The 70,773-nt window shown below is 47.2% G+C and overlaps 2 protein-coding genes and 1 pseudogene across 4 annotated transcripts in view; 1 reads left to right on the top strand and 2 right to left on the bottom strand.

The window, feature by feature from the left end:
• The window catches only part of Pdlim4 (PDZ and LIM domain 4), a 14,223-nt gene extending 6,463 nt beyond the window's left edge, over positions 1-7,760 (bottom strand). For both annotated transcript variants that reach the window (XM_051180688.1, XM_051180689.1), the window contains exons 1-2: positions 7,584-7,760; positions 2,681-2,832 (exon numbers count right to left, since the gene is read on the bottom strand). In XM_051180688.1, coding sequence (XP_051036645.1) covers positions 2,681-2,832; positions 7,584-7,676 — 245 coding nt within the window. In that variant the 5' untranslated portion in view covers positions 7,677-7,760. The remainder of the gene's footprint in view (positions 1-2,680; positions 2,833-7,583) is intronic.
• A 28,199-nt stretch (positions 7,761-35,959) lies between these two features.
• On the bottom strand, positions 35,960-37,185 carry LOC127219283 (isocitrate dehydrogenase [NADP] cytoplasmic-like; annotated as a pseudogene).
• Positions 37,186-41,703: 4,518 nt separating this feature from the next.
• Positions 41,704-70,561, top strand: P4ha2 (prolyl 4-hydroxylase subunit alpha 2). 2 transcript variants are annotated; one of them, XM_051180686.1, is made up of 15 exons: positions 41,704-41,819; positions 49,728-49,827; positions 50,492-50,588; positions 50,955-51,106; positions 53,750-53,887; positions 57,160-57,399; positions 58,864-59,057; positions 59,718-59,894; positions 64,127-64,197; positions 64,443-64,542; positions 65,285-65,338; positions 65,860-65,925; positions 68,043-68,111; positions 68,471-68,567; positions 70,140-70,561. In XM_051180686.1, exons 2-15 carry the CDS (start codon positions 49,746-49,748, stop codon positions 70,208-70,210), a joined length of 1,608 nt encoding a protein of 535 aa, XP_051036643.1. In that variant the 5' UTR covers positions 41,704-41,819; positions 49,728-49,745; the 3' UTR covers positions 70,211-70,561. The 2 variants fall into 2 exon arrangements, with proteins under 2 accessions (XP_051036643.1, XP_051036644.1); XM_051180687.1 differs by lacking the exon at positions 65,860-65,925 and adding an exon at positions 65,752-65,811.
• Positions 70,562-70,773: the final 212 nt, after the last annotated feature.

The raw sequence follows: 70,773 nt of genomic DNA, 5'->3' as shown, positions 1-70,773 counted from the left end.
AAATAAATAAATAAATAAATAAATCTAACCATACTTATTCAGACTCTGAATCCTAGTATGATAAACCAGGAATGCCTTGTTTGGCTATTTTGCTTTATGTTTTCCTAAACATCTGCCCAGAATGGCACAAGCCTGGTATCTAAGGGTCAGACCCCAGTGCCGTGAGGAAATGGCCCAAGGTGTCAGATAAGACCGGAGGGTTTAGTCATGTACTGAGCTCCACTTCAGGCTATGCAGGCGACTCCAGCTGCCCATCTTTAAACAGATGAAGCCAAGTTTGGGCCATGCGAAGGTACCAAGGAATGAAAATAGAGACTATTGATGGGAGGAAGGGCCTGATCCACAGGACAGGCCCGAGAGATATGGTCTGACTTGGATTATTGGATGTCTGCCTTTGACTCTATGTAAATTAAGTCTAGAGGGAGACAAGGCCTCTCCTATACATCTCAGTCTGTGGGGAAGCTAGCAGGAACCCGAGGTGGGGAAGCTGTTCTAAGCGGAATGGCCAGTCCCTCATCAAGCCAGGTCATTAGGTTGATCCTCTGCAGAGCCTACAAAGAGGGTGGAAAGTGTGTCTTGTGCCCAACATAGGCCCTGATGAGTGAGCTGGACAGGGAGCAGGGACAGAGACCTTGTAGGCAGGCTCAATAGAAAGAGGGTTGGGCTGAGGATCTAGTCTAGGTAGCCATGTTGCCAAATCCCTCAAGTATAGTATGCACGGACCGGGGATAGATGAGGGAGGGAAAGCCTTGGGTTTTCATTCTGACCGAGTGAGCCTGGCACCTCCTCACCACTCAGTGTCAGGATCACAAGGCAGCCCTGTTGTGGGACTGAAGAAGTTTGGGGTGAAGGGTAGGGTGGAGTAAAACCCTCGCTGGAAGGCAGATAGCCCTGTAACATGGACCATGTGCTCTCATCTGCCCCATGGCCACATGGTGTTCTGAGACTATAATTCCCAAAATGCAACAGGGAAATGGCTTCCTGGCTCCATCCTTGCCTAGATCGGAACAAATGACCAGGGAAGGAAGGAAGGAAGGGGACCTCCACCCCACTACTATCCCTGACATCATTCTCTCTGGGAATCTCCTGACTCAGGACCCTGTGAGCCTCCCCACAGCTCCACCATCCCTAGGGCTGCCCTCATTCAGCTAGAGAACAAAGCCAGAGGTGAGTCAGGGCCCAGGAACCCAGCCAAGCTGGGAGGCCTCAGAGGCTACTTGCGGGCAAAGCTTCCCCTAACCAGCTATGCCTCAGTCTGGCAGAGAGTGAGGGATGGGATGTATGGGAAAGGAAACATGGGCTCATGGAGCTCATATGGGTACCTAAGATAGAAGGGTCTAGATGAGGCTGAGGAGTCCTCTGGGTGCCCAAATGGAGCATATACTTGCAGCTGGGCTGCTCAGAGCTAAGGGAATATCTGAGATTCCTGACCCTAACAGGGACCTGGTCACAGGCCAGGCACAAACAGGGGCTACCTCATAAGCCCCCTCATCATGTTTAAAGGCTCGGAACCGATGGCTCAGTCAGGCATGGGTTAACTGTGTTGTGGTTTGGGGTTGGTTTCGCCCACACAGATCCATAGGGGGTCGTGGAAAGTCCCTGTTAGCAGTGAATGTGGCAAAATTGAGTTGTGTCTCTGGATCCATGCAGGGAGGGTGAATGGAGAGATCCCAGTCAGCTAGAATTAAGCCAACTGCTTGTGGGAGTTGATTAAAGAGCCAGGGCCTGAGCAAGGCAGAACCTGAACCTTCATCCCAGCACCACCTTTGGGGCAAAGTTACTTGCCCCCAACCCCATCCCTCCATAACGGGCTACACAGCATTATGGGCTGCACAGCATTACGTGGTCCATGGAAGGAAAACTTGTTCCAAATCCAGATTTAACCAGAGCAGAGTCATAGGCCCTGGTAAAGACAGCTGTGGAGGCAGAACAGCTGTGGGATTGGTCAGAAAGATTGGCAGCTACTAGAGAAGGAGAAAGGGGTGGGAGGAGAGGGAGGGAGAGGCAGGAGAGAGAGGGAGAGAGAGAGAGAGAGCGCGCTCTTACTCTGGATGGCCTGCTTATGTGACTTTAAGTGTCCTCTATCTACCTTGCTAGTTTCATCTATAAAGTGGGATTACACTAGGTATTACATTTTTAAGTTTGCTTGAAGATGAGCTGGTCACCAAATTGGTCCCTTTGAGAAGGGGAAAGGACTGATGTGGTTTTTTGTTGTTGTTTTGGTTTTGAGATAAGATCTCATTACTTGATTCAGGTTAACCTTGAACTCTTACCACTCTTATCTCAGCCTTCCAAGAACTGGGATTATAGGTGTGTGCCACCCCGCTCAAGATCTTATTCCTGCTGCCACAAGGGCAGCAAAGCACTCTGAGCTAACTAGTGCTATTCAGGCACTATGACAGCACCAGTCGCTAGGTCTGGGCATGGACTGGGTGCTCCGAACTGAGGCAGAAAGGTTGTGTTGGCTCAGCTCACCAGGCTGGCCACACACACACACACACACACACACACACACACACACGCACACACACACCCCTTCACGTCCTATCTCCTTTTCAGCTCACCAGGCTGGCCACACACACACACACACACACACACACACACACACACACACACACACACACACACACACCCCTCTTCACGTCCTATATCCTTTCCAGCTCAGCCTGCCCATCTGTACCTGCTTACGGAGAGTGTAAGGTGATCATGGCAGCCTTTAATGCGGCTCTGGGCCTCCAGGTGTGTCATGAGTTCTGTACTCTCGCCGTTGATGGCTTGGATCAGGTCACCTGGGCACAGGGCAGCCAGGGCCGCTTTGCTTCCAGCATGAACCTGTGGTTAGAAAAATCACATGGTTGGCACAGTTATCATGTGGCCTTCTGCACTAGCTTTCCTTCAACCTCAGATCCTGGCCAGCGTGGCCTTATGCCAGTGTGAGCCATGGGTGGGCAAGCTAAGAGGCTGGCTGAGGTCCCCTTGTGGCCTCTGATTTCCAAACCTTCTCCAGCCCCTACAAACCTGGGACAAGTGAAATGCTACTTTATAGTCTGTGTAAGTACACTAAGACATGCAAGGGACACTCAGACACACAAGGATATAAATGACCAGACACACAGAGCATGGACATGTCATAAGTATTTTACACTGACAGTGCCTTACAAACATTGACCTGTCACCCCATGCTATGGTTACTCCATCTCAACACCTCAAAGGCACGGGACAGCACTCACATCTTTACTTACCCAAATGCTGTTCCTTCCAGCTGGTACACTCTTCGGATTCTGTAACCCTGCGTAATAACTAGCCCACTCATCCTTGTCCTTTAGTGCTCAGCACAGAGCCCAGTTCCTCTCAGAGTAACTCTTTGTGCCCTCATTGCCCGCATCCCTGCGTTGCCGATGCATCATTACAATTAGAAGAGGGAGGTGAGTACATCACTTCCTTAGGCAAGTTCAAAGCCATCTAGTCCTAGCTGCCATGGCACCTGTACTCTGGGGTCCTAACCCCATCCATCTCTGCATCCCCTCTATTGACCCTACGGGTTCAAGCACTTTGGGTCACCAGGTGAAGGTCATGTGATGAGGGAGGGGAAGATCACAGAGATGATTCAGTAAGGACCCTAGGGGACTGAGATGGCAGGGCACCCTGGAAACAGACTGGGAACAGACAAGGAAGGGGCCTTCATTCTTGCCTAGTATGAACAGCCAGTACCTCTCTGTGGCTTGAGAGTTGCCAGGGACCTTGTTGCTATCAGTGGGGCTGGGGCTGGCAACCCAGGCAGGCTTGGCTCAGCCAGTTTCTAATAGAGTGGACAAAGCTAGGTGCTGGCAGTTCCTTGGCTACAAGCATGGTGTGGGCACTGCCCAAGCTGCCTTGCCCTGAAATAGTCTGCCTCCATAAAATATTCTTTCTCCTCCCAACCCCATGTGTATATGTGTGCATGTATGTGTTTACGTGTGTGTGTGTGTGTGTGTGTGTGTGTGTGTGTACTCACCTGTGTGTATAGAAGTCAGAGGTTGGCATCGGTGTCTTCCTCTATTGCTCTCTGCCTTTATTGTTTTGAGACAGGGACTCTTACTGAACCTGGAGTTCACCATTTTTGGCTAGACCATCTGGCTAGTGAGCTTCTGGGCTCTGCCTGTCACCACCTACCCTAGTGCTAAGGATAGAGGCATGCTTTACCATATCCAGCTTTCACATGCGTCCTCAGATCCTTCTGCAAGCATTTTACTTACTGAGCCATCTCCCCAGCCTGCACCTGGCTTTTTAATGTGGGGGCTGGAGATTAAACTCAGGTCTATGTGTTTACATGGCAAGCACTTTACCAACTGACTTATCTCCCCATCTTGCTCAAGGAAATGTCTCTTTTAAAGTATGATGCCCTAGCCAACCAGTCCACCGTAAATATTCGCTCGCACCAGGCACTTGCACAAGCCTGTCCTCTCGGGGCAGGTGCCCACTTGGCACCATCCGGTCCCATTCTCCTGTCAAGGCTCTGTCGGAGTTCCCTGCTCTTCCTGGATACCTGATCTGTGCCAGAACTTTGCCATGTCTGGCACAGGGTAATCTCTCAGGCACCAGGTGAGGCCAAAGCTGTTCTCATGCCTACTGACAGATGAACAAAGATGGGGTTGGAGCAGGAGTGCCTTGTCCCTGTCCCCTCACCGGACAGGAGTCTTCTTCCTCAGGGCTAGCTGGCTACAAGATGACTCAGCTAGCACAAGGGGTGCATTCAGGTCCCTGTAGGTGGAGGAAGTTCCTGGAAGCAGAGGTGGCTGGGATGTGGCCAGCTCCATTGAGCTTGGGGAGTTCTGGTCAAAGAGGGCGCGAAGCCAGGAAACCGTGACTCCCAACTGCCCTCTGCATGCATTGTCTCCTAAATTCTCACGGCCCATTTCCTAGACTAGGCAACCGAGATCCAGAGAAGGCAAAGAAATGTTTAATTAATAAACAGCTGAGCCAGAATTCTAACCTAGGCTAACTGGATCCAAATCAAAGCTTACACTGTTAACCACTGTGCTTCTCTGCAAGAAGTATGGAGATAACATTCCAGGTAGAAGCCCAGCATTATAATGGCTTACCCAAGGGAGAGAGAGGGAGGCTGTGTGACTTGTAGCATCAATAGTGAAGGGAAAGTGGATATGACAAAGTCAGAGAAGTTGCAGGGACCAGATATTGCAAGGTCTATAGGCCCTGGGATGAGACACTGGGACTTCTCATGGGGCTGGGAACCATGGAACATTCTAAACATGGAAACACAGAATGTGGTAGAATTTGGTCAGCTGTCCAGCTGTGCAGTTCAAGATAACCAGACAGAGAGAAGAAAGATGGATATCAGGGGCATGAGTCAGCCACCTCACCTGCTACATTCCAGGCCCTGCTGTGGCCACTGCAGAAGCCTGTGGTGGGTGGGAGTCACAGAGGGTCACATCGTCTCACCAAACAGCCATAGCAAACTCCAGACAGTCCTGCATTCCAGGTCATAGCCCCCTTCCTTATGTATTTTAACTTGTCTGTGCTTCAATGTCCCCATCTAAAACCCGAGGCCAGGAGTCTAAGGATTGTAATGGGGACATAACATGGAGCATAGCATCTCTATAAGAGGCTAGGCATACAGCAATGCTCATTCCAAGAACTGGTTGTGGGAAGGTACTAGTACCAACATTTGATAGGATGGAGCTTGGCATCCTGTGATGCTTGGAAAAGGCCAGTAGTCATTACAGTTTGCCTATAAGGAAGAAGCCCTGTACACTGACCTAGGGGGTCCCAGAGGCTACCTGGGCAAAAACTGTAAGCTTCCAGCCCAGCTAAACAATCAGCTCCCCTACTGTTTGCACAAGGCTGTCCCTTTCTACTGGACTCTGGGTAAAGAGGGCTCTAGAAACACAGAAAGGGATCTATAAGCCCTTTAGTGAGGACACTCCCACATCATCAGTCCCTGTATTGTTGCCCCTGAGGTACCTGCTAGGCAAGTTGTGGCCTGTGCCTCCCCAGCTCAGTAAATCTCCCAAATCCCACCCTAACCCAGGCTCAGTCATCCTGGCTCCTTGTGTCTGAGCTATTGCCACATGACTGGGGGATAACGGGGATTCCTCTCTCTCCTAAACTGTCTATCCACCAGGGGCCTCTACCTCCTCCCACCAAGCCCCCATCAGTGCCAAACAAGGCCAGGGCAGCCTTTGCTGACGTGTGGAGGCCTTTGCCTGTTGGACAGGCAGCCGCGTGGGCAACAGATGTCTTAGCTCTCAGCCGCCTGCGGCAGTCAGCCGTGGCCACTGAGCCTGTCAACGGCCTCACACCCAGAGTGCCTGGTCTGCTGGCTGGCCTAACACCCTCACCAGGTCCTCTCCTTGGCAGACACATAGTATGATCCACCAGGCAGACATAGATGCTCTCCCCAACACACACACACACACACACACACACACACACACACACTGGCATCTCTAGGGGAACAAGGAGATGAAAGTCACCCGGATATATGCTGAAGGCAGACTTTGCTTAGCCCCAGGGACCTGGTGGTGAAGACAGATGTGGGAGGCCTCCTACGACAGCTGGTCCTGCCTGTCACCCAGGCTCCCATATAGAGGATTCCATGATTCCACACCCATCGGGTGCCTATCCCTTCCTGAGAACTGAGAAGTCTCTAAAACTTGGCCCAGCCTTCAGGGCCAGAGGAAGCAGTAGAGTGGGAGAAGGTGGGTCTCGGTTCCCTAATACAAGTTCCCCAAAACTCAAGCAGCCTCTGTGCGGAGAAGTGATGTCCATATCCATCCCCTCCCTCTGGACCTGGAGCCACCAAGGAGAGAGCCTGGGTCTTCTCTTTTGGCTCCAAAGCTGGGGAATCCCTGCCTCAGGCCCTGAGCTCCTCCCCTGTGCTATCTTCAGACCAAGTAACTCCCTCTCCAGAGCTGTGCCCCTTCCTCTTCCTCCTCTGCCCCAGGTCTAGGAGCAGAGTATAGTCCTGGGACCCTTGAGGACCCGGGCTGGGGCTGTACTGGTCCCTGGCTTTGTGTTGGTTTGTAAGGAGTAGGAATCACATCTCAGAGTCTCCCCTTTGCCTGGAAGCCAACAGCCCCTCTTGGTCACTTCCCTAGAGTGACTGAGGTCAGAGAGGAGCAACTGAAGTTCAGAGTGAGGAAGTGGATGCACTTCTCAGGGCAGCAGACCCTCTAGGGCCGCCCAGACTTTTGACAGGGGGAGTGGGCTTTCAGTTACTTTGCCCCAAAACTTTAGGCAGGGTTGGGTCTGAGGAGTTTTCTGGGCCTCTGTAGAGCTGTCCAGACTCCTTGCTCAAGTCGGAGGGTTCTTCCCTGGCCCACAGTGACTTCCCCCAAAGAAAGTCAGCGGGAAGCTGACTTTATGAACTCTTGGGGAGTCTCACCAACAAATGGGGTAGACTGTTCGGGAACGGGGGTGGGGCTGCGCTGCTCTGCTGGAACTCCCTTCCAGGGCAAGCAGGTCACCCAGACCAACCCTCTGCTTTCAAGCTTCAGACACGTCGAGGATCTGGGTCCTGGGTCTACCACAGGACAAGTTCTCAGCTCCGGGACCACCCCGCTGCCCCGCGGGATCGTACTCACCCGCGAGATGGTGAGGGGCGCGCTGAAGTCCCGGCCGCCCACCAGGCGGAAGCCCCAGGGTGAAGGGCCGCGCAGGGTCACCGAGTGGGGCATCGCGGGCTGGAGCTACAGCCGGGAGCTGGAGTCGGACACGGAGGAGTCGCCGCCACCACTGCCGCCGCCGCCTGGCCGCCGCGCCCCGCCCCCGGCCTGCCCGCCCTCGAACCCCCCTCCGTCCGTGCCCGCGCCCCGCGCACACCGATTGGCCCCGCGGACTCCCGACCCTCCCACTTTGGGGGCTCTGAGGACCCGCCCCTCACTTTCTCAGGCTGCACCCCGCACCCCCCACCCGCTTATTGAAGCCCCCCAGAATAGAGTCTGCTCCGATGTCTGGGTCCCGCCTGGCTGCGGAGCCGAGCCGACTGTGGAAGCTCAGGAACCAGGCACTGGCCCTTTGAAGTCGCTTTTACGGGCCGGTGCTCTAGCCCGGGGAGGGATGCAGGGCTGCAGTGGCTCTGATGGGGGATGGGGCCGCGCCTTGTTCCCAAACCACTTCCAGGTTCTGGCGGGCCGACCTGACTCCCCACCTCTCAGCTTGTGGAGCCCTCTGAACATAACATACCGCTGTTAGAACCTGGGGCCTGAGTAGCCAGACCCAGGGCAGCAACAGGCTGTGGTTCTATTATGGGTTTGAAGGTAGGGACGGGTGGAGTAGAAACAGAGAGGTGCCCAAACTAGTTTGCAGAGGCCAGGCTGATTTCCTAGAGGAGTTGACCTCTTTCTGGCGTCTAGAAGCAAGGTGCATCATCTTTCCAGGTATCCCCGCTTCTTGGGCCTTCTCTTGCTGCCACCCCCCTTCGAGCCATCCTGTTTGCAAGGAGTGTTGTGTCTCCTGGCTTTCTGGAAAGGACAGTGGCTGGAGCAGTGACTGTCTCTGAGTAGAGGAGTGGAAGTATTTGGAGCCCTTCCCCCAGGGCCCTTCTCTCCCTGTGGGGATGTCTATTAATAGCTTCTGGGGGTGCCATGATTTGTCCAGACCACTCTCTGGGAACCCCAGTCTCACCACATCAGATGTCAACTGTTTCCCTAGACTCAGAGGCAGCTCCTAGCTTAGTCAATATTCTTGGCAACTCTTGGTGTGCTCTGTTAGATGCAGGTGAGGGTTTGGATGAGAGCAAGGGACTACTGGATCTTCAACATCTGGCACAGAGAAGGACCAACGACTTCGGAGGCACAAAGTAAGGATGTCCCATCCAGGGATGTCTACCTGGTAGGAAAGGTGCTGCCATCTCCTCAACTGGGAAAGGGACATGCATAGTGTGTGTGACAATGGCGCATTGTTTGGGGGAGGGGGCCGTGAGGAGGACACACAGAGACAGTGGGCTCACCATACTGTGTGGCAGAGGAGGTTTGTGGTGGGCCTCATGCAAACACGAGCCCCACAGGGACAGACATATGCGAGGGGCTGTTTTCAGCATGGTCTCTCAGGGCTGTAAACCAGAAGCTCCCAGCAATTAGATCTCACTAAAATGGAGTAGAATGAGTTCAGCCACCATTTGCCACTGGTTGTCCTAAGGGCTGAGCATACACTGTGGGCCATGGTCAAAGACCCCACATCTGGAGTCTTAAGAGCCACAGCAAATGTGACAGTGATGAACCGTGCTGTGGGTGGGGAGAACAACAGGTAGGTCTTGAGGAATCTGTGGAAGTTCCCACCCAATGCACCTCATAGTGGATTATGGGAACTTCCTTGAACACCCTTGTTTCCCTCTATCCATTTACACATCTCCAAGATCTGCCACCTTCCTATCCTGAGACCCCCTCAGTACTTTGGGGGTGGTTCAGTATTCCTTAATATGACCTTGCTGGCATTACAATCTTTCTCCAAAAACTTCTCTCATAGGACTGGAAATGAGAGGGGCAGAGGGAAGGAGGGTGGTTTTAGAATCTGCTGTATAAAGTGTCCCATGCTGTTACGCAGGGTTTGAACAGCTTAGAAGGATGCAGAATATCAGGGTCCATGGCTGCCTGCATGGGCTCTTGGTGACATCCCTGACCTGAGAGCATCACCTATAAATGAATTCTCCCACCAGGTAGTGGTGGTGCAAGCCTTTAATCCCACCTCTGGGCAGGCAGAGAGGCAGTCAGATCTCTAAGAGTTCGTGACCAGCCTGGTCTATGGAGCTAGTTCCAGGACAGCCACAGCTATTACACAGAAAAACTGTCTGGAAAAACTTAAAAAAAGAAAGAAAGAAAGAAAGAAAGAAAGAAAGAAAGAAAAGAAAAGAAAAGCATTCTCCCATCGGAGAAAGGCCTGAGGAGGCTGTGCTCCTGAAGGGTAGAGGTAGTCCTTAGCAGTGGACATACCATGCAGCTATTCCTAAGGTAACTTGAAGTTGAAACAGCAGGTTAGCTAAGCATTAGGTCCTATGGCTTCTCCAACACGTCTAAGACTTCCTCCATGAAGGCCTTAGAGTTCCCTTCCTGCCTTGATGGCCTTGGTTCAGGAAGGTTGCTATGCTGCTGAATCCCTATGGTGGAGGTGTAACAAGTCACAAGATAGCCACAAAAGCTGGAGGCTTTCTTAAGGTGAGGATAGGTGGTGGCTGATCATGGCTCAACTCTGCTCTAGTGGCCTTCATGTGTCCTCAGGCATATGGACTGTTGAGTGTAACCAGTCTGCTCATTTCATGCATTCCTTATTCATCCAGAAAAAAACAAAAACAAAGGCGTATTGAGTGGCCTCTATGTGCCCAGGCCTGGGGCTGCCAAGGGCTTGGATTGAGACATTTATGAGGACAAGAATTGGGTCTATCTCACTTTTCTCCAATACGTGCCAGAGAACCTGGCTATTAACATTTGCTATTAACAATGCCATAACTGTTATGGGAATCATTATCTTGGCTTATACCTTGGCCATGATTCAGAAAGAGACCAGGAGAGTATGAGGGGGGCTTAGGAGAATGATGATTTCTTCTTCTGCTGCCTTAGAGACCATACTTCCATACTTAATGGCCTTGCCCTTCATGGGAGCCCCAAGTGGCTCAGGGCATGATGCCCAGGCTCTTTATGTGTAGCCAGGACTGTCCAAGGCCAGAGGAAACCACAGTGCTCTTTCCTTGATGGGTTGGCAAAGCTGGCAGGCTCCAGCAGGAATGGATGCCCTTGGGAGATGCCCTTGGACGAAAGGGAGGGCAGGACAGGAACAACTTCAAGCCTGGGGAATGCTCAGCTCAGACTGTCCAGGGTACACACAGCCAAGAGTGAGGTGGGCTAAAGTTGGTGGGCCAACTCACACTTGAAGAACCTTCTTGTGAGGCCACAGTGATGGCCAGAGGACTAAGATACTGACCAGCTGCGGCCCAATGGTCACTATCTGTGGGTGGAGCCTGCTGTAGTCAGGCTCAGCTCCTTCAAGCCAATGTGTTCCTCCTTCAAGACCCAGCTCTCTTTCCTCAGCCACTAGCCTAGCTGGATATCTTCATCCTTGGAGGCATGCCTCTCCTTTTGTGTCTAATCCACAGTTCTGACCATGACAGGGTCCCAGAGAACCACCAGAGGAGAGAACTGAAAGATTCTTATTTCTGTGTCCTGTCTGGGCGAGCTGTAGGCCACATTCCCTCTGGCCACCTAAGGACATGTCTCTCAGTAGCCTGTGATTGAGGTCAGGTGCTGGTGAGTCTGTGTGCACATAGTACAGCAGGTCAAGGGAGGGCTGCTTGGGTCCCCTGAGGGATTAGATCTGGGCATTATAGTGATAGGGAGCTAAGTAAGGCCCTAGACAGGGTCTGAGTAGACAGTCAGAGGCATCATGGTCCAGGCAACGGGCAGAAGGTAGGAGGGTTGGAGTGGTACAGCCTGTAAGGTGGGTTGGGAACTATGCCCAGCGTGTACTGGGAGGACAAAACTCTATCCAGAGTGCAGCTCAGCTGGCCTTTAAACTGTGTTTGGTTCCACAGAACACAGAAGAGGGTGTGGCTGTGGCAAAGGGACTTTCCCAGCTCCGGTTTTGTGCTGTTCAATCCCTGAACAACAACTTAGGAAATGCTGACTGTGTGTCTAGTCTAGACCGGGTCAATGGGGCTTGAGAGGCTGGGGTTTGGGGTGCTAGGTACCATCTTTAAGGGGGTAGAGATGTTGGAAGCTCTGGAGGGAGTCAGTCTCCCAGGGGCCAAACAGGAATGAAGCAGACTCTGCCAACAGGGGCCTAGTTGCTGGCCTTGAGCCAGATTCCAGGGCAGATACAAAAGCAAAAACAAGGCTCTTTAGAAAACAGATTCTGGGGGAGGTGTGAGGGCCCACCCCAAGCTCACACATTTCAAGTGCTTGTGGAGCACAGATGCTAGGTGGGTGCCTTCCTACTGTAGTCCTTTTGCTGGTAAAAAGCTGTGTCTCAGATGTCCTTGTAGTCAACACCCGTGTTTCTGTCACCCAGTCAGACCTGCTCTGATTCTGTTTTCACAGAGGAAACCAGCTCGCTCTAGGACCCAACAAAGAGACTGCTGGGTGGCAGGGTGGGGACAGGTGTATCCAGCTGAGCCCAGGAGGCCCTAGCCCTGAGGCCTGGGAGATGAAGGGTGTTGAGATGGATAGCATCTCACACAGGGGTGGCAGAAGGCAGGTGGGGGAGGCAGGGGTGGCCCAGCCCTGACAAGGAGGTGACAAGACAGCCTGTCAGCCATGGTGGTGAAACCCATGTGATTTGTTATTGAGCAACTGAGACCTTGAGGTAGCAGTCCTAAAAGACAGCGCAGCCTCACCCTTGCCTTAGGGTGACCCTCATCTATTGTCATTCAGGCCAAAGGATGCAGGCAGCCTGCCCAGGATTACCCAGCCTCTCCCAGCTTAGAATGTTGTATTTCTCCCGGTAGCCCCCATATCAGCTACTTTTTGTTTTTGTTGCTATGATAAAATACCAGACCAGAAAAACAAAACAAAAAACCACAAACAAAACGTAAGTAAAGAAGAAAGTGTTATTTAGCAGGCCATGGTGGCACACACCTTTAATACCAGCACTGGGGAGGCAAAGGCAGGTGGATCTCTCTGTGAGTTTGAAGCCAGCAAGATCTACAGAGTGAGTTCTAGGACAGCCTCCAAAGCCACAGAGAAACCCTGTCTTGAAAATGAAAAACCAAAAAAAAAAAAAAGAAGGAAACGTTATTTATACTCATAGTCAAAGACTACAGACCACTATGGTGTGGAAGATAGAGAGGTAGGAGGGTAAAGTGAACAACCATGTTACATCCTCAATCAAGAAGCAGAGAGATGATCACATGCACTCACCTCACACCCTTGCTTTTTCCTTTCTACTCAGCTTGAGACCTTACCCAGACCAGGAGGTGATGCCACTCACACTTGAGCTTTCCCTCCCCCAGTCACACCTCTCTGGAAGCACCCTCACAGACATGCCAGGGGCATGTCTCCCAGGTGATTCCAAACCCAGTCAAGTTGACAATGAAAAGATGAAAATGAATCACGATACTTTTAAATAGAGCCCCACATGAGGAGCTCTTGGCTTTCCCTGGCAGCTGGAAGCTTCTGTTAGTCCGGGTACACTAGGTCTCATGAGGGCACAATGCTTCCTTTTACAAATCAGCTCCTGGGATGAGCGACCGGGATGTGTGTTCATCTATGTGTCCTCAACACTTTTGGCCATGGCTTGCCCATCGACACTCCCAGATGAAAGCAAGGATCCTTCCTTTCCCAGCCCAGTAAAGAGAGGTACCGATGCCAGGCAGTACAGGAAAGGTAGCACCAAAAGAGCAGAAATGATAGAGAACAGACTCTGCGGCTATGACGATCCGGTTACTGTGGTTCCCCTGCCTGACACACTGCTGTTTGTGGCTGTACGGGCATGGACTCCTAGCACAGCTGTACAGCTGTAGCCTTAGTGTTCTAGCGACATTTACAGACACACTTAGCAATGGCCCGACCAGGATCATCTATTCTCAAGCTTGAGGACCCTGGAGCTGGGAAGTTCCAAGCCACGGCTCCGTTTCTACATCTCCAGTGAAAGAAAGACGAGAGATGTGAAAGTGCTCTTTCCGGAATTGTGGCACAAGCTATTTAGGATTTGTCCATTTCGTCAACGCGTATTTTTGAGCCTTTTGTGTCAGGCACTGTTTTAGGACCAACAGCTGAACAATTAAGCCTTTGTAACCCACACAACTGTATTGCTTCACTTGGAAAAAACTGCAAAGATGAAAATTCCTGGCTCCTCTTCTCAGGATGGAGCCTCAAACCCCCAGTGCCCATGAATTTCTCACTAGCATATTTGAGGCCTCTGTTTCCTGCTCCTGAGGGGTCATAAGGCCAGATGCTAATGGGACAGAGGGTTCATTGCGCATTGGCCTATCTCCAGTCTATCTTCTCAGACCCATCCTTTCTTCTTTATACTGTCTAAGTTTTCTGAGACAGCGTTTCTTATTGCCCCATCAGGCCCCAGCTCAATATGTAGCCAAGGATGACCTTCCAGTCTTGATCCTCCTGTTTTCATCCCTGCCAAGGTCTAGAATCACAGACATGTGCCTCCAGGCCAGTTTTATGTGGTGCTGGAGCTCAAACCCAGGGCTTTAAGCATGCTAGGTAAATAAATTGCCAGCTGAGTTGTGTTCCCAATCATCTACCCTGTCCTCTCTGTCTCTGAGGGTGATGTTCCTCATCACAGGAGTAGTTCCTTTACTCTGCTCAGTGTTGGTAAAGTGTTGCGCCTAATGGTACCCAGTAGCTAGTGGTGACTAAGTCACAGGCTGGCAAGGGCTATTCAAGGCTGATCTCACCTCTGGGTCTGGCCACTGGACACCCCAACTGTGACCATCCCGTGTGAGCCTAACCTCCCATGTTGCCTAGAGAATGGGGCAGAGCCATGCTGCTGAAGGCTAGCAGCTGCCAGCTGGCCCAGAGGTCTGGGAACCCAGGTGCAAGGAGCTATGGGGATTAGAGCAGGAAAAGCTGGATCCAGGCCTGTGAGGGTGAAACTGGACTTAGGCTGCTGGAGACCACTGTGAGAGTGTAGCAGAACAGGGCCCATGAGTCAGCCTATATTTTGGGTGGCTATTTTCTTGGCTTCATAATCCCTCCTCATTTTCTTTGTTTCCAAAGAAGTCTGTTGCTGTACACATCTGGGCTCAGCAGTGAGGTGTGGGAGGCAGCTCTCATACTCACTGACAAGGGCTGTGGAGTGCTCATGCATGTTGAACCTCAGCCTACAGGATGCCTAGCCAGACTACATGCTTTCTGGGAACTCACTGTATTAATGGGAAGGTGGACCTGTCTAAGGGATAGAGGGGCCTTGCCCACCTCTCCCACTTGGGAAGCCAGACTATGCCAAGAGAATGTGAGAGTGCAAAGGAAGAACTCATGTGGAGGGCTGAAGAAGAAAGTGCTCCATCTCAGGGGAAAAGGGAAGAAAGGGCTGGGTCTGGGCTCGACCTAGCTCAGCACTCTGGGTCTCACAAGCCCTGAGAAGTGGCAGTGTTCAGGACTGAGACAAGTTGACTTCAAAAAGCTGTGGCATCAAGTTTTGGAGCATGAAGTATTGCTGGCCCAGGGAGGGAGTACAAGTGTTCTCTTTCAGAGAAGCGTGGTGTTCCAACGCCAGAGAGATGGACTGCTTCCAAAGTGCTTCATGAGGATCTGTTCCCTAACACCAATCAGCCCCTGTAGGAAACGGTGGGCTGAATGTAGCCAGTAGGGAAACACTGCTACTACTACTATCCTGGGAATTGTTTTTCTGGAATTAATAAAATTGACTGGACCTCATTAAATCTGATTATTAATTTATTAGACTAAAAGAAAGAAATGAGTTTTGTGATTATCTCAAAGGATGTTTGATAAAATTTACCAGCTATCCACAAAGCACAAAGGAGAGGAAAAGAATCTCACCAGGGGAGAGAGAGAGAAAGAGAGAGAGAGAGAGAGAGAGAGAGAGAATATCAGAACCTAAAATTCAGTGTTGGGCTTAACAGTCTAGAAAGTTCCATTAATGTAGATCCAAAACAATGTTCTGTCCACCACTATTGGTCAATGTTTCTTTAAAAGTTGTAACTAATAAAATAAGATAAAAAGAAGAAATAAGAGATAAGGTGGTGGCCCACACCTTTAATCCCAGCACTGCGGAAGCAGAGGCAGGCAGATCTCTGTGAGTTTGAGGTCACACTGGTCTACAGAGCGTGTTCCAGGACAGCAAAGACTATGCAAAGAGAGCCGCTGGTAAAGGAAATGAGTAACAAGCAGTAGACAGAGGCGGCCGTCAATCTTTGTGGATGTGAATGCTAGTCCATCTAGAATGCCCAGGAGAGCTATTGTGAAGAAAGGTGAATCCACAGCTCTTTAAAAGCGTTAAGTCATAGATAATTTTAAAATGGGATGAAAATGGGATCTAGAGAGGTTGTTTGACAATTAAAAGTACTTGCTGCTCTTGCAGAGGACTTCAGTCTGGTTCCAAGCACCCATGTGACAGCTGATAACTCCAGTTCCATAGGATGCACTCAAGAACACACATAAAATAAGTGCATATTAAATTTTTTAAGGCTGGCTGGTGGTGGTGCATGCCTTTAATCCCAGCACTCAGGAGGCAGAGGCAGGAGGATCACTGTGAGTTTGAATCCAGCCTGGTCTAAAAAGTGAGTTCCAGGACAGGCTCCAAAGTAACATAGAGAAACTCTGTCTCAGAAAAAAAAAAAAAAAAAAAAAAAAGAAGAAAGATTACTTTAAAGGTCAACTGAAAAGATAAATATGAGAAACAACCCAGATAAGAGATACTCTATAGACTGCAAAGTATATATACAGTACATCTAAAATAACTAAGCATAAAAGCATGAGTATATAAAAAAAAATCTATAGTATGAGATGAAGCATGAATTTAATTCAGAAGGGTGAGGTTCATTCAACACATCATCTTAAGAGGAACCCCCCCTCAACAGCACATATTCTAAAACTGGAGTGATACAGATAAGCATGGCCTCTGTGCAAAGATGAATAAGATCTGTGAAGCCTTCTGAGAGGTACACATCATAGGCAGATACTGCTAATCCTAGAAGCCATGGGTTAGTAAATGAAAATTCCAGTGCCAGAGATGGGATACCTCCCTAGGAGTTGCTGGGAGGTCCCTACAGCCCCCCCAAATGATAACGCTCTTGGTTACCCACTATAGCTAGATGATAAGACTCCATTACTGAAAACACCTCACTCATAACATTGAGAAATCAAGCTTGAACTCAGATAAAATCTTCCTCCCTGATGCTTAACTTCCATAGTTCAGGAAGCTGCTATTCAGGCAGCTGGGAGAGAAAAGGCATTTAGGAGTTTTACCCAGATGTGGAACTAGCATGCTACATAATTGAACTGTCTAGCAAAATGAGGCCACTGTTGCAATAGTGGTGTTACTGCTATGGGAGTAACCAACTTCATTCTAGTTGGATTTGAGGCTTATTTCACAGGAGGAAATGTGTGCCTGATATTGTCAGCTAGTCAAAAGCCTATGGCTATGAAGGTCATAGGCCCTAAGGGGGAAGCTACAATGTTGTTTTGATAAATTGGACATGATATACCTGTCAAATTGCCCTCTAAATATTTATGTTCATAGGTTAGTGGTGCTCTCAGTTTGGTCAGAGAAGACCCTTCTTGCAGTGGGTGAAGGCCTCTGTAAGGACTCATAACTGGTCAAAGTTATTGAGGATCAGTGACCATTGAATACTCCTCCCTAAGTGGAACATCTGAATCATTCCATCTACAGCTCAGGGAACACCACATAAAGGAAGGCAGAAAGAAAGAACGTGCTGGAGGTTGGAGGAATGCTCTAACGCTGTCTTCTAGATATAACATAGCTATTGCACTCATAACTCACACCAGCTGTAGTCACCAGCCCAAAAACTTCACATGATTGCGCTTGTCAGTATTCTATCATGATAGAGGATGGGCTGTGGATGTCTATCCCTCCCTAAAGAGCCGTTCATGATTGCTGGGAAAGGGGCAAACATGCTCCTCAGTGGTCCAGAAAAAACCCGTTATCCATCCTCATGCAGACAACCCTAGTTAAACTCACTGAGTCACACACGCAATAATGTGTCACTAGCTGGCAAGAAGGAAACCGATTAATAGGAGTGGCAAGGGGGCAGGAGATGTCCAGAGGGGTGAATATGATAAAGTACATCTATATGTGCATGAAATTTTCAAAAAGCCATTTGGGGGCTGTTAGCTATACAGCAACAAAACAACCAGGGTTGTAATCTTATTTAATTTTCTACAGTGTAAAATGAGCCTCACATGGATTCATTATATGTGTGTGTGTGTATACATGTGTATATGTGTGTATATATGTGTGTGTGTACATGTGTATATGTGTGTATATATGTGTGTGTATATATGTTTGTGTATATATGTGTGTATATGTATATATGCGTGCATCTGTATATGTGTGTGTGTGTGTGTGTGTGTAATCATCTTTTTAGATCACCTTTCTTGATGCTGTGCAAACTGACGGGAATACTTTGAGAAAGGAAGTCATTGTGGCTGGGAGCTAGTGGCTTGGGCTGTCTGCCTCTGAGTAAACCAGGAAGCAGAGATCTTCAGTAAGAACCAGAAATGGGCTTCACCTGTAAGGCCTGCCCACAGTGACCCACTTCTGCTAACTAGGCCACAGTCCAAAAGGTTCCACAACCCCACAAAGCAGCATTACCAGCTGGGAAAAGATTACTTAAACATTTGAATGTGGGACTTTTCACTTTTAAACATACAGACTATTCAAATTGTGCTAGTATGAATGTTTTCCTAAGCAACTCTGTAGGGGCATCTATCTTTGCCAGTGTAGTGTTAGTGGCCACACCCCTTTGGGTGTGGCTTCAGGTGCTGACAGAATTGAAAAGAGGGAAGCAGCAGGCTCTCTGGAGCTCTCTCTTTTGGGTCATGGGTCCGATCAGAAGGGCAGAGAAAGGCAGTGGTCGCTCTTTATTATTATCTTTTCCCCAGTAAAACACCCATTTATCATTTATCTTGGGTCTAGTGAACTCATTATCACCTGCCTTCAATTGGCACTCAACGTGAGGTACCTTTTGTTGCTGGCACTTTCTCGACCGGCCAGGTCCTGCCACTGCTTTCAGCCCCAAATACACATAGAGAGATATATTAATTATAAAACTGTTGGCTGATAGCTAGGGCTCCTTATTGTCTAGCTCTGATTTAATTATTAACCCATTTCTATTAATCTAAATATTTCCACGTGGATTTGGCTTACCTGAGAATGAACTGGCAGGACCAGAAAATGCCAGCAACACAACTCAGGTCGTTACACTTAACAAAAGGTTAATAAACAGGGGATGATGACTGCCACCTTTAATTTCAGCTCTCAGGAGACTGAGGTAGGAAGATTTCTGTGAGTTGAAGGCCAGTATGTGTTATAGAGTAAGACCCTGTCTCAAAAAAATAACAAACAAAAGACCCACCATCAGGAAACAACAAAAAAATAGGAGCTCATACAAAACATAGATTAATGTTTTCATGGTCTTGGGGTGAGAAGCCTTTCTTTTTTTTTTGATCACAGTATTTTTTTTTCTTTTGTTATACATAAGTTAAGAAATCAGAGGCATACTACTGACTACTGACAGTTGTTATTTCTATTTTTAATAATTACTTAGTTTGTTGATTTATGTGTACAAGTGTTTTGCCTGCACGTATGTCTGTATACCATCCTGATACCTGCAGAGTTACAGATGGCTGTGAGGCACCATATGGGTGCTGGAAATTGAACCTGGGTCCTCCAGAAGAGCAACCAGTGCCCCTAACTGCTGAGAAAGCTCTCCAGCCTCTGCCAGTTGTCATTTCTGGAGACGGTGTTTGGGGGCATTTATTTTTATTGTGTCTGTAACTTAAACAGAAGTAACTTAAGGGAGGGAGAGAGCTTTTATTTTTGACTCACAGCTGGAAGGTGCAGTTGTCAGAACCAGGAAGGTGTGGTGGCAGGGGCCGGGTGCAGCTGTCCCACTGCACTACAGTCAGGGAGCAGAGAGAAGTGAACTCTGGTCCTCACCTCATTTAAATGTTCCTTCTTCATTCAGGGACCCATCCCATCCCATCCCATCCCATCCCATCCCATCCCATCCCATCCCATGGCACCACACACATTTCAGTGGACCCTCTTACCTCAGTTGACCTAATCTAGAAAATCCTTCACCGAAGCTTGTTTCCACAGTGATTCTGAAGCCTGTCAAGATGAGAAGATTATCTATCAGACTCTCTTTTATTTACTTGATATATGTGCCATCAGTCTGTGTTCCTTTCTTTAGGACTGAGTATCCATCAGATACCATTTCCCTCTGGCCTTAAGAACTTCCTCTAATATTTATTTCCAGCGTTGAGAAATCTACTGCTAATTAGTTTATCTCCAGTAGCAAATGCCTGTGTTTCTCACCCCAGCTTTTGAAGATAATTTCCTTGGACAGAGAACACTAGCTTAATTTTGTTTTCATAGCATATCTACTATTGAATATATCATTCTGTTGTCTGTGTGTGTGTGTGTGTGCGTGTGTGTGCATGTGTGTGTGTGTGAGAGAGAGAGAGAACACACGCATATGTGTATGAATGAATGCAGTACATGTGTGGGTGTGTGGCAATGCAGAGGCTAGAGGGGGACATTGGGTGTCCGGACCTATCCGTCTCTCTTTGCCTTTTTCACTTGAGACAGGGTATCTTACTGAACCCTGGAGCTAGGCTATCAGCCAGCAAGCCTCCATGAGCCTCCTGTTTCCACCCCTACACCTTTAGTTTACTGGCTTAAACATGACCACACCTAGATTTATTTTGAATATGAGTGTTTTGTCTGCATGTATATCTATGTATCACCTGAGAGGAGAGAGAGACAGACAGACAGAAAGAGAGAGAGAAGGAGAGGGAGAGAGAGAAAACCTTGACTTATATAGCTATGTGCTGTATTTTCTGCTTATTTACATGCCTGATAATATTTAATCAGATAATGAGAATTGCAGGTATGTCATTGTTATGAGTTCAGGTGTTATTTTCTCCTCTAAGGAATGGTGTTTCAGTAGGCAGCAAATTTACCAGGAGCTCCATTTACTTTATTGAGTTTTGGTTGTAGACTTGATCAGGGCAAGCCTAAGGTACTGTAAAGGTAGACTGCTCCTGCTCTGAGGAGGTAGGCTTTTTAAATTTTTCAGGGAGGGGGGATATATATGTGCACATATTTATATGGGAAAGTTGTGTATACATGTGTGCACATGGAGGACAGAGGCCAACCCCAGGTGCCATGCACCTTGATTTTTTTTACAAATAAATCTTTAATTTTTAAATTAGATTTCTTCATGTTATTTTATGTGTGAATGTTTGGCCTGCATATATGTTTGTGTATCATATGCGTGCAGTGCCTGTGGAGAAGAGGGCTTCAGATCCCGTGGAACTGGAGTTGGAAAGGGTTACAAACCATCCTGTGTGTGCTGGGAATCAAACCTGGATCCTCTGACAGAACAGTCAGTACTCTTAACCACTGAGCCATCTCTCGACACCTTGATTCTTTGGTTTCTCACTAGCCTTGGGCTTGACGACTAAGTGAGGCTGGCTGGCCACCAAGCCCCAAGAATTCACTTGTCTTTGCCTCCTCAGTTCTGAAGTGATAAGCACGCACTATACCTGGCCTTTTAAATTTGGGTTCTGGGGACTGTATCCAGGTCCCTGTGCCTGCCAGACAGGCATTTCAGCAACTGAGCTACCTCCCCAGGCCTGTCTAAGGTTTTGATGGAACACTCAGGGCATTCAGCAGTTTAGGAAGGAATCTCTTCTCTGGCCGATCTAAATAGGTGCAAGCATGGTATGACCTCCGAAACCGGTTAGTGTGCAGACTCACAGGACATCGATTGTGTATGTGTGCATCTTAGACGGAGTCTTGTGAGGAGCTCTGTGTAGCTCCTTCTTAGGGCCCCTGCCAGCATATTTCAGCCACCTCAGCCTACACACTCTTTCTCTTTTTCTGCTGTCCTCTCTCCATTCACTGAAACCTGTGCTCTGTTTTGGCTGCTTCCTTGTGTAAGAGTTTGGGAAGAGTCCCAGGCTAAGGCAAAAATCAAAATCCATAATCCATTGATGAGTGTTGTAATTACTTTGTGTGTTTCCTTGCTCAAGAGTGAAAGTAACCTCACATTCAATATTTGCCATCAGTTGCTATAAATGTTTTAGTTTGGACTTTCTTATGTGTGTGGGGGTGGTAAGTGTTTTACCACTCGGTCTTGGTTGCAGCCTATGAAAAGCTTAAAATTTTAAAGAAAGGAAAAGAAACCAGGAAGAACCAGGAAGTCTGGTCCATTTATTCTACCCCTTGCCAGGTCTTTCTGATTTGGCATCAGAAGTAGACTGAGGAACACTTCCCATTATGGCCATGATGGGTAAAACATGTCCGACCAGTCCTCTTGCAAAATCAACAATAAACATTAGATGAAATATATAAAACAGGACTGGAGATGTAACTCAGTTAGTAGAATGCTTGGCCAGCATGTCTGAGGCCCCAGGTTTGATCCACAGCACAGCATAAAATGGGCACGAATTAAAAGGAAGATTAGGATTTCAAGGATATCCTCAACTACATAGTGAGCTATGAAGGCATTGAGGAACAACCAATACAGGTGAAGACTGAGACATGATCCTTGAGAACAGAAAATATACACTAAACCCCATGTTTACTTAGAGTTTACCCCCAGGTACATTTTACACCATGCAGTATGGGGGCAGAGTGTGTAGTGGTGGTGGATAAGGGTCCAGCAGAAAGCAGCAATCTTATCACGTTTTGGATACAGAGGTCAGAGCTAAAGGATGCCCCAAAGGCTGGGATTAAGGGAGTGAATGGTTCCAGAGGGAGGTAATGGTAGAGATGATGTCACCCAACTATCATATGTAAGTTTCTCTGGATTTGTTTTCTTTTAAACAGTAGCCCCGGTTACAGAAGAGACAATTTGAACCAGACTGCAGGAAGACAACTGGAATTCCAGTTCAGGAGGGATCATCTCAGCAAACACCAAGGTTTCCAGCCAAGTCTCCAGAAAGGACATATTAGAGAGAGCAAGACAGAGAGAGAGAGAGAGAGAGAGAGAGAGAGAGAGAGAGAGAGAGAGAGAGATATTTCCTAGAATAAAAATGAACCACCCCTGCCACATGCAGCATAAAGTCAGGCCTTGGCTGTAATTAGCTGGTCTATTGGTAGTTTGTCTGCCAAAAGCCATCCAAAATGTATGGACCAAGTTACTAAAGACCAAGGGAAAACACAATGAGAACAGAAAGAAAACCAAGACCCAAATAATTATGATTTAAATGTTAAAAAAAACAGAATAAAAGAACAAAGTACATGAATAGTTAAACCACTTAAAATTATATATATATATATGAATCAACGGGACCTAGAGAGCTAAGCAATGCAGTATCTGATATTAGGAACTCATAGATTTGGCTGGGGAGATGGCCTTGTGGGTAAAATACTTTCTACACCCACACAAATGCCAGGTGGGTGTGGTGACCCTCCTGTTATTCCAGCACTTGGGAGGCTGGGATACAGTATTCTTGGTGCAAGCTGGCGTTGGAAGTTCATGTGGTAAACAAGGGCATCCCGTTGGATCCCTGGAGCTGAAGTTACAGGTGGTTGCCAGCAGCCTCCTGTGGGTGATGAACTGGATGTGGGTTCCCTGGAAGAGCAAGTGTTCTTAACCACTGAACTATTTCTCCAACTCCCAGATTTCTTTACCCAGTAAAAATAGCCTTCAAAAAGATGACAGCTGTAGAAGGCATTTCTGAAAAATGAAGGCCAAATATGTCATCAGCAGGCCATCACTATGTGGAATCCTAGCAGAAATCTGTCAGGGAAACATGGCATTTGTGTTTGCCATCGACACAAATAGTGTTAGAAACAATAAATATGAGGGTAAAAGTGAATATTGACTGTTTCAAGTGATTATTACTCAATTTAAAATTACACATTATGGATTTTGTAATACATGCCATCTGGGTAATAAACTTTGTTTCTTATTTGTAAATACAACCTGTTGTGTCCTCTCCCTCTTATCTCAGACTTAGCTCATTCTGTGTTCTGTCCTTGAATACTCAGCTCTTTCTGTGGCCAGCTACTTGGGTGACTGCATGTCATACCTCTACTTGATATTGCCACCTGAGTTACTCCTTCTGTAGGTGTCCTCTACCCTGGGGTTAACTGTCAGTTTCTTCACCCATGCTATCTCTTCTCCCACAAAAACCATATTGGCAACATGAATTCTGCATAAACTTTCTTTTTTCTGAGACAGGGCAGACTTTTTTAAAAAATTACTTTTAATTACATTTATGTATGTGTGTAGGTAGGTGTAGGCAAGACCAGGTACTCATGGAGGTCAGAAGAAGTCATCCAACACCCTGGATCAGGAGTTACAGGCAGTTGTGAGACTTCTGGCATGGGGGTTGGGAAGAGAACTCCTCTGTAAGAGCAGTGTGTGGTTTTCACCATTGAGCCATCTCTCAGAGCCCATCTGAGCTTTAGCCTGGCGGTACCCAGGGAGGACACCAGTGGGTATTCATTGATGAACTAAATGTATGTGAGGTATAAAGGGCGTTAGAAGCCCCGGGATGAGTGAGTGGATGATGATGGTCTTGTCTTCATAAGCATGGCCAGGGCAGCTAGACTGAGCTGGGCCTTCAAGAATGGAGCAAGCAGCTCCCTCCACATTCATTTTCTCTGTTCTACCTATCTTTATTTGACATCTCAGTAGTTGGCATCTTAGTTAACATTTCTATTGCTGTGAAGAAATGCCATGACCATGAAACTCTTATAAGGAAAGCATTTAATTGGAGGGAGGGCTGGCTTACAGTTTCAGAGGTTCAGTCCATTATCATTACTTGGAGGAGCGTGGTGGTGTGTAGGCAGACATGGTGCTGGAGTAGTAGCTGAAGCGCCCTATATCTTATAGGCAACAGGAAGTTGATTGTGACACTTGAGTGACACTTAAGCAAAAGAGACCTCAAAGCCCGCCTCCACAGCGGCACATTTCCTCCAATCAACAAGGTTGATTCCAATTCCAACAAAGCCACACCTTCCAATAGTGCCACTCTTTTTGGAGGCCTTTTTTTTTTTTTTTTTTTTTTTCCACCAAACCACCGCAGTTGGGCTCAGTCAGAAGTGACTGAGAGTGGCAGGAGATTGTTGATGCTGTCCAGATCTGTAGCCAGTACACACAATGAGGCAATAGTCAGAGGGGATCTGGAGCAACAAGCAGAATCTGTCTGAGCGAGCACGTACCTACTTTTCAACTGCCGTGAAAAGGCACCACGACTGAGGTAACCTATCACAGAAAAAGTTTACTTGGACTTACAGATTCAGAGGGTGAGTCCACGACCATGATGGTGAGGAGCATGGCAGCTGGCAGGTGTATCCCTGGAACAGTATCTGAGACCTTACTTACTCATCTGCAAATAGGAGGCAGAGAGAGGGAGGGAGATGGTGGGGTGTTTGAAAGCTCATCCCCCTGTGACACACCTCCTCTAGCACAGCCACACTGTTTGTTTTTGTCTAAGTTGTCCTATTTACCAATAAAGACTCAGGAGTCAGATGATGGGGCGAAAACCTGCTACATCAGAGAAGCTGAGAAGTAACCAGCTGACCTCCCTTTTCAGCTGGAGACCCAGCAAGAGAGTGTCTCTCCACATCATCCAAAAACCACACACACACACACACACACACACACACACACACACACACACACACAAGCCACAAATCTCTGAGTCCTTCCCTACTCCTTCCTGTTGGTCTCTCTATTGGTTTTACCAGGTCCTTTAGTCTCTCTATGGCTAACTGGTCACTGGCTCAACCCCCTGGTCCAAGGTTAATTTTATTAGCACAGTCTCAGAGTTCCAGGGTGTGATCAAATATCCTGAAACACCACACCTTCTAATCCTTCCCAAAATAGTTTCATCAATTGAGGACCGAACATTCAAATCTATGAGCCTATGGGAACCATTCTCATTCAAACCACCATCTTGTCCAACATAGATGACAACTTTGCATGTTAGTTATACTTAGCACAATGGAATGATCCATTAATTTATAGCTCAATCCCAGAAGCAGCCCAGAGCCTTGTAGGAACACAGATAAGGAAAGGGATCCAGTCCTGTGTCCCCCAAGTCACCTAGCTCAGCAGGAGCCAGGGTATTCTGGGGTTGTCCAGAGTTCTGCCAGTGGCCTTCCCATGTCCCTTCCTGGCTTTTCAGCATGACTAATTCTTGGTTTTGGTCACAGGTTCCACCATCCTTGGATGTCCCTAAGGCTCAAGTAAACTTAGCTGGCTGCTGGGGGTCCTAGTTTTCATAGGCTCAGCAAAGGTTTTGGGACTTTTCTGACAGCTTCCCTGTCTTCCACAGTGAAAGCCCCAGGCTGGAGTTACTCTCTGAGGTCTGGAAAACACCTCTATAAGGCCATTTGTTCATACTGATGTAGTAAGCAAGGTCCTAGATGAGCCTTGTCAGATTGGAGACCTTGGCACTCAATCAGTCCCAGGAAGGCTTTAAAAATGAGTTATTCGAGAAAAGCAAACATCCAAAAAACCAAACAACCCAATTAAAAAGAAATGAGGCATGGGATTAAACAGAGATCTATCAAAAGATAAAATTCAAATGGCCTTGAAACATTTTAAAAGGAAGTGCAAATTAAAACTACTTTGAGATTTCATTTTATCCAGTCAGAATGACTAAGACATAAAACAAAACAAAACAAAACAAAACAAAAACAACAAATGCTGATGTGGATGCAGGAAAGGGGGAACACTTAACTCACTGTTGGTGGGAGTGAAAACTGATACAGCTACCATGGAAACCTATGTGGCAATTCCTCAGAAAGCTAGAAACAGATTAATACATGACATAGTCATACACCCCAGGGGCTCTACATCTTATTACAAGGAACTACATCCATGTTCATTGCCATTCTAATTATAGTACGTAGGAATTGGAAACAACCACCAACTGATAAAGAAAATGTGTTACATTTGCACTATGGAATATCATTCAGAAATTACGAAATTAACATGTAAACGGAAACAATGTAACACATCTTTTATATATGCAATAACATGTGTAGGCTGTATAAACGATCATTCTGAGGGAGACAGCCTAGACTCAGAAAGACAAACATCACATATTTTTACTCATATGTGCATGTTAGTGTTGAATCTTCAGATATGTGTGTTCCATTTGAAATACCCATAAAGACCAGGGAATTTGTAAGGAGCCATGGTGGGGCCTTTCAAGAGAGATAGAACACAGTGATATAGGGGGTTAATGGAAAAGGAAGGGTTAAATTAGGGTTGGGGGATGGGAGGACAGGGAAGAGGGTTGAATACCAGAAGGGCTTTCTGGGCAAGGCCAGCGAGGACACTCTGAGTGTCCCATGGTGGATTTCATGCACCCTCTGGTGGCCATCATTAGTTTTGCAAATTCTGAGCTGGGATGACGCTCCAGGGGCGGGCCCAAAAACCCCTCCTTCCCGAGGTCCCACAGGCTATTGCCTTGTGCACAAATAGCTGCTTATACTTTGAGATGGAGCATGAGGACATGCTGTCTGGATGGAGAAAGGGGGTGAGCCTGGCCTGCGGCTGTTGGTGACTGTGGAGTGAAAGTGCCGGCTGTCCCAGACAGCTGTCATCAATCACAGTGTCCTGTGGTGTAGCCACTTTGAGAGAGCTGCCCTTCTGCTCTCACTGCTTGCATCATGCACTTTTCAGCCAGGAAGGAACACTGTTCCAGCTGTCCCTACTCAACCAGGATCTCAGTCCTGCAGATGAGGGAGGAATGCAGTTTTCTGGGCCCAGGCCCTCAGGTGACTGGTTGATGGTAAGGATCAAGTCAGATTCTGGCTTAATTTGATTTTTTAAAGATTTTATTTTATGTGTATGAGCCTTTTGCCTGCATGCATGTATGTGCATCATGTGTGTCTCTGATGCCCACAGAGTTCAGAAGAGGGCATTATGTACCCTGGAATATGAATTAGTGATGGCTGTAGGCTGTTATGTGGGTGCTGGGAACTGAACTGGGTCCTCTGCAAGAGTAAGTGCTTTTGCTGCTGAGCCCTCTCTGTACCACCCCTCTGTAGCATGAATAATAAAAACCCAGAGACAGATATTGGGGTTCAAGCTGAAGATCAGAAAAGCAAAGCAGCCAGCAAGTAGAGAGTTCTCAGACCAAAGTGGGGGGATCCTGTCCTCAGAGACTACAGTCAATGATGCTCTCCACCAAACCTCACACTGCCTGAGACTGCACTGAGCTCCTGCCTTATATTCCTCTCTGGTGCTGGAATTAAAGGCATTCCATCCTTTAGTGCTGGGTGCTGGGACCAAAGGTGTGAGCTCTGTTTCTGTTTTAGACTGATTCACTCTCATGTAGCCTAGGGTGGCCTTGAATTCACAGAGACCCATTTGACTCTGTTTCCTGAGTGCTGGGATTAAAGGCGTGGCCACCATGGCTAGTCCTCTATGGCTAACCAGTGACTTAGCTCTGCACTCTAATCCTCAGGCAAGCTTTATTTGTTAGATTACAAACAAAATATCACTACATTTCCCCTTTTCATCTAAGATTAAAAAAAAACAAGCCTATAACTAATATAAGAAAAACTATGTGCAATAAGTACAATAACAAGATTCAATTTCTAGGTGAGAGTTAAGGGAAGAGATAGGGGACAAAAGAAAAACCTGACCTTGTCATTTGAGAGGACAAAGCCAATGTGTGCATATGTGAATTCCTCCCTCTTGTATAGGTATTTGCATGTGTGTGCGCGTTTGTGTGTGTGTGTGTGTGTGTCTGTGTGTGTGTGCAGGCTTGCATACATGTGAGTGGTCTATGTTGGTGTTTTGAATTAGTTGGAAGATTCTCATCTGCTCTTTCTCTTTTCAGACATAGAAATATAGGGACTATGGAGCTTCTCAAAGTTTTATGCAAGTATCTGGTGAAAAATGCCGAAAGTTACAAAACCAGAAAATACTATATTTTTTATATAAATGTATATAGAAAATACAAATACTGTATTGAGTAAATATAATATCTTGACATGGAAATGAGTTCACTGAAGCTCATCCATGTTTTTACACAGTTAAATACAAAATGTGCTTTTATGGGATCTGAGTGTTCTGGAATGTATCTGATATGGTATGAGGTGGTCAGAGACTCCAGAGGAATGAATGCCTTGGTCTCCTTGACGTGAGTCAAGGACTTAGGCCAGGGTTCCCAGTGACTAGTAAGTTTAGATGTGGGTGTCTACTCAAGGTGGCCCATGTTCCTCTGACTGGGATTGTGTATGGCAGCTTGGGGTTAGGGTTAGCTACTGCTGTCTCATGTGTCAACTTTGTACAAATAATCCAGATACCCATTTTCTAATTCCTTTTATTTCTATCTTCACTGGTGGTTGAAATTTGGACTAGGTTTTTCCAGGGTCTTGACTACTTACTTATTCAGAGAATTGAAAATGAGGGCTCTCACAGATTTGTAAAAGAAGCAAAATAAGTTTGTCTGGAGCAAAGAAGGCATTACCACATTATGGAGAGACACATAAGAGTGTCAGCAGCCACATGAGTGAGATAACTCAGTTTCCTCTAATGAAGTTCAAGAGGAGAAAAGGCTGTATTAAGGGGTATAGTTTGGGAGGTTTTCTACTTTGATAGATTGGATCCTACAATCATTTTTCCTACCATACGTGTCCTTTCCCATAATGCACTTGATTTTAATCAAAGGCTTGCCTAACTATGCAACGTTATGGGCTTAAGATGGTAAATAGGGGATTTCCCCTAAAAGTTTAATAGAGGATACAATTTGTCTTACTGTGAATGTACCACAAACCAGTTCAGGCTGGATTCTTCCTTCTGTTTTCATACCAGAATATGTTGGGTATACACTTGAATAGAAACTGTCTAAATTTGATTGTTATCAGGGACAGGGAAACTTATACTATTGTTCAGAGATGAGAGTATGTGTGTCTCATGTGCAAGTTGAGGGATAAGAGGGTTCTGAGGTGGCTAGGTGTGTGTGTGTGTGTGTGTGTGTGTGTGTGTGTGTGTGTAGTATGTGCAGGGCAGGTGAAGAAACTAGGCTGACAAGTGAATGATTATAAGAAGGAAGTGTGCACAGCCCCAAACCAGATAGGGTCATAGGGTCCTAAGCTACCTGCTATGTTGAGGCTGCCTCCAGTCTATTGGTGAAGTCATGAATACACAAAGCCATCAAGTGGTGGGATGAAAACCCCTCGCTGCTGCAAGACACCATTCACACATCTTGACTAGGGCAGAGTCTCTCATGAGTAGACTCCCTGACATCAGTCTCACCTCCAAAAGGATGCAGGGTGACACGCAGACATGTTTCGTTATAGTCAAGTGAAGTGCTTTCATTTAAAAATAGAAGGGGAGAATGAGGCACAAGAAAGGAAGGGAGGAGCGGGGAGAATTAGTGCTGGGCTGTCATTAAGTGGGTGGCTGCCTTGCAGAAGAAGGAGCCATGCAATTGGGGAAAGCAGGGCTGTGATTAGGCTTTTATACCAACCACAGGGGGCTGGTGTGCTTTCTGGGGACTAGCTGGCTTGGCTAGAATTCTCTTTCTGCCTGAGGATCTTCATTAGTCATCCTTTAGCAAGGCCTCCTCGAGGTGGTGGCCCTTAAATGGAACTCTGCATGGGGGGGAAGAACATCCAATGAGTGAGGGAAGGAACTTGGCCTTTCCTATTTTGGCTGTTGGTTAGGTCTCAAGTCCTGGCATTTTTCCTTCTAACAATTATCAGTCCCAGATGAGGTCATCACCAGCTATCACCTAGCCTACCCTGGTTTTCTCTCTTCTCAACTTCAAGCTCTCCTCCTCCCCAAGAGAAGAATATAGGACATTCTTCCCTAACCTCAAACTCTAGCCTGCTCCCCTGCTTTACCTTCACTTTGGGGTGGACAGACGCCTGTCCTCAGCGTTATACCCAAACTCCTTCTGCAGGTTATGAGATACCAGATGACCTCGCCTGACATCTGTGGCTTTATCTTGTCTTACAGCTCTCCTTCCTGTGTTTACTGGTTTCTGGACCAGCCTAAAAAGTCACAAAATACTCTACAATATCTTAAGTCATATTTAAGCCAGATTTCCAGTGGCTATCCTCAATCTCCACCTCTTCCCCACTCATTACTAATTCCCAGCCCCAATGTGGCCTCAGGGTTGAAGACAGATGGCCAGGGCAGCTACTGTGCTGCCATAATAATCTTAAAAGCATGCATTATACTACACACGTCACACTATCCGTGTTTGAGGCCAGTGAGATGGCTCAGCAGATAACTGCTTGCTGTTAAAGCCTGATGACCTGAGTTCAATCACCCAGATCCAAATGGTAGAAGTAGAGAATCAGCTCCTGAAATTATTCTCTGACCTCCACAGGTATGCTGTGGCATGCGCATGGCCCTCTTCCACTAAAATAAAATGTAATAAAAATGTTAAAATTCTGTGTCTGTGTGCACCATACAGAGCTGATTCCTGGCACTCTGGGTGTTTGCACTGTGCAGTATTTTACCAGGATGAAGCAGAGTGCAGGAAGAAGCTGAAATCTAAGCTTACTCTTTCTACTTCAGGGGCCTCCTGGAGACCTGCTGGGTAATTACAGCTCCTCAAAGCCCTGGGATATCTAATGATAGCTGATTTTGTGCTGGCTTTGCTGCTCCTGGTGGCTGTGGTCCATGTGGGGGGTAGCTAAGAGGTTGCTTAAAGCCACCCCAGGGCATTGCTTTAGATTTTCACCCAAGAAAGCATCCAGGGATCAGGGAAGGGGAGACCAAGGCACTTACTTGGTCTTCACCAGGGCTGGTCTGGCAGGCCTCTAAGGCTCTGCCAGGTAGCAACTAAGTGCCATTTAGAAACTAAGGCCACCACTAGGTGGCCTCGTTCAGGTCATATTGCATGCCCTTTGCTTCTGGTCTTCAGAACTGGGACATTTTCTTCAGTTCCTAGGAATAGGAGAAGCCTGGGGTACATACAGAGTTGGTCCTAGGGCCCAGTGGAAAGATACATCGTATGTATGTATGTATGTATGTATGTATGTATAATGTGTCAATAGATACAGTGCTGTCTGTGTGACATTCCTTAACTCAGGAGGGAATGACCTGGGAAATGCTATCCAAGATATGACCTCTAGCTGCTGCAGTATTTGCCAAGGCCTCAGCCACCAACAGCTAAGGAGGCTTCAGTGCTGGGAGCTGAGCTTGCCTGTTCCCCTCCCCCAGGATAGGGGCCACAGGCAAGTGGACAAAGGAGAGGCTGAGGAATCCCTGTTTAGAGGAAAGGACAGCACCCCCAACTGACCACTCACTCATCCAGTCATCTATCTGCCAGCACAGAGGTTCTTGCTTTTCCTAGTGGTAACACTAGGTCTTTCCCTAGGGGTGGGGGAGAGGGAGGACAAGACAAGGATCCATTGGTCGGGGATGTCACCTAGGGATAGGGCAGTACATGGGAGATGATGATTTCCTTTCCAGAGACAGAAGACATGTTGGAGCACAAGCAGTTTGGGTGGTGTGATGTTTTACTTTATTCACATCTATGGCTGGGGCATTCTTGTAAGGGGCTTTCCCTTGACATTACAACATGAAATTGTCATCTGCAAATCTGCAAATTTACTCTCTCAAGAATCACATAGTTGACTTAACACACACACACACACACACACACACACACACACACACACACACACTTTTATGTATTAAGAAGTTTCCAAATTTGTGTTGGGTTGAAATCATAGGTCTCTTTGGCCTCATTTGGCCATGGGCAGACACATTTGCATCTATCAGCAGAAATTACATACAGAGGGGTCCGCAGTACATACTCATGGCAGACAGCAATACAAAGTGTTCTCCCTAGGACTGTCTTTAGCAAGGTTATTAGGGCATGGAGTTTATATAAAAGGAAAATGGCTCAGAGCTGTGTCTAATTCCTTTCTGTGTTTTGGGTGACAGCTTAAATAGTTTTTATTAGTGCCTGGAATGTTAAGGCCCCAGCTTAAGTTCAAGTGCACAGGTGAGAACAAACAGCTGGTTGCATCACAAAGTAGCCAAGACACGTTATATTTCTAGGGAGGGAGAAGAATTTTGGATTATTGGCTGTTGGTGGACTTTTTTGTCAGCATTGTAGGCTCCCCAATAACAACATGGAGACTTATTATTAATTACTAAAGCTTGGTTGATAGTATAAGCTTGTTCCTAACTAGCTCTTATAATTTAAATTAACTCATATTTTTATTAGCTTACATTCTATTATGTGTCTTTTACCTTTAACTCGTGTGTGTGTGTGTGTGTGTGTGTGTGTGTGTGTGTGTGTGTATGAGAGACAGACAAAGACAGAGAGAGAGAGAGAGAGAGAGAGACTCATTCTGCATCTGTCTGGCTTTTCCTTCTTCCCAGCACCTCTCTTTCCTACCCATCTCTTGGCTGTTCAACTTTTTATTAAACCAGTCAGAGTGACATATATTCACAGCTTACAAAAAGATTATTCCACAACATTTCTTCCTTTTGTCTGAATAAAAATAAAAGGTTTTAACTCTACTAGAGTAAAACTAGATACAATAAGAAAAATTAACAAGTAAGAAATATATTTACAACGTCCAGTCCATTAGTATTTGGTAAAGTTGAAGAAAATATTCCATTATCTATCCTCTGTTGATGAATCCAAAGTTTGTACATAATTTACTTTCTATCTTGACTAAATGAAACTGTAACTATAACTATCTAGTCTTTAACTCCATCAGAGACCCAAAAAGGATATATTATCTGAGTAAATAGGAAGCACAGAGCAATCAACTTCCAAAACTATGAAATGACAAAGACATGTGGCTGCTCGGACTCCAGGTCACTCCAGGTTTCCTCTGTAACATTGGGACATCCACCTGAAGCCTATGGGCCTAGAATATCTGGCATATTTTTCTATGAAGCAGGAATTTTGAAGGACCGTCTCACCTTATCTTGTCAAAGCTCAGCAGTCTTTTTCCTTTGTGTCCTGCTTGTCTGGTTTGTACAGCATACTGTCAGCTGTCAAGGCAAGGGCAGCTTCTTGACCAAATGGCTAGTTGTGCCACATTGAAAGCAAATGCTATATGGAGGTTCTTCAATGCCCATCATTGTCTCTGAAATAAATTGGTGCTGCCAGGAGCAGATGTGTCTCATTGTCATGAAAAGCTTTATGCTAACAAAACATTTTAAATGTCATATTCTGTAGGTTTTTGAAGGGTTTGAAGACCATCTTTCTATCTAAAATATATCTGTTTGACCTTCAAATCCTACCTACCATGACTACAAGTTTGATTGTTATAGGTGACTAACTACTAATCTGTATTTCTTTATTATCCTACATAGTTTGTAATAATAATTTTCAAGGACTAGAAATTTACATTACATTGTTAAATGAGGGGCATAGGTATAATACCTTAAACAAGATTAGAAACATATTTACACTATGTTCTAACAAAAATAACCTTAAATTTATATCATTACATAGAAATCCATACCAGTGTAATATATTTGAGATTAGTGGTTGCTCAAAAGTAGACTAAACATTCCACCCTTTTATTTAATCATTTTTACTATATCCCCCCTTTTTCTCTTCAGAAAGAGATCCCTGAATCTAATTTCCTTTGTTCATTTTTTTTCTTACCATGACCAATAACAATTTGTAACCAACCATATAAAAACAATGACAAACACAATCCACAAAGCGACCAAGAAACACCTCTTGTGAAAATGGGCACTGTGTTCTATAGAATGTTTTCTGTTGTGTGGGTGTGCTAGAATCTTTAGGGGACCCTGAGAAAATCATGATAATGGTCAAGTGTCTGGCTAGACTAGTCTGTGAGGCTGGACCATCTCAGGTAGCAGCCTTGAAGCTGTTCTGGATGCAGAACTCAGAGGAAACTGTAACAGAGATGCTCTGAGAGGCTGGATCATCTGGGTCACCTTTTATCATTGGTGTCTGGTCTCCTTGTTCTGAAAACACACAAACTTTCACAGGGAACATATATGCCTGCATTAACACAAGTATGAAATGTTCAGTGTGCACAGTCAGTTAAAGATAATTTTTTGTGTTATGTTTGAGCAGGTAAAACATATATAACCTGTCTTGTAATTTTTTTAGGTTTATTTGTTTGTCCATAGCCAGGATTTTCAGTCTTCCCTGATCAAATATTATATCTATTAACATTAAATGAATCCACAGCCTTTCATTTTCTGTGCAAACAAAAGCATGGCCTCTTCTCCAACTCACCATATATTTATTTTTTACTTACATTTTGAAAACATTTTAAATATATATATATATATATATATATGTATATATATACATATATATATATGTTGGTTTAATTTAGCATTTTTCATAACCCAGTGTCTCTCAGCAGCCTATGGTTTATTCATCAGCAATCAAAACAATCAAAGACAACACAATAACATATATGATCCAGTCTCCCTGTGTATTTCCCAATTTTATGTGGCTTGTCCATGCTATCATTTTAAGCTATTTATTTATTTATTATGACTGTCTACACTATTTTTTCTTTTCCTTTTTTTAGTACTTAATTTTAATTAAAATTAACCATTTAGAAGGACTGGACTGTAATGGTGTTCAATATCAACTTCTGAAAAATTACATTTATATAAAAGAAATGAAAATAGGTTAGCAGAAATCCAAAAAAGGTGCAGCTTTCCTTATTGCACATGGATGAACTGTGCTGTCTGGGTAGGATAATACTCAGGCTAGGCCACAGGAGGAAATGAAATGAAAGATGGCAAACCTCCAGTCTGCATTTAGACTACAGGTGGAATTCTCCATTGGCCTTAAAATATACTTAGTATATTGGACACACAGATGCTCTTTACAAACATGGCTGCCATGCATTTCAGCAACATACATTCTATTTGTTCAAGTCTTGTGTGAGCTCACTGCACAGCTCTCCTACACACAGTGAGTGCAACATTTGCACACAAAAGCCCCTGTGCTCACACTCACAGACAGCAGGGGAAGTGAACAGCTTTCTTTTCCACCCTTGCAGGGAACCACACTGTAGCTATTGTTCACCTTTTTGAGTATTTCTGATTTTGGTCATTTATATTAGAGCAAGGAAAAAGTGACAGTTAATGTAAATTGGTACTAACAGAATTCCTGCTACTACACAATAAAATGCAATTAAAAAATAATGTCTCCACCATGTTCATTTAAGGTGGCAAGAACTGTATGAAAAAGAAAAAGCCTGTAAATGTATAGAAAAGTTCACCTTTGCCTTCTGAACAAATTACAAAATGAGTTGTTTTTATCCTAGAGTATTATTTCAAAGAAAAAAAAATGTAAACCTGTGAACTTAGTTAGCACAAACACTTTTCCCCCTAAGCCTAGGTTTGACCTTAAAGTTTGGCCTGAGCTAGTTTGGCATTCAAGTTTTCCATGAACTCAAACATATTCAAGTAGTCGGAACGTTGAACATTGGGTAAGCCTTTAATGGAAGCAGCCAAGTCCTTAGTCATAAAGCCAGCCTCGATGGTCTCAATGCAGACTTCTAGGGCCTTTGCAAAGAAGCTGAGCTCAGTATTGTTATCAAGCTTTGCTCTGTGGGCTAACACTCAGGACCAGGCAAAAATGGAAGCAATGGTGTTGGTGGACATTTCCTGTCCTTTCTGGTACATGCGGTAGTGACGTAATGCAGTGCCAGGGGCAGCCTCTGCTTCTATGGTCTTACCATCTGGACAAATCAGCACACTGGTCATCATGCTGAGGGGACCATAACCTTGGGCTACTGAGTCTGACTGCACATCGCCATCATAGTTTTTATAGGCCCAGATGAAGCCTCCCTCTGATTTCATAGCTTGGGCACCATGTCATCAATGAGCCTATGCTCATACCAGATCTGAGCTTCAAACTGGGATTTGTATTGCTTGTCATAGATCTCCTGAAAGATGTCTTTGAAACGCCCATCATACTTCTTCAGAACTGTGTTTCTGGTGCTTAGATACAAAGGCCAGCCTTTAGACAGAGCCATTTGGAAGAAACTGTGTGCAAAATTTTCAATTGACTTATCCTGGTTGTACATGCCCATGGCAACACCACCACCTTCTTCAAAGTTATGCACCATGTATGTCACCTTTTGAGTTCCATCTTTTGGTGTGTAGGTTATCTCTACTTTTCCAGGCCCTGGAATAACAAAATCAGTTGCTCTGTATTGGTCTCCATAAGCATGACGGCCAATGATGATGGGTTTTTTGCAGGAGATATTTTTGCAGATGATAGCTTTCCTGAAGACAGTGTTACCCAGAATGTTCTGGATGGTGCCATTTGGTGATTTCCACACTTGTTTCAACTTGAACTCCTCAGCCCTCTTCTCATCGGGGGTGATGGTTGCATACTTGACACTGACTTTGTACTTCTTTATAGCTTCTGCAGCATCCTTGGTCACACGGCCATTGGTGGCATCACGATTCTCTATGCCTAAATCATAGCTGTGCAGATCCAGTTTCACATAGGGAAGAATGAGTTTCTTTTTAATCAATTCCCAAATGATTCTTGTCATTTCATCTCCTTACATCTCCACCAAAGAACCGCCATGAATTTTTTTGGACATTGTTACTTCAATAATCCCGCTCATACCCGTGCACACACAGACTGTCCCAACTCAGCCACTGCTGGCTCAGCATCTGCCACTTCGCACTGACCCCATTTTCTTTTCTTTTTTCTTAAGCCTATGCACATTTTTAAACATGGTAACCTGTTTAGAGATTTTTTTACATCTGGATCTGCTTTACTACATAACTGTAACCTTTTCTGTCTGCATGAGCAAATTGTAAACTGCTGTATAGCTTAGTTTAAGCCTGCAGGCAGCAGTCATAGACATGTCTCTGTACCAAGGCCTGCATGAGAGTCTGTCTCCATTTTTGTATTTGGAATCTTTTTTTTAAAGCTTTTTAGGTCTTATGTGGAAATATGTGCCTGGGCATCATTTGTTGGCTGACTTTTTTGTTGGGATTGCCGGCTCACCAATAATGACACAGAGACTTAGTATTAATTATGTAAGCTTGACTGATAGCTTAGGTTTGTTCCTAACTAGCTCCCATAATTCAAATTAACTGATATTTTTATTAATCTCTATTCTACCATGTAGTTTTTACTTCTATACCATTTTGGGTCTTCAACTCATTCTGTATCTGTCTGGTTTCGTTTTCTTTTTCCCAGTGTCCTCTCTGCCCAGAAAATCCTTCCTAGCTATTGGCCATTCAGCATTTTATTAAATGAATCAGAGTGACACATATTCACATTGTAAAACATGACATTGTCATCTGCAAATTTGCAAGCTTAGTCTCTCAAGAACCACATAGTTAACTTAAAACACACACACACACACACACACACACACTCATACTTTTATGTTTTAAGTAAGTTTTCAATTTTGTGTTGGGTTGAAATTATAGGTCTTTTTGGCCTCATTTGGCCAATGACCATGGGCAAACACATTTGCATCTATCAGCAGAACTCACATACAGAGGGGTCAGTAGTGCATACTCATGGCAGACAGCAATACAAAGTGTTCTCCCTAGGTCTGTCTGTAGCAATGGTACCAGGGCATGGGGTTTATATAAAAGGAAATTGGCTCATACCTGTGTCTAATTCCTTTCTGTGTTTTGGGTGACAACTTAAATACTTTTTATTAGTGCCTGGAATGGCCTCAGCTTAAGTTCAAGTGCCCAGGTGAGAACACACAGCTGGTTGCATCACAAAGGCACATTGTATTTCTAGGGAGAGAATTTCTAGGGGGAATTATTTGATTATTGGCCATAAAGAAAAGGCTATGACCAAACCCAAATTAGAAGATAGAAAGAAATAATAAAGACAGAATGGCAGAATGGCAGAAATTAATAAAATGAAGACAGTATTAGTTACCTTTCTGTGTGTGACAAAATGCCACGACCATGGCAACTTATAGAAGGAAGAGTTTATTTAGGCCAAGGGTTCCAGAAGGATAAGAGTCCATCATGGCAGAGAGGCATGGCAGCAAATGCAGACATGGCAGCAGGGGCAGGAGGCTGAGAGCTCACATCCTCAAACACAAGCACAAGCAGGAAGAACGAGCAGCAAGTAGCGTCAGGCTATATCATCTCAAATCCTGCCTCTAGTGACATACATCCTCCCGCAAGTTGGCACCACATATCCCTCTCCAAACAGCGCTACCAACTGAGAACCAAGAGTTCAAATTCCTTAGACTATGAGGGGCATTTCTCATTCAAACCACCACAGAGGCTAGAGAACAATACAGAGGATCAATAAAACAGTTGGTTAAATGAGATCAAGAGAGCCTTAGCTCTGTTATCTTCCTAACCAAAAGAAAGAGGATGCAGCTGGCCATCAGTGGCATACACCTTTGATCCCAGCACCCAGGAGGCAGAGTTCGAGGCCAGCCTGGTCTACAGAGTGAGTTCCAGGACAGGCTCCAAAGCAATACAGAGAAACCTAAAAAAAAAAAAAAAAAAAAAAAAAGAGGATGCAAATTAATAAAGATAGAGATGAGAAAGGAGATGTTAACACACACTTCTAATACCACTGAATGCCAGAGGGTCACTGGGGGACTTTCTGAAGGCTTGAATTTTGACAAAGTGGAAAGTCTGCTAGAAGCACATTCATAGACACATAGGACTTGCTGTGTTGGTTAGTCTTCACCACCAACCTGGTGAGATTCACACTTACTCAGGAGATACAGCTCTGGGCATGTGTGTCTTTGAGAGCATTTCCAGAAAGGCTTAACTGAGAATCCTCTCTGATTGTGAACAGGATGGCCTCATGGGCAGGGGCCCTGGAATGAAGGAAAAAAAGCAGAAAGAGATCTGATCACCAATACCCATCTCTCCCTGCTTCCTGTGACCAAGCGACCAGCCTTCTTATACCTCCGCACCTTCCCTGTCATGACAGCTTGTGAACAAAACAAACTTTCTTTCCTATAGGTGCATTTGTGAGGCATTTTATTACAGCAATGAAGAAAGTAGTATACATACTAGCAGTGAGCCAAGGGAATCCAAACAACCTAAACAGATAAATAAAAAAGCAATATTAAAGCAGTAATAAAGAGTATTCTAGCAAAGAAAAGTACAGGATTTGATGACTTCACTAAATTCTGCCAGACTTTTAAAGAACTAATGCCAATGTCACTCACAAATTAGAAAGGGAAATAGCACTTTCAAATCATTCTATAAATCCATTATTGTCCTGATACCATAACTAGATTAAGGTAGAACAACAAAAGAAAACTACGTCCCAATATCCTTCATGAACACAGATTCAAAAATCCTCAGTAAAGTATTTGCAAACTGAATTAAACCATGTATTGAAAAGAGCATATACCTCGTAAAGGTGACTTAACATATGTAAGACAACATACTATATATAGTACTAGTTTGGAGCTGTTGTAGAGCTAGAAGGCTTGAGAGGTAGGTCAAGAAGACAGCTTTCGCTTCCTTGGTTGGCTGAGGAGAGATGCACACTTAGGTGGTAGGGTGAGATGAGGGTTATGTTTCCATAGCCATGGCTTGATGGTATTTATAGGTAAATGGGAAAGATCCCATGAAGGAGGATAACCTCCGAAGAGAGAAGGGGGAGGGCATGGGACGATCTGGGCAGACTACTTCTATGGCATAGCAGATGCTGGAAGATTTGTGTTTGGTTTCATAGGAGCTCTGGCTGGTGGCTGACACAGACACGAATAGAGTCTGAGTGGTATTTTCTGGGCTGTGCTTTTTTTGTGTGTCTGTCTTTCGCAGACTGGGCTGTTCGCCTGGCCCGTGCCGAGCCATTATAGAGAATCCACACCCGGCTCCAGGCGCAATCCCATAGGCTGGGCACCTTGGTTCTGGGCTCAGCTCCCTGATGAGATTCTCAGATTGCTTCCCCTCATTCATGAAGAGGCAAGCTCAGAGGGCAGGCGTGGGAACCTGCTCGGCCGCCAGGGCACCCTTCAGTTCAGACTGAGGTCGACCGTTTCCTTTCTTTTTGGCTGTCTGTCTTTCTGACCCAGCTAGCTGGCTGAGGTGTTCAATCTCTTTGGCCGGTGTGATAAGTCATAGGTTGGCCCCAGGATGCTCCAGGCTGCGGCAACTCCTTCTCCTCACATCTCCAGAAGAGTCCTAAACGAGCTAGCCTGAGTCCCTCAGATAAGCTTTGGGGATGGGTCGCCTATACTGAGTGCACCTCAACCCCTCGTCTGTTCCCTTCTGGGACACTCAGTTCCCATCCTCAGCGACGGCGGCCAGCCTCCTGCAATCTGCCGGTTGTGATGGATGTGGGGGTGGTAGGACCACAGGGGACGGGGGCAGGCGTGGGAGCCGGGGAGTGGCTGGGATGGGGATACCGCTCCTCTTGCGGGTTCCACGCGGCGCAGGGAGGCGGGCACCGCATACGTGCAGCGCGTGGCTGGCGGCTCGGGCCTTCCCGGAGGCTCCAGTGGCTCGGAGCCAGGCCAAGGCGGGCCCGCGGGACTGGAGGTGGGGACGTGGCGGAGGCTCAAGCGGGCGGAGCCTCTGGCGGGGGAGGAGTCGAGAGAGCCGGGGCGACGCCGCAGGAGGTTCTGGAAAAGCCGGTGGCCGCGCGTGTCCAGGTGAGCGCGGGTGTGTGGGGTCGTCTACAGTGCTGGGCTCGGGTCCGGGTGGCCGGGGGGTGCGACCTGCCCTGCGCCGGGCCGGGAGCTGAATCCGGGGTCACGCAATCCCGCGTCCCGCGCCCCGCGCCCGGCGCCCCGTGTCCTGATTCTGCTCCCGCCTCGGTTCCTGTCCCGCCCGCGTCCCTTCCCAGGGGTCAGGGCTGTGAGGTCGGCGGCGCCCTTCCTGCCGGTGCGGCTCGGCCGGGCCAGACACTTGGCTGGCTTGTGGGGTCAGGCTCCCGGGAAGGGACGGCCTGACCTTAGGGTCGCCCCGGATCTAAGGCGGAGGTGCCCGCCTGGCCCCGGAGGGGGCGCTGCTTAGGGTGAGGGAGACCTGCTCCCCTGGCTCCCAAGCCTGTCAGGGACTAGCTTGGATTGGAGGCTGCTAGTTTTATGGACCGTTTTATCAGAAAGCCTCCTCCTATTTGTCAGACATCCCTGTCGAACCTCTGATGTTTTCTCTCCATAGTTTCGGAGACCGGTGGTGACTGATCCAGCAGACAGTGTACCAGGAGACTGCAAGGGCAGGGGCAGGCAGAGGGGAGACTCAGAAAGTTCAGGTCCAGAGCAGCAGCAAGGTGAGTACTGGGTTGGTAGGGAGTTCGGGCTGTGTGGGCTTGGTACATGTCTGGATGCCTCAGGACAGGGGCAGGAGCTCCTGTGAACTGGAGCCGAGGAAGCACTCTGAGTGGCCACAGACTTAGTTGGGCCAATATCATCTTTGTGGCACTCCAGTCAAGCAAGGTGATGGGGGAAGGGCCTACTTAGGGAATAGTTGTCCAAGGGCCCCTCCCACCAAGGAGTGAGAAGTCTGTTTTGCGGAGGAGTCCGTTGAACCTATGCAGCATGAGCATGGGTCAGAGTTCTTCTGTGACAGGCTGTTCCTGGGAAGTACAGTGGGTGCCTCTGTCATCTGTGTTCTGATGTGATATTGTGCTGTCTGAGAGTGTCGAGTTGCGCTCCCCCCCCCCCCACTCCACCCGGCAGAGTCACACTTTGAGGTTTGGTCTTCTTGATGCAGGACTGCCTGGTTGGTTGCTGATACCTTCACCCTCCTGTTGGAAAGGGCTTCCTGGTCCTAGGAGCAAGAGCTGGGTGCATCACTATTTTGCTTATGGCACCCTCAAATGTCCTAGGTTTTGTTTAGCTCGGAATGTATAGAGTGCTTTTGCAAGCTGTTGCTTGTTCTGAGTTTGTATCACATCTGAGGCACTCATGAATTCTCTGTTAAATTGACCAGGATTTCCTCTGACTTGTACCTCAATTGCCTCTGAAGTGTCCTGGGTGCAGTCTCTCACTATGGTTTTGTGCCTCGAGGCCCAGCCTCTCGGCTCCTCTCCATGCACAGGATGTTTGACCTTTGGATTCTTCTGGGGCCTTCTTTTTCTCACACGGCTATGCTTGTCCACTGTGAGGCCTAGCCAGCGAAGCCACGTAGCAAGGATGGAGTGAGTCGGCTGGAGGCCTTATCTGGAAGATTCTGTCATACTGACTGACCCTCCTTAGTACGTCGAGTGCTCATCAGGCAGATAGGTTGACAACTCAACTGAAGCATTGTGTGTGGCCTTTGGTATTCCTTCTACCTTGTCACAGGCTCTATAGTGATATGATGCAGAGAGTGGCTTACTTATCTATATAGATTGGACTGTTCCCAATGGATTGTGGGTTACTCCTTGAATAGTGTGTGCTTGGTATCTGGCTAGAATGTGCCTGGGGAGAGGAGGTGGAGGAGGCATTCTTCTTGCCCCTAGGCAGCCCCTAATCTTTCTGAGATTGCTGTTTAGCACCGGCAGCCTGCCTTGGCTCAGGGAGGAGCCCCACATGTGGGTGCTCTTCAGAGGGAGATTGAGTACATGCAACTCTGGGGAGTGAGTGGAGAGAGGCAGTTGAGGGTTTCCTCTTCTGAGAAAGCTTCCCTTTTTGAGTGCACCCTCCCACATCCTTGGGAGGGTTTGAGGCTGGACGAAAGGCCTTGGCTGACTTACGGCCACGCTGGCTGATAGTGTGCAGAGGGCTGGGAGGTGTGTCCCTGGCCTCTGGGATCTGTCAAGAGCTTAATTTTATGCAGATGGGGGTGGGCAGCAAATGCTGTAACACAGGCACATGAAAGACTAGTGAAGTGCTGGAATGATAGTTCAACTTTGAAAAGGCCATGCAAATCTAGTCATTTAGACCCATGAAGTGCCTGAGGGCGGGACACCAGCCTATCCCAGAGTAGAGGGAACTGCTGAGTCCTGTGGTCTGTAGGTTTTGTGCTGGGGACATGGAATGAGGGATAGAAAGGCATTTTTTTTTCTTCTCAGTGAGAGCAGAGTAGGATGAGAGGGTCTGGATTGGACTTCTTAAAGAAGAGGGGTTTTGTGCAGCTGGTACCACAGCAGGGCAGAGGATTAAGTGTTTGGATAGTAATTTCCCTGACTCTGATAGGATCTGTGGAAGCCTGGTCCAGGCCAGCCTCTGCTCCAGACTTCTTGGAAATGCTAGAGATTGCCTGCTGTGTACCTGGCACTCCTGGGAGCCAGGGTGTGGTGGAGAGCCCAAGGCTTATACTTGTAGGAGCCTGGAACGAGCAGGTCAGGAGCACAGAAGTCTAGGAGATTTTGGAGTATTGGGTCTGCTCCCTGCCTTTTCCCAGGGAACTTTCCTTGGTGGGCCTGAGGGTCTGTGATTGGAGAATTCCAGGGTTACCTCCGAGTGTTGTGTGCTCCGGTCTCTTCTGTCATTCCTGGGATGCAGACATCACTCACATTCTGCCATTTCCTTGTTCCTTGTATCTTTACTGCATCCTCAAACAGACCTTCCTCACTCCAAGAGCAGTTGCCCACTTCCGGTCCCCTGTGTTCCCCTGATTATCTTGGTGCTGATAATTGGTCAAAATCAGCCCAATTCAGTTCACATACAATTCTATCAAGTGTAGGTCCTAGTATGATCTCCATTGTACAAATGAGGACATTGAGGATCAGGAAGTCTGGAACTTGTCCAGGTCCCAGAACCAGGAAATGACAGTTGGGTCTTTCCTACCTCTGGGCAGGTATACCTTGCTCCTTGGGTGTCAGAGCTGGGCTGACTGATAATGTGTGATGTGTCCAGTAGAAATGGCTACCTACTTGAATTCAGGGAACTGTGTAGTTATTTTTTTGTCGTTGTGATCTTCTTTTCCCTGTGGTCTCCAATCAGGGATGTCACAGGCTTTATTTGTGAATCTTTGAGGCCTCCATGACAAAGTCTTCAATGTGAGTAGACTATGATGTGCCAATTTCATGAAGGCACTTGTTCTATGAAGTGACACATGTATCAGTGTTTAGCAGAAGGTGGCTTAGTTGGGGAGCTTAGCTTGCTGACACATGTCAGGTGTATGAAGAGTCCTTCACAGGATCTTTCTCATGTCTTATACACTACTCGGTACCTCCTTGTTCCTGATTTCATTGTCTTTAGCTTTCATCATCCATGGTCAACCACAGCCTAAAATATTTATTGGAAAAATAATAGATATAAACAAGTGTGAGCCTTCCTAAGTTCTGTGATGGAATCTGTCACTTTATGCTGGTCTTCGCAGGGTATCATTCCTTTGTTTAGTGTATCCATGCTGTATACACTACCCATTGTTACACTCCCTATCCTTTGTGGTCATTTGCTTATCGGGTTGACTGTATGGTAATAACAGTGATTGCACTCAAGTAACCTATTAAAGAGTAGCAACACTGGAAATTTCATTTCAGTAACTTGTTATAATTATTCTATTTTGTTCTGTTGGCAATCTCTCATTTTAATGTGTAAGTTAAACTTTATCATAGGTATGTACTCACAGAGAAACCAGCATATACAGGGTTTGATACTATCTGTGGTTTTAGGCATTCATTGGTGTTCTTGGAATGTATTCTCTGTGGACAAGGCAGGAGTATTGTATCTGAAGCAGAGATGATTATCTGGCTTACAAGGTTTTTGAGAGAATTAGATGGTAGAAATGAAAGATCTTTGGAAACATAAACCATGGTTATCTTAGACTAGGTTCCCAGAAAACAGAGCCTGAGGCAGAGCTTAAGTGCTTAATGCTTATTGAAAAGGGTAGCCAGGGTAGCCAGGGTGAGGGGAAAGGCGAGAAGAATGGGAAACAAGGAGGTTGTTAGCAAGCTGGTCCCTTTTTATGGAGATATGCTAGCTCTTTAGCTATTTAGAGTCTACTTCTGTGTGCAAGCTCTGTAGGGACACCATACCTACAGACAGTTTCTAACAGAAATATTTAAAGGAAGTACCTGCTGACTCCCTTTTGTATTTTATCCTTCATCAGCCAGAGTTGCCTCATGGGAAGTTAACTTTCCCTCACTCCTCAGTGTGGTCCTTCTGTGGACACTTTAGATGCTAGTCTGGAGGTAGTAGGAGGAACTAGAGAATTTGGTTTGGGTCAGCAGTGTCTTCTATGTGGCTAAGGCAAAGGAGATGGTTCAGATCTTAGGGCATGGGTATGGGGCAGCATGGATGCCTTTTATATTCTGGTACAGGGTGTGTGTGTGTGTGTGTGTGTGTGTGTGTGTGTGTGTGTGTGTGTTTTGTGCACACACAAGTTAAGTTGAACTAGACCACTAGACCATTTGTCGAGGCCCTGATGGGAACCCAGCGCAGTGTTGGCATGCAGACCTTGGCAGCATCTCTGCTGCACTGTGTTGTTACTGAAGCAGGATGTGGTGGCTTTGATGGCTCCCAGAATTCATGTACTAAACAGAGATGATGTAAGGACAGATGGACTTTACCTGACACATGCGTTCTTCTCAGGTCCATTGAGCTTCCCTTTCCCCTGATGACAGCAGCCAAGCTACAGATCTAAGGCCAGAGAATTCTATTACTGAGTGTTTTATTTGCCTTCTTAAATGGACACTGAGAGATGGGACTCGAGAGGACTCTTGGGAGAGGGGAGAGCAGCGGTCTGGCTTTCATAAGGTTTTTGGTGAAGGTCAACATTTTTTACATGAAGTCATTGAAGGTTTGAGGTCTGGGGTGAAGGTTTGAGGTCCAGGGTGGTGCATAGCACGGGAGAGAGTAGCAGGGCCAGATCACAGATGTAAAAGGGCCCTTTGGGCTGAGGTATTTGGACTGTATCTTTCTGGCGCTGAGAGTCTTGGGGAGGGCTTCAGCAAGCCTTGTTGGCTATTTGGTAGGACCCAGCTGGAGAGAAGCCTGTCCAGAAGCGGAGAGGTCAGAGCAGGTGGGGTTTGCGTGGATAAAGGCTGTGCTAGAGGTAGATCAGGGTGATGGCTGAGGCACGATGTTTGGTAATGAGACCTGGGTGAACTTCTGCGCCTGTTTGGACATCCATGTGCCCCAGTGGTGGGACCTCTTGGAATCTGTGCATAATCCTCCTTTGTTGAGTACCTGGGTCCCTTCAGCTCTGCCAGCCTAGAGTTAGTCATTGTGTGGCAGGCTGGGCCATGGTAGGAAAGGGAGTTGAAGAGGCTGTTCAGAAGAGGTTATCCCTTCACTGATGGCAAACAGCATTTTGCCCAGTGCCAGGCAAGATCTATTTGCAAATTCATGTTCTGCCTCTAGGCTGTTAAATACTTTGTTAAAACTCAAGCTGTAGCATTTGGGCTGCAGCTGGGAGCTTGGCAGAGGGTCTTCCCCGATGAGGTAAGAGGAGAAGCTGAGGACGCTGCTGGTTTGCAAGTGGAAACATCTTTTCATGGCTACTTGGCCAGGTTATAAATGTACTTTCCAAAGAGCAGGCTCGCTGCAGGACCTCTGGTTGTATGTCTTGGAATCACCATGCTGAGAAACGGTGCCAGCCGCCTGGTGAGTGAATTACTGTCGCTGGGACATTGGCAGGGTTTTCAAGACCTCCCCACAGGGGTTCAGACACCAGAACTGCCAAGGCCCCTTTGGGGTTCAGTTGAGGAGGGCCTACTTTGTTTCCTTTACATATTAAGCACATTACAAAAATATGTACCTTTTAAATTCTACTAGAATTTCTTGTAGAAGGTCAGGAAATCAAACATAAAAAGAAAAAGAAAATTACCTCACGAAGATACAGTTAGGGCATGATTCTCTTTTATATGTACTCATACATCATTTTTTCCTTTCAAAAAATGGGATATACAGTATGTATTATTGAGGGCTGGCCTTTGCCAGTCTGCTTTGGTCATTCCATGTTGGTGGTCCTAGAGTGTTTATTGTTATGTAGTCTATGTTAACCTGCTGTATGAAGTGTAAGTTTTTCATCTGAACAAATCTGTGATGAATGCTTCATTGGGTGCTTGCTACAGGACAGACATTGTTCTAAACCCTGAAATGCATCTCATAAAACTCAACAGCGTTCTTATTTGGTGCTGTGTTTTCATAAAAAGGAATTTGACCGTGACTGCCTCCTGTATTGTTCTTCATGGATTTCTGAGGGCTCCTGGAAAGGCTTTGGCAGCACTGGCCCTGGGCAGACACATGTATTCCCACTTTCTCTGTCCAGGGTGAGTGCTGGGTGTAGCTATGAGATGGGAGTTGGCATTCCCTACATTGTAGAGTGCAGTTGTACTTGGCTAAGTGCCTTCTCCCCACCTGACTCTAGTTAGGTGACCTTCTATTCAAAGCCTTTTGAGTTCAGGGATCCTGGGGTCAGAAGAATTGAGCAGATGCCTCTGCTTAGAATGGTAGTGTTGATGTGGCAGCCTGAGAGCAGCTTGCCTTGGGGCACCTAGTTCTCTGGGCTAGTAAGGTTTTCATACCTGTTTTCCCAGCCAGGAAAGGACTTTGAAGGGTCTTGATAAGTCATTTCCTAAAGCTCATGCGTGACTCTCAGGTTGTGTCTCCAGATGGGCTCATCTAAGCCAGGCAGTGCATTCTAGACCTGGCTGCTCTCTCCCGATTGGTGTGAGGGATGAGCCATGGGTGGTATTCAAAATGAATGAAAAGGCTTCCCTGTTTCCTGAGTGTGCTGCCTGATTTCTGACTAGGCACACACTGGAATTGGCCATACAGCTAGGAGATACACAGAGCCCCTATTTTAACCAGATCTGCTCTGGTCTCCTGCCTGGGCCCCACTCTCTTATCACCCCCACCCTAAGGGGCAGTTGGCTGGTGGCCACATCAAAGATCCTTCTGACTCTGAGATTTTCCTACATAGTTTTGGGTATTCGTGTTTCATTTATTTTCTTTGCTTTCTTTCAGTAAATTTCCATCTGAGCCATTTCAGAGACTTGGCTGAGTTGGAACAAGAAGAGGGGAGATCAGCAGAGCAAGCTTTCAGCAGGGTACTGGCTTTCCAGCACGTTCTGGGCTATGAGGCTAGATGGGGAGACATGTCTAAAACCTCCATGGTGTACTTAGGCCAGCTGCCAGTGAAGCTTGCCCCAGGTTGCTGCTGCATCCCTCAGAACTGTATCTATTTCTAGCGGATGAGAAGGCAGCGCCTGGCCTCTTACCCATGTCAGCAGCCCAGCCCCGATGTTTTGGCTGTGTGTGGCTGAGTCACCTTTATGCCCTAAGTGCCTAGCTTGGTGCTTGGAATCTCTGGCTTGTAAGTAAGTGTTTGTGAATGAGTAGAGAGTGGCCAGGGAAGGTGTCTGTCTAGATTCCCACTACAGGAAGAGCCGTGTCTGTTCAGAAGTGCCACTCTGTGGCAGGCGCAGACTGGCGGAGGTCAGTTTTCCTCTTCTGCTGAACATCTTATGTATTCACCTTGGCTTGGTCCCCTAGGCCATATTGTCTCAGTTCCTTTTGTCATTGTCTGTTCTGAACTGTCGCTTTCTTATGGACAGGATCCAGGTCCTTGAATTCTTCACCTCTATTAATATGTGAACTGGACTCTTGTCTGTCTGGGCAACCCTCAGTTCAAGTACAAAAGGAGGTCTCTGCCTGAGGCCTAGTTTCACAGTTTGGAAGGCATGGCCTCCATCACTGGTTTGGGGAGAGTGGACCTTGCAGAGTTGCCTCTCCCCTGATACATCCCGATGATCTTGATGTCCTGGGAACAACTGTCTGAATTGGATCCTCCTAACATGTGGCTCTTGACACTATTCTGGCATATGTATTAGAAAGTAAGGCAGACAGACAGGCAGGAAGTGGGGTGTACACACTTGTAATCTTAACAATTGGAAAGCTGAGGCAGGAAGGTTGTGAGTTCTAGGCCATCTTGGTATCCATAGTGAGACCTTGTCTCTAAAAAGGGAAAACAAAATAAAATAAAATCCAGGCAGGGGCCAGAATTGAGCACATATCCCTGGTTCCATGTTGTGACCCCTCCCCTGGGTGATCTTGAATACCTTATTTGGTGACATGTTTGAGGGTGTGTATAGATATGTGCACATCATGTGTGGATGTGTCTCCTCACATAAATTGGTTCCCACCCCTGTGCAGGGTCTTTCTATGTAGCCCAGGTGGCCTTGAACTTGGTCCCTCCTAACCCAGTCTCTTGAGTGCTGAGTTTGCAGGCATGTCTCACCACGTCCAGCTGAGGGTACCCCTTCCACTGTGTCCATCTGATGGTGTTCCCGGATGCCTTGCAGATTCTGCTCTTTCCAATCATGAAGCTCCAGGTATTGGTGTTGCTGATGTCCTGGTTTGGTGTCCTGAGCTGGGTGCAGGCAGAATTCTTCACCTCTATTGGTATGTGGCAACAGAACTCTACTTTACCTAAGCAGCCTTCAGCTAAGTGCAAGGTGATGTCAATGCCTGAGACTCGTTCAGAATTCAGTGACTGACCGATTTTGACCAGTCCAGGGAGAATGGAACTTACAAAGGTTCCCCTCCCCTGTGCCTCCATGAAACCCTGATGAACAACTGTCTGGGGAGGCAGTTTTCTGAACTGGGCCCACCTCTCTGGAAGTGCAGACTGCAAGTGGCTTTCAGGTCTTTTTCGGTGCTGGGCAAGAGGGTGGTCTAAGCAGTGGGCACCCTCTGTTCCACGGACCAGATTCTGTCCTCCTCAGCAGAAAGTTCAGAGCTGATGTCCACTTGATGAGCCCTTAGGATGCCCATGCCCCTATGACAGGATCAGCCAGGTGACAATGGGAGAACGAGAGTTAGAACTTGTCCTTCTGAGGTCCCAGTGCACTTGCACTCTGCCCAGGCACCCTCTTGACACCTCAGCATTTATCTTCCTGAAGTTGGGGGTCATGGCCATGTGAGGGACTCGGTACCTTTAACTACCAGTCCCTGTGATTCCCAGTGGACTGACATGCACTTGGCTGGAGGTATTCACCTGTGTTCTGGTATTGGGGGCAGGCCATTCCTCATCCATTCCTCACTGGTTCTTGCTTCTCTCCTGTAGGGCACATGACTGACCTGATTTATGCAGAGAAGGACCTCGTTCAGTCTCTGAAGGAGTACATCCTTGTGGAGGAAGCCAAGCTCTCCAAGATTAAGAGGTGCCCAGTGTCCTAGGCCTTATACTAAGTCACCTCTACTGCCCCCCTTCCTTAGCCCGCCCAAGTATCTGTAAGAGGAAGCTATTGAGCAGTGACCTGGGTGGGGGAGCTAACTTGTGCTGGTCCTCCGGAGTTGCTGAGTATACACTTACGAAGCTCCCATCTTTTTCCTTTCTACTTAACACATTTTAATTTACATCGGAATTCCCAGCTCTTACCTAGATTAAGGCCTAGAAGTATCTAGGAGGTTGCTATATTCAAGTTGTATTATCTCTTGATGAAAGAGCTTTGGGCCTTACCAGGGAAATTACCAGCTTGTGTGTGTGGGTGTGGTAGCCTTTCCTCCCCACCCCTTTGGTTCTGCAGCTGGGCCAGCAAGATGGAAGCTCTGACCAGCAAGTCATCAGCGGACCCTGAGGGCTACCTGGCTCATCCTGTGAATGCCTATAAGCTGGTAAAGCGGTTGAACACAGACTGGCCTGCACTGGGGGACCTTGTCCTGCAGGACTCAGCTGCAGGTGAGGAGCAGTGAGTGGGGATCAGCTGTGTCTATGTGCCTGTCTGTCTGCTTCTGCTGGGAGCTGTCCTTGTTGTAACAATCACTTCCTGTTCTTTTGTAATGTTTCCTGGTAATTCTAATTACACTTCATTAATGCATCTCTTTATAACAACCTTTAGGAACACAAAATGTATCACATGAAAACCATGATCTTTAATCCAATTGCTCTATGGTAGGCACCATTAAAATTATAACCATGGGGAGGGAGAGATTACACAGTGGTTAAGAGCATGCCTTTAATCCCAGCACCTGGGAGGCAGAGGCAGGTGGGTCTCTGTGAGTTCAAGGTCAGCCTGATCTACAGAGTGAGTTCCAGGACAGCCAGAGCTGTTACACAGAGAAACTCTGCCTCGAAAAACAAACAAAAAAATCCAAACAACAACAACAAAAAGCACTGGCTGCTCTTGCAGAAGAACCAAGTTTGGTTCCCAGCGTCTACATGGTGGCTCACAACCATCTGTATTTACAGTCCCAGGTAATCTGACACCCTCTTCTGGCCTCTGCAGGCACCAGGCTTACATACATACATGCAGCATACATGCAGACACACACATGCATACAGGCAAAGTACTCATTCATACACATAAAATAAACTTATATTTAAGAAACCCTGTAATCTTGGGCTGGTGAGATGGCTCAGTGGGTAAAGGCCTTACCATGCAAATGTGAGAACCAAAGTTTGGATCCCCAGAAGCTGCAGAAAGCCAGGCAAGAGTATATGATATCATCCCAGCACTTCAAAAGATTTCCCAGGGCAAGCTAAACTAACTGATCAGTGAGCTCTGGGCTCAATTGAGAGATCTTGCCATAGTGAGTTATTAGAGGGTAATTGAAGAAGGCATATGGCCTCCATACACATCCACATGCATGCATGTGCATCTACCCACATGAGATCATACATACACACACACATTTACAAACGCCATACTTACACACACACACCAAAAAGAATTAATTTGCTTATGTGTGAGTCAAGAGGGCCTAGTGTTGGGGCTGAGGCAAGCTGAGGAATAGAGGCTTCATCTGCATTCTTTCCTATGTGTGTCTTTTACAACGAAGCATGTTTGTTTGGGTTCAACATAAATGTGTTCTCAGCCCTGGGTTTCCCAGCTTCTGCAGATGCCACTAAGTGTGCCTGTGCCATGATTGTAATGGCTGGATAGTCATCTGTCACAGTGATCCTCTCTAAGCCTGGCCATGTCACTGTGCCTGGGCTGTTTCCAAATTTTCAGCCCTTTTTTACATGCATTGTGGTGTCTGCCTTCGATTATTTTTCTAAGTTAAATTCCTAGAAATGGCATTTACAGGCCAGAGCACTGATTTCTTAAAGGCTCTTTTTGGGGTCCTATCCAGAGGAGAGGATCTTGGTAATGGAAGGGTGGGCTGGAGGTGGGCCATGGGATTCCCAGCCTCAGGCTGGGCCTCTTTGAGCTGGGAGTGCTGATTAACTTCAGACTAGCTGTCTCTCTGACTGAGCCTGGTTACAGCCACAGCCACGTGACCAGCCGGGGTTGGGCTTGGCTGGGGCCTGGGTTGTCTCAGGGGAGGGTACTCAACCCTGCTGGAGCTATGCCCTGTGAGTTCACTGCCTTCAGAAGCCGCTGCCTTTCCCAGAGCCAACCTCCCCCACTACCCCCACCCCTTCCTGGGCTGGGCCTGCTGCTGGAACAGCTCAGAACAGGCTGTTCCTCCTGCTTGCTGGAGAGGTAGGCGAGTAATGGAGCAGATTCAGATGGTCTGCTATCTGATCTTGTTGTCTCCACACCCTCTTCACCCCCATCACTGACTGGAAACTATGATTACCTGGAAGGTGATGGGACAGGCCTAAAGAGCAATCATTTATGTTGATGTTGGATGTTGGATACTTGCCCCTGAAATAAGGGGGGGGGGGGACCCTGGCAGTACAGTGTGGCTATTTCTTACCTTCTTTCTTGTGGGTGCTAACATCTTCAGAGTTCCTGACCATATAGCTGTGAAGAAGATAATGTAGCAGCTTTTCCATACTGGCACCCTGGCTTGCTTGTGATAAGAGGAGGTGGCAGCGTGTGCAACTACTCTTGGACAGGAGCCAGAGATGGAATGTGCCGAAGTTCCCCTCCCAGTCTTCAGTTAGTTCTTAGGCAGATTCAAAAGCCTGAGTCATTAGCATGCTAAGGCCCAGAGTCCTGGAATATCAGGAGGTGGGACTAGGCTCTGGAAAAGCCACCTGGGGCCACATTAGTGGTCAAATCTGCCTAGGCTCTGGGCTGTGGTCTTGGTACCACAAGTTCAACCTGACTACTAGACTGAGTGCTAAATTGTCTTTCAGTTCCAAATGAGCAGCACTGGGAGGGCTAAGAAAGAGGTTCTGTCTAGGAGCCCCCAGGGAGCACTACCTGAAGAAGGAGAATCTTTATTGTTGGTACTGCTATTTTGGTGCTGGCTCCCGAATGCATGGCAAGCAGTTGTTCCATCACTGAGCCTACAGCCTGCCAACAGCCTTTGAGGGAAAGGACAAGGAAAATCCCATTAGCCAAAGACCTTCTAGTGACTGCCTCTGGTCCCCAGTAGAATTCTGTCCCCTGGATCAAGAGTGACCTCTCTCCTCACTGTCATCTGGAAGGTTTTGTAGCCAACCTCTCCATGCAGCGGCAATTCTTCCCCACGGATGAGGACGAGTCTGGGGCTGCCAGAGCGCTGATGAGACTTCAGGACACCTACAAACTGGACCCTGACACCATTTCCAGAGGGGAACTTCCAGGTAACGCACCTTCGTTTACTTACGTCTGTTCAGTGTCTGGACAGGTCAGAATGGCTTAGATGCAACTCACTCTTGGTATTGGCGGTGAGCCTTTGGGGTTCCCATCGGATGTCCATCGCCCATGCCTCAGCCCCTACCTCAATGTCCTGATTCAGATATTAGCCAAGCCCTCTTCTCTAGTGCGCCAGAGAGTTGAGACTGTTACTCAGGAGTCTCCCTCAGCATCCCACTCCCCCAAAGTCTCCCATCTGCTGGCAGACCTGCTTCCATCCGCACGTCTCTCACGGCTCTCTCCAAGGCTGGTCTGTAGACTCACTGCTTCTGTCCTACGTCCTCCGAGTTACTCTCGGCCTCTTTTCATTCTGTCCTTGCCTCTCTGGGCTCTCTTTTTGAGTTCATATATATATATATATTCCTGTCTGTCCCCGATTTCTTGTGTATGTCCCCTTTCCCTGCTCTCTCCCCTGACTCAGATGAAGGCTCCGTGGCTCATCCTTCATACTTCTCTAGAGCCAATGCTCTTTTGAGTCCATTTCTTCTTTCCTACTGAGGCTGCTGGGTGATTCGTTTTCTCTTTCCCCCTCCCCAGTTCTCACATACTCCTGCACCCACAGTGCCTTTGTCCCTCTGGTCTGTGATCCTGTTCTTCAAAGTCACCAGGACCACAGGGCCAGTAAAGCCAGCAGGCAGGTTATAGTAGGTCTGGTGTGGATTGTTTCTTTCTGTCTGATGTTCTGGATTCTGGGGTGCTGATCTCTGCTTTTTCTCTTTTCATGTGTCTGGACATTTATTCCTTTGTTTTTTTATTTTTTTAATTATCATTTTCCCTACTTACTCCCTAGTGCTAGTGGGTTTTTTTTTTTTTTTGAGACCAATAAACCCAAGGATTCAGTTTTATATTATAAGGTTATAATATAAAATTCATTATAATTTAAATATCACCCTACTATTTGGGAGCCTGGGGGAGATGCAGCAGAGAGATCCAGGTGATGTAGGAACTGTGACTGGCTACTCAAGGCCTATGGTCTTGGTGTGGAGGACTCTACTGAGCTGACAGAGGGAGGAGGGTTCTCTTTATTCCTGCTTCAGTCAGGTGTTGAAACAAACCAACCATGAGGTCAGACTGAGAAGGTAATTCTGGGAAGCTTCTTGCCTTGTAGCTGTGAGGTGTGATTGATGGGAGAAGGGAGCTGTATACTGACAGTGTCCTCCCGCAGTTAACAGGCCCCTGAGTGTCCCGAATGGGATCAGAGGGCAAAGAGAGTTACTCTTCAGACTTCACCCCGAGCCCCTTCCGCAGGTGAGCTCCACTGTTTTTATCACTCGATGTATTGTCCTATATGGATGACATGCCGATCTGTGTTCCTTGTCAAGACATGTCTCCTGGGATTCCAATCAGGATAGGCCAGTACCTGTAGACTCCTCTACTTGGAGGACATTCATGGTTTGCACAGATTCATTTGTGCCAAATTGAAATTCCCATCTGGTTTTGAACTGTTTGCCTTCTGTCTTTACCTTTAGCAAAAAGCACCTCTGCCCTATGGCAGCCTAAGGCATAATCTTAAAGTCTGTGGATTCTATCTTAGGACCCCTGACCTTTTTTCATATCTCCAGCTCACTTAGGACAGTTTTCTGTGTGCTCCTCAGCACACATTTATCCATTCAATTTCAATGCTTAGCTTTTAGAAGTGACCCCAAAGTCTTTGAGGTCCCACTGCCTCCATGGAACATTGTTCCCAGCCTGCCTATTGTTCCTAGTGCCTCCATCTCTCAGCTCTAGTGTCCTTACCCATTGTGGGCTCTTCCCTGTCTGATAGCCCTTCAGCACTCGCCCAGCTACAACTGTTCATGTAGCAGACACTGAGTTTCCTTCTGAGGAGGATGCTGAGTTATGGAAATCATTCTTCACATTCTTGGCATTCACAAGACATGCTGATTGTAGCTACTGGCCTTTAACATCCTGAAGCAATGTCTTCATATATCATTGCACTGGATTTTTGGCACCAGTCCTTTAAAACTGATGCTGGTGTTTCTGTTTACGTAGATTTGGGCAGATATTATATCTGTTTAGATAGGAGACTTAGTCTGAGGCTGGGTAACTTATCCAGAGTCACACAACTGGTAGGTATGCAGCAAGAATCACACAGACCTGGCTCAGTCCAGGTCTGGAGCACAGCTTGTGATAGTTCCTGGGTCCAAAGAGTCAGTGGAGATTCGTGAAGACTTGTGGAGAAAGGGAAGGTCCCATGATCCCCCTAATGCTTGGCCTGCCTATGGCTCCATCTTATGTTTACTCTCCCAAATTTACCCCATGTTGTCAGATTCTGGGACACCAGGATGAACAGACCCTGCCATCCTTCAGCAGGGTGTCCTCCTAGGAAGAGGCCCATTGTGGACCTTAGGCGAAGAGAGTGATGCTCGAGCAGTTCTAGCATGCCATCCACACCTGATAGCTGTTAACAGGGAGACTGTGGCTGCAGGGAGGTCCTAGCCCTCGTTCTGTGGGATCTATCTTCTCATTATTCACTGAAGAACACATAGTCTCTGTCCTCCCAAGCCTGTCTTAAGCTCCACATCTCCTGAAAGCTACTGCTGTCCCTCAGGTTGAAACCATCTTCATGGTCACTTTCCACAGCAGGTGTCCCATTAGGCATGAGGCCCGCTGAGCTAATGCTGCAACATCCCTGCTGAATTATAGCTTTGGTTCTTTGTCCCCATTGGTAGTCACCACCTGTTCCATTATCTATCTCTTCTTCCTCTTGGTCCCCTCATGTCACTCCATCTGTGTTCCCTTGAGGTCTAATCTCAAACCTTCTCTGTCCTTTCCTTTTTCCGACTCTTCCTACACACGACTGCCCTGGTCCATGACTTTCATGTCACATGAATCTGTTCTCAAATTCATCCAAGTTTTCTGCTCTTCAGACTTCCATGGCCAGCTACCCTGCACACATCTTCTCTTCTGACCCACAGGACCTGTACCCACTGGCCTCAGGGCTGTGTCTTGGTGTGCTCCATGGTCTCCCTGTCACAAAGCCCCTTCCCACTTAAGAGGAGTCTGAGGCTTAGAGATCAACTATGAACTCTAACCTAAGCTAAACAACCTGCATGTGCTCACTGTATTGATGGTATTTCATGGTGTGCGGCATGGAGTCTGGGTGAGATTTTGCTTGGATAATGTCCCTCTTTCAGTGGCCCAGGCTTCCTCCAAAGTGAGCATGTCTCTTCTTAACCCAGAGGCATTTCAGAGCCTTCTTGTTGCTTTCCTATTACAGGAACAAAGTACCAGGCCATGCTGAGTGTGGATGACTGCTTTGGGATGGGCCGCTCAGCCTACAACGAAGGAGACTATTATCATACTGTACTGTGGATGGAGCAGGTGCTGAAACAGCTGGATGCTGGGGAGGAGGCCACCATAACAAAATCCCTGGTGCTGGACTACCTGAGCTATGCTGTCTTCCAACTGGGTGACCTGCACCGTGCTGTGGAGCTCACCCGCCGCCTGCTCTCTCTTGGTAAGAAGGTTAGGGGCTGGAGCTAGCAAGGGAACTTCTGGTCATACTGCTTGGTCATCTCTTGGAACTAAATCAGTTTGATTGTCACCTGGCCAGTGATGAGTGTCTTAGTGATTTCAACTTCCTTTCTGTTGGCTAGCTCCTTACCTTGATCTTAGGCTATGACCCAGCTGCTGATGGGTATTCAAAGGCCTGTGGCATCCTTGTGTGTATGTGTGTTGCTCATACATATGCACAGGCATGTGTGTGCAATTGTATGTGCACATGTGAGCACACTGTGGCACTTTTAAAAATAAAGACCTAATGTTGTGGTGCTTATACCATTATGCAGGGTAAACCTTTCACTGTGTAAAACATAGATTGAGAAGCAAGATGTACTTCTGAATTGCTGCAGTGACAGTGATTCTAGTAGTCAGTGACCTGAGGTCTAAAGTCGGCCTTAGCATGCTATTTGTCCTCTGTATGTCTTGTGATGTGGGACAGAACAAGGCCCGAAGCACTGTATCTTTGAAGCCTGTTCATTGTACCTTTTACTAATACATTGAAACATTGTCTGGAGTGTCACAGAGCAGTGAAGACTTCCTATGCCACTGCTTTCCAAGGGCCCTGAATGTGAGGCTAGCTAGTATTGGAGCATCAAGGCCAACGTGAGTGGAGGGTTTTGTACAATCTGTCATGCAAGTTAGTAAGAGGCTTGCTCAGGGAGTCAGGACACCCCGACTCTTACGTGTGGTTTCATCTTAAGTCACTGGACATCTCTGAGCCTCAGTCTTGTTACCTGGGGAGTCATGTAGAAATCCTGCCATGGCTGTTGCTTCAGGTACCGTGACTCTTCTATTTTTAAATAAAAGTTTATTACATATTTATTTATTGTGCTTGTGGGTGAATGTGCAAGGGCCACAATGTACAGATGGTCAGGGGCCAACTCTAGGGAGTTAATTCTCTCCTTTTATACCATGTGGATCCTGGGTATTGAACTCAGGTTGTCAGGCTTGGGCATTAAGCACCTTTGCCTGCTGAGCCATCTGGTCTGCCTTGTAGCCCCCCCCCCATCTCCCTCTGCACACACACACAGTATCTCAGCTTGTCTCCCATCTATAACCAGTGTGTGATGTGGTCACTAGACCTGGCTTCTCCCTGGGAAATGGCTTTAAATAGCTATAGCCAATCAAAGGGAGGAGGCAGAACTCCATGAGACCTACAAGTTCTGAGTTCTTTCTGACTGCCTAGTCACTAGCTGAATGTGCCCTGCTTTAATGACACATCTCCCTCATCACTGGACAAGATGAAAGAGCCTCTGTTGGCTTTTTCAGCTCTGGCTGACACACCCTGGTTAGGTGCAGCAGCCAGCAGAGCGTAGCATACCAGTAGGCTGCTGGGAGAGGAATGGCTCACAGAACAGTTTCTGTAAATGACCTAACAGATGTTTGTGGTTTCCTTGTCCTCACTTTTTGCTTTTTCTAGACCCAAGCCATGAACGAGCTGGCGGGAATCTGAGGTACTTTGAGCGGCTGTTAGAGGAAGAAAGAGAAAAAACATTGTTCAACCAGACAGAGGCTGGACTAGCCACCCAGGAAAACGTGTACGAGAGGCCTGTGGACTACCTCCCCGAGAGGGATGTGTATGAGAGCCTGTGCCGTGGGGAGGGTGTCAAACTGGTGAGACCTGGAAGGGGCAGGTGGCCAGGGTCGGGGTGGGGGGATCTGAGTGCTGGCTCTGGGTGTGCAGCATGGGAAGTTCCACTATCAGTACCCGCTTTTCTCAGCATCTGCTGAGGCTGGTGGGGGGTTGTTCTCTGAAGCATAGAACGGGAGATTGTCTCCAGGGAGAATTCCCATCCCCTAGGGCATTGCTGTACTCCCCACTCACTCCAGTGTGCCTATCTATCACTGACTCATTAGTTTGAGGAAAATGATGGGTATAGATATGTGCACCAAGTCCCCAGGGAAGTCATGGTGTAAATGACAGAAAAAAGATTCAGTGGTAAAAAAGGCAACACTTTCTGGGGTTTGGTTTTGAGAGCCCTGGGTTTCACTGGTCCTCACAGCTCAGTATGAGGGAATTGCTCACCTTTCTTGTGTGCCCCCCACCCCATTGCTTTCTGTCTGGAAAGGCTTCTCCCCAAGCATGCATCAGGCCTATTCAGATCTCTATGAAGGAGAAGGGAAGCTGCATGGTTTGTATGAAGTCAGTTCCTACTCTGGTTTTCTTCTGTGGTGAAGCTGAGGACAGCCTTGGCCATGGAGGGTGAAACCAGTGTGTGCAGACAGCTGGGCTGGAGCTGAGGGTAAGGACTCACTCTGCTCTGTGCTCCCTAGACGCCCCAGAGGCAGAAGAAGCTTTTCTGTAGGTACCATCATGGTAACAGGGTGCCACAGCTCCTCATCGCCCCCTTCAAAGAGGAAGATGAATGGGACAGCCCGCACATCGTCAGATACTATGATGTGATGTCGGATGAAGAAATCGAGAGGATCAAGGAAATCGCCAAGCCCAAAGTAGGTGTTTCTGGTCCTGCTGGGGCAATGAATAGGGTGGGCGCAGTCCCTACTGCTGCCTCTGTGGGGAGGTTGGCTGTGCACCAGTTCAGTCTCACCAAAAGCTAGTGTGAGTACATCAACATGCTATGGACTTGGGCTGACATTATAGGTTTGTGACCTAATAGAGAAGAAAAAGTAGGGAACAGGATGGACAGACAGTGGCATGATGCCAGTCATGTTGGGAACAGGGCAGTTCAGTGACAAATGCCATTTCACCTGATTGAAGGGCTTGTGTATGGAATTTTTAGGAAATGCATGGTCCTGGAAAAGTGGGAACTGTGGAGCTCCTGATCAGGATTGCAGTGAGGGGTGAGGGCTGCAGTGAGGGGTGAGGGCTGCAGTGAGGGCTGAGGGCTGCAGTGAGGGGTGAGGGCTGCAGTGAGGGCTGAGGGCTGCAGTGAGGGGTGAGGGCTGCAGTGAGGGCTGAGGGCTGCAGTGAGGGCTGAGGGCTGCAGTGAGGGCTGAGGGCTGCAGTGAGGGCTGAGGGCTGCAGTGAGGTGATAAAGACCAAAGTGAACTGTTTGACTTGGAGGAGTGTGCATATCCGTACAATTCCTTATCATCTTTAATCATCATATTTAAGTTTTCAGTTCAAATACATTCCTTACTAAATTTATTCCTCTCTCTCTCTCTCTCTCTCTCTCTCTCTCTCTCTCTTTTGTAAATTTTCTTCTTAGGAGTATTTTAACTTCTTGCATTATTATATTAGTTCACTATTATATGCTAAATAATTGGATAACATTTTTTTAATGTTGGGTCTTACGTAGTTCAGGCTGTCTTCAAGGTATGTGTGTGCGCGCGCGCGCGTGTGTGTGTGTGTGTGTGTGTGTGTGTGTTATGGATAACCTTCTGCCTCCACCTCCAAGGAGCTAGAATTACAGCTGTAAAATATCCCTCCTGGTTTATACAGTCAGGCAATCAAACCCAGGGCCTCATATGTGCCAGCCCAGTACTCTTTTAGCTGAGCCATGTTTCTAGCCTAGAGTGCCAAACTATTGACTTTTGAAATATTTCTCCCAGTGGTAAGTAGTATTTATTGAGCTTGGCGTGGCAGGACCTGTCTCCAATGTTGTATGTGTATGAACTGTGGTCTGTTGCAGACTCCAGTCCCGCCTTCATTTTCCCTTGAAGCTCCCCTGTGTAGGTCAGAGGAAGCGGTAGAAGTTACTCCTTCTGGACTTCTTTGGCTGATGTTCTTGGGTTATCTTAACAGACTTGTCATCTGCAAGCAAGGAAAATATTTTATCCTTCCTAATAGTTATAACTCCTTTGCCTTGACCATCTTATTGAGATGCCTGGAACTTCTAGAACATTTTAGCAGTGGACCTCCTTGTCTTGTTTCTGGTGTCATGGAAATCCAAGTACTATTTTCTGTTATATATGCCATCGACTGTTAGCTTTTGTATATATGTCATATTGATACAATTCTACCCCATAAATGATTTGGTCCCATTTAATCTTTTTTGAAGAGAACTGTAGGCTGCCATTCGTTGCCTTGGCTTCTCCTGCCCAGGTGATTGGGAGGGAGGAATTAGCAGTCTCTTCTATTGCTATTTTTTTTTTTGGTAGCAGAATCAAAGTGGCTAAGGTGTCCAGAGCTTCTGCTCACGGGCAGCTAAGATTGGCTCCTGTCGTGGTCCTGAAGCTCACCTTGGAAAAGTCTTAGTTTGAAGATTTAGCACACATCGGGTGACAGGGTCTGTAGCTGGTATCATGAATGTGACCGAGGGTCAATGTAGGCATTGTGTATGGAGCACTATAACCAGGACTCCTCATTCCACTTCCTTGGTTAGTTCCAAAGTCCTCCAGAGAAGAAAACTTATTTCCCTGGTTATTTCCTCTGCAGAGAGAGGCATCAGCGAGCCAGAATCTCCCGAGAGATACCTTAGTCCTGCCTTAGTCGGGGACATTGAACGTTTTTCTGTGTGCACCTGCATACATGAGTGGCAGGGATGGGGAAGGTGGCTGGCTTTGGAATAACTGGTCTTTGAACAGGAGCCATGTGACAAGTCATACACATTAGCCATCGTGAGCTGACCTCTCCTTTCCGGAGGCCAGGACAGACAGATGCTATTCTGGCTTTGAAGTGGGGCCAGTGAGCTTAGTGTGGCTTGTGGGGAATGCCTGGCAGCTGTCTGTGAGTCCCCAGCCTGCTTTCAGAATAGCTCCGTCTGTCCTCAGGGCAGAGCACAGCTGCCCAAAGTCTTTTTTGGGCACCAGGCCAATGCTGAGACTCAGATGTTTGCACATTCTAGTGGCAGTGGCTGTCATCAGGCAGGGATGGCCATCCACTAGGCTAATAGGACCTGGGAAACCATCTTTCTTGGGTATGCTGGCTGCCATACTCAGAATGTTGTGAGCAAAGTGATCAGATGGGTCAGTTTACTTCCTGACCAGACTTCCGGTGTGGCTCCTCTTCTCCATCCCTCTGCCGCCTCCTATCCCAGGCCACTGCCATCTCTTGCCCTGATCCTTGTTCAACTTTCTGTTAGTCTTCTTCCCATTCTGGTCTCTCCATAAGGTGGCACAGTAGCCCTTACAGTCCATTGTGAATGTCCCTCCCTTGCATGAGGCCATCCCCATTTCAGATTGACCATAAGATGGCAGCAGACCCTGGTCTCTGCTTGCCTCTGGCCTCTTCTCATCTCACTACATCTTGTAGCCTCAACCCAAAGCTAGTGCCATTTCATCACTGGGCCCTTGAGCCAGTGCTCCTGGCCTGCTGCTGTAATCTACATAGTACCCTAACCTGGACCAGCAGGCTGTTTTGGTGCCAGGGTCCTGAGGAGGAAGGATCAAAGGTAAAGGAGATAGAACAGGTGGGCTCAGGAGGTCTCATGCCAAGCAAGCCTTTTAAAAAGTTCAGCATTTTATATACTGCTTTCAGGGGAGACATGAGACAGTACCTCTGAAAAGCTATAATACAATGGGATGAAGTCAGCATAAGCTAATCAAGCAGTGTTGTACAAGGGGAACACAGGCTATCTCAAGGTCAAGGGCATCAGAGAGGTGCTCAGAGCCTTGGGATTGATAACCACAGAGTTTGGTTCTGAGGACCCAAAGCTGCAGCTCCCCTAGGTCTTTGCCCCAGGCCATTACTGTGTCTGCTAAGGATCAGACAAGGAACTGCATTCCTTCTCAGTACTCCAGGGTCTCGGAGAAAGTCCAGTCAGCCCAGCTCTCAACAGTACCCAAGCTGCTGAAACCTTTTGGCTACACTCCACAGGACATTAAGCTCACCCATGCTTAATTACTTGGCTGGTTTTCTACGGTCCCCACTTGACCAAGTTATATGAAGGCAGAGCTTGTGTCTGGGTCACCCAGCATAGCAGCTGGCACACAGTAGGCACCAGTCAGGAAGTAAGAGTCAGCACTATTCTGTTTGGTTCATCTATACTTCTGCCTGAACATGCCTGGCCATACACATCATGTAAGGCACAAGGAAGGCACCTGTACTCTTACTGTGGATAAGTATATCCCTCCTGGCAGTACCATTAAGCCTTTATATGGAGAATGGGGAGATGAGGTGGAAGAAAAATGTGTGTGTGTGTGTGTGTGTGTGTGTGTGTGTGTGTGCGTGTGCACATGTGCGTGCATGTGTATGTGTGTATGTGTGTGTGTTTGCTCATGATAAGTGGCTTCTGCATAGCAATGCATGTACCTCAGATTCCTATTGTTTTCTGTTGACTCTGGGAGGACCCCAAGTGACTAAAAACTCTTCCTTGCTGAGCAGCAGGAGCTCAGCAGGGCAGGAGGCACACCAGACAGCATTCAGATAGCTTCTTGGAAGAAGGATAGGACAATTTAACCATGCCAAGAGAAGCCTCAGGTTGAGGCTCAGATATGGCCCAGTCTGAGTGTGGTGGTTTACGCTCAAGCCACACCCAGGCAGTGTGGTGTGAGCCTGTCGAAAGGCCATGTTCGGGGACATGTGTACAGACCAAGCAGAATTCATAGGCTTAACAGTGCTGGCAGCATAGACCTGGGTAGCAGCAGGGATGGGTGGTAAACAATGGGGTTGAGGCCAGGCCTCATGACACAGAAGAAAGTGGAGACTGGACTGCAGAATCGTGGGACCTCAGCTAGAGCCACTTTCTGCAGCTATTTCCCCACTGAGCCATACCGGCTCAGTGTTCTCTGGGAAAACACCCAAAACCAAAAAGGATAACTCTGTCTTCTCTTTCTTTTAGCTCGCACGAGCCACTGTTCGTGACCCCAAGACAGGTGTCCTCACAGTTGCCAGCTACAGGGTTTCCAAAAGGTGAGCAGAGGTAGCAGTGGGGCGGGGTGGGGGCAGCCACTCAAGGCCAACTCTGGAGCTTCCCAGCAAGGATGCAGAAGAGTACTGATGGCAGGCTGGTCCTGCTTGCCTTGCTGCACCTCCTCCCTCTGCAGCACTTACCGTGTTGCCCATTAGTGCTGGCCTTGACTGGGAAGGGATCCTAGGACTCCATCTCAGCCTGCCCATTGCCCATGCCTTTCACCTTTGCTCTCTTCTCTGCTCAGCTCCTGGCTAGAGGAGGATGATGACCCTGTTGTGGCCCGAGTCAACCGTCGGATGCAGCATATCACAGGGTTGACAGTGAAGACTGCAGAACTATTGCAGGTAGGCTGGTCCCTGGGGCCAGAGGAGTTGGGTGGGGTTCTGTTGGGCTAGGTGGTATCCCAAGGTGCCCAGGCTTCTGAGAAACCTCACCTACTCCATTACTCTTCTAATCAGAGGGCCCAAAAGAAGCAAACTGATGGAGGAGAGGTCTGCTTTGGCTCACAGTTTCAGTCCATCATGGTGGGGAGGCTTGGCAGCAGGAGCTTGCAACACAGCCTATTCACATCTTTCTGGATTAGAAACCAGAAGGCTTGGGCTGGCCAGAACCAACAGCCTATAAAACCTTCATGGCCCATACCCAGTGGTCTAATTATGCTAACTAGGTTCCAAAGATTCCAGCCTCCAAAAACTGTACCACCATCTCGGGAGCGAGTATATACTCACATGAGCCTTGTGTTCTCATTCCCTCCATCCACACAAAAATCTGAGTGTGGCTAAACATTTTACTGCCACCCCAGTGCTGTGGAGAGCATCCAAGGCTTGCTGGGAGACAGCTTAATTCCGGGTTCACTGTCTCAAAGGAATAAGGTAAAGCATGACAGAGCAGGACACACAACATCCCTCTCTGGCCTCTGCATGCACACAGATGTGTGCACACACCACCATATACATATACCACATACATACACTATACACACACACACACACACACAAGGGTTGAGGGCTGTTTTCAGGCCTAGGAGAGGTGGGCTGCTGTGGGGCTATTCCTGCTGGAGAATTCAATGCTATAATCTCTCACCAGGTAGCAAACTATGGAATGGGAGGACAGTATGAACCACACTTTGACTTCTCTAGGGTAAGGCCCCAATCACGAGTATTTTTTGAGGGCTCTGTCCTGGTTGGTTTGAGAAGGTTGGAGCTTCTGGAAGCATTTCAGCTCCCACATCATCCCTCCTCCACCTACCACCTATACTGGGGGGGGGCAGGGGGGGAAGACACACTCTGTTGTTGGTGAAGCAGAGCCCAGTAGAGCAGATTGTTTCCTGTTGATGTGGGGAGTGTTTGGCCCAATAATAAGGCAAAAGATCTCTCTAGGGCCCTGTGAAAACTTTTCTGAGCTCCTTCTCCTCCCTGTGTTCTTGCTGGGGTTCCCTTTGTAGACTTGTCCCATGTCCCTGCTATTCTACAAAGGGCACACTTACCATCCCCTGACTCTGGGTGGCCGGTAAGTTAGTTGCAAACTTAGATAAAAGTTGTTGTCTGTTGCAGCGACCTTTTGACAGCGGCCTGAAAACGGAGGGAAATAGGTTAGCGACGTTTCTTAACTATGTAAGTACTGGGCTGGGCCCATTCGTTCACTCTCACTTAATTTTATAGAGCGATGAGCACGATGCTTTCAAGCGTTTAGGGACTGGGAATCGTGTGGCCACATTCCTAAACTACGTGAGTATGATGCGTGTGCCTGATGGGCCCTGTGGAGACCCTGGGGCTGGAGAGCTCCTGTCCATCCCATCCCATCAGGGCTCAAAGCATCAGCTGCTACATAGTGGTTCCTCAGTGCCCTTCTTGGCTAGAGTATAGATTTGGCTTTGTTCCCATCTATGTGCTAACCCTTCTCCTACCTCCTAACTTTTCCCCACTGCCCCAACTTTTTTTTTAGCTGTGGTTAACAATTTTCTGTGCACTTCAGTGATTATTTTTTTAAATCCATCTCCCAGTGTGAACCGTTTACCATCTGTTCTCATAACTCTTCTCACCTCATAAAATGGGAATTCTATTTGTATTGGACATTAATTCCAGGGTCCCTTCCTCACCACCATCGTGCTGTCTGAGACCACATAACCTCCTCAAAGTGGAGTCCTGGAGTGTCTGTCTGTCCTTCTTGCTGGCTGATTCCCTTAGCCCCTATCTTTAACATGTGTCTGTTGTGGCGTGTTCTGCTTCCTTTTTGATGGATGCAAGTCTCCTCTGAGCTTTGGGAATGAGAGCCATGGTGGGCTCTGTCCCAGGGGCAGAATGCAGGGATGACCAGGACGCGCTTTTAGATGGAAACTGCCTCTGTTTCCTCAGAGGCCGGGCAGCCAGCTTGTCTCCTGCTGCTCCCACCCCATCCTTAGACTGTCAGTTTACCTTTCCCCTCTGTGATAGCCCACGCTAAGGATGCATAGTCAAGGAACTTAGAACCTAAGCTTGGTTTTGTTTTTTTTTTTTTTCTCCATGCCTTTTAATTATCCTGGAGACTGCTATGCACATACATTGCTGAATAGGATCCTATGTGGTCTCCATTGTGAGGACATGATGTCTGACATGGGAGACTCATTTGAAGCATAGGAGAGATTGTTATTTAGTTACCATGGAGACAAATACTGAAGAATTTGCCCAGGCATGAGGTTCAATAAGGTCTCATTTAGGAAATAGCATGTCAGTTGAGACTTGAAAATTAAATGGAAATTTGTGGATCATACTTTTGGCAAAGAAGGTGTATGGGGGCCTGGAAGGGACAAGGTTTGGAATGTTGGGAAACGGGAAAAGAAAGGTGAATGTATCTGGAGAGAGAGGCTAGTGAACTGACTGACTTGGAGATTCGCTGGGTTTGAACACCAGCACTAGGGAAGCCGCTGGGTTTTTCGTCGTCCTTATTATGAGCCTGCTGAGTGCCCCTCCCTTCAGTTGTATTAGGAAACTTCTTAGTTCTAGTTCTTATTGTCCTATTGGCCAATTACAAACAAACACTTCAAGTAAGAGTGCAATTTACCTTTCAGAGAAAGCAGGGCAGAGTAGCATTCTGGGAAGGTGGAGGTCTGATTAGAGCAGCTAGAGCCAGAAAAATGGCCACCCAGGGAAGGCGGTACTCCTGAGGTTGGAAGCCACAGGGAGCTCCTGTCCAGCACTCTGTGCACAGTGCTGAGCACACAGGCTTAGGCAAGGCCCAGGCTGTGGGTGAGGATTCAAGATGGGGTCAAGATAGGCATTTTCTTCTTTCTTTTCTTTTCTTTTCTCTTCTTTTCTTTTCTCTCTCTCTGTCTCTCTCTTTTCCTTTCTTTTTTGATATATATTTGTATGTATGAGTGCTTGCCTTCATATGTGTATGCATATATTGTTGTAAGTACCACATGCGTGCATAGTGCCCACAGAGGCCAGGCGAGGGCGTTGGATCCCCTGGAATTGGTGGAGTTAGAGATGATTGTAAGCCACCATGTGAGTGCTGAGAACTGAACCTGGGTTGTGTGTAATGGCAAGTGCTCTTAACTGCCAAGCCAGCTAGCCTAAGATAGTCATTTTCTAAATAGACCCAGGTTGTTCCTGGTCAAGGACAACATGAATGTGGGTGGTCCTGGGGGCTTTAGCTCTCAAACCTCCAGGCATAGAGCCCATCTTGATGAATAGCACAGATTAGGCTGCATGTGGAAAGGTTTTCTTGGCTGAAGCTAGCCATAGAGCAGAGCCCCCAGGCAGGGCTACTCGTGTAGGGTGACCTGCACACCTTGTTATGTCCTCAAGGCTTTGTTGCTCTGCTGTCCCTGGGGAGAGGGGCCAAGCTCTTTGCCTTATGTTCCCAGATGAGTGATGTAGAAGCTGGAGGTGCCACTGTCTTCCCTGACCTGGGAGCTGCAATTTGGCCCAAGAAGGTAAGTGTGATTCTTTAGGGTCACACATTGAAGCAGAGCTCAGATCTGGTCTATGTCCCCCAGTGACATTGACTGTTTACTTGACTATCAATGTGACTGGTGAGCCTTATTCCCTTCCCATTTCCACTCTGGACTGTGATCCCAACTTGTACCTGGGAGAAGGGATGGGGAGGGAAGACCCTTTAGGGCAAGTGGGTTTCTGAACTTCTTTCCATTTGAGGGATCAGCACTTTTGAGCCCTGTCCCCCAAACACAGGAAAGGAAGGGCATTTCTGCCCAGGGGTAGATGGTTCTAGATTCTTGGAGCAGGTCCTTATGACTGAGCTTTAGGATGTGCTGACAGCTCATCTCTTTGCCAGGGCACAGCTGTATTCTGGTACAACCTTCTGCGGAGTGGGGAAGGTGACTATCGAACAAGACATGCAGCCTGCCCTGTGCTAGTGGGCTGCAAATGGGGTGAGTGGCTTGAGGGCGGGGTCGATGGGGCCCTCAGCCTTAGATGCAGAGGTGGAAACTAACTGCTGTCAGTTCTGCAGTGCAAAAGGTTTTCTTGGCTGCTTGTACCACTCCTCCAGAGCTACCACATCTGGTTGTCAACACTCAGAGATGCCCAGAGAGCCAAGGAAGCCTGGGCTACATGAGCACCACGAATCCAGGGTGGCCTTGCAGAGAAGTGGGCTCTGGCAAGGGTTTGAGTGAAGCATAGAGAGAGCTGGAAGCAGAGAGGAGAGAGAGTGTCTCTCTGAGGCAAGCAAGATACCTGTGGCTACAACTAATCTCTTGGGTAACAGGGTGGGGGCACTGGCTGTCCTTGTCACTTGAAGAAGGGGAGGCCTGAGACGAGATTGGAGACAGGGACAGACCACAGAGGATGAACTGGTGCCTCACCCTGGAAGCGGCTGTGGAGAGCTATGAAAGGCATGGGACTAGACTGTGGCAGGAAGGGATCACGTGCATTTATCACCCTTGGAGTTTGGGAGTTTATTAGCGACCAGCTCACAGAGGAGGTAAACCAATGACAATGAGGTAGTTGCTGATCTGGGAGGGAAACGTATAGGGTAGGTCTAATTTACTACATGTCGAAAGTGTGGCCCTAACATGATACGTGTAAGCACTGCATGTTTAATTTTAACCAAAGCTTACCATCCCACTGTGTATGCTGTCAATCAAGTCTTCTAGACAGTTAAGTTCAGGTATTACATTATATTTTAAAATCTCTGACTTTGGTAGTGAATTACTTTAAAAACCATGTGTGTGCGTGTGTGGGTACACATGTACCATGTCACATGTGTGAGAGGGTAACTTGAAAGAATCTGTAATGCCCTGCATTACTTTTTTATTACTTATGAGGGAGGTCTTGTGTGGGGAACAGAGTCATGGTGCATGCCTGTGATGTGCGGTGCTGATACCAGTGCTTCAGCTAGGGTGCCCACATCACTAAGATTATGCTTTGCAGCTCACGGGGCCTTCGGCTTATGGCCACGCCCTGCACAGTGCTGACAGATTGCCCATCCCTCTCCAGTCAGTTTTTACTTGTCACTGTCTCAGCTTCTTGAGGCTCTTCATACTTACCAGAGTGGCCTCTGCCTTTAAAGACTTTCTCTTCCTACTTTCTGCATCCAGCCCACTTGTGGTGAGTGGCGGTCATATGGCATGCCTGCCTTCCTTCCAGGATAACTTCTGTTCCATTTCCTGTTCTGTGTCATTATGCCTTCCCTAACACCATGAGAGCCCTCTGTTCCCATGGCAACCTGCACACACACACACACACACACACACCACACACCACACACACACACACACACATCGGATCACTAGTAGACTCTTGTACCATTACCTGCGTGCCTATGTATTTTCAGCAGTGTATGAGCAGCTTGAGGTCTGAGCTGTGTTACTCTGGAGGTCCCCGCCGCACCGCCCCCCCCCCCCCAGCATAGGGCATTTGTTGTCACGGAGGAAGCATTAATCATTAATTTTGGCTGCTGAACTGATAGGTTGGATCATCACACACTTGCTTTCTGTTCACAGTCTCCAATAAGTGGTTCCATGAACGAGGACAAGAGTTCTTGAGGCCTTGTGGAATGACAGAAGTTGATTGACATCCTTTGCTGCTCTGCCCCTTCCTGGCCCCAAGTCATCTTCAAGTTCAGTGTGACCGATTCCTTTGTATGATCCAGCTCCTATCAGGCAGGTCATTGGAGGAGCCAGTGTTTGTCTGAATTTGAGAGTGTGTCCTGGGCCGAGTCCTGGGTGACCTGGGCCCCAGACTCTGGCTCCAAGGGTAGCATTGGTATGGCTGCTGCAGAACCAGACTGTGTAGCACCTAGCTCGGTGCCTTCGTACCTCAGATGTTTCAGGTGGGAGATGTTTTAGTGAAACCAAAGTTCTGATGCTGTGTTTACAAGTTTGTTTTTATGACATTTCTATTTGTTGTGGATGGCTTTAACCAACCAAAAATAAAAATAAAATAAAATATCCCTGCCAGAAGCCTTAAATATCTTATTTTGGAGTGTTTTGGGTTTGTTGTTGTGTTGCTTCTTTCTTTTTGGGGCTGGCTCAGTTCAAAATGCCAGCCATACAAACATGGACCTGAATTTTGATTCCCAGCATTTAAGTAAAAAGCTGGACCTGGCAGTGCACGCCTGTGATCCCAGTGCTGGGG

This window comes from Phodopus roborovskii, unplaced genomic scaffold (assembly GCF_943737965.1).
Source record: "Phodopus roborovskii unplaced genomic scaffold, PHOROB, whole genome shotgun sequence".
Taxonomy (NCBI): Eukaryota; Metazoa; Chordata; class Mammalia; order Rodentia; family Cricetidae; genus Phodopus; species Phodopus roborovskii.
Note: the sequence above shows the minus strand (reverse complement) of the source record. Positions and strands in the feature narration are given on the sequence as shown.

Excerpts from the sequence above, each read along its gene's own strand:
- P4ha2 (XM_051180686.1), top strand. The coding sequence starts at position 49,746 with ATGAAGCTCCAGGTATTGGTGTTGCTGATGTCCTGGTTTGGTGTCCTG. Across the intron at positions 64,198-64,442 it reads AGCTACAGGGTTTCCAAAAG|CTCCTGGCTAGAGGAGGATG; the intron begins GTGAGCAGAGGT and ends TTCTCTGCTCAG. Across the intron at positions 65,339-65,859 it reads CACACTTTGACTTCTCTAGG|AGCGATGAGCACGATGCTTT; the intron begins GTAAGGCCCCAA and ends TTAATTTTATAG.